Source organism: Mustela nigripes, chromosome 12 (genome assembly GCF_022355385.1).
Source record: "Mustela nigripes isolate SB6536 chromosome 12, MUSNIG.SB6536, whole genome shotgun sequence".
Classification (NCBI taxonomy): Eukaryota; Metazoa; Chordata; class Mammalia; order Carnivora; family Mustelidae; genus Mustela; species Mustela nigripes.
Window position 1 is genome coordinate 119,349,168 of NC_081568.1, and position 72,089 is coordinate 119,421,256.

General features: G+C 39.1%; 2 protein-coding genes across 5 annotated transcripts in view; both read left to right on the forward strand.

Moving 5' to 3' along the window:
• The first annotated feature begins 1,907 nt into the window (after nucleotides 1-1,907).
• On the forward strand, nucleotides 1,908-42,026 carry ERAP2 (endoplasmic reticulum aminopeptidase 2). Of its 3 annotated transcripts, XM_059418280.1 has the most exons (21): nucleotides 1,920-1,954; nucleotides 3,563-3,645; nucleotides 4,671-5,365; nucleotides 9,442-9,580; nucleotides 13,083-13,217; nucleotides 14,870-14,990; nucleotides 17,535-17,689; nucleotides 21,142-21,255; nucleotides 22,355-22,486; nucleotides 22,725-22,856; nucleotides 25,864-25,929; nucleotides 27,132-27,307; nucleotides 29,646-29,725; nucleotides 30,704-30,887; nucleotides 34,851-35,007; nucleotides 35,474-35,658; nucleotides 36,285-36,446; nucleotides 36,968-37,108; nucleotides 39,169-39,250; nucleotides 40,190-40,321; nucleotides 41,072-42,026. In XM_059418280.1, exons 3-21 carry the CDS (start codon nucleotides 4,812-4,814, stop codon nucleotides 41,078-41,080), a joined length of 2,856 nt encoding a protein of 951 aa, XP_059274263.1. In that variant the 5' UTR covers nucleotides 1,920-1,954; nucleotides 3,563-3,645; nucleotides 4,671-4,811; the 3' UTR covers nucleotides 41,081-42,026. The 3 variants fall into 3 exon arrangements, with proteins under 3 accessions (XP_059274262.1, XP_059274263.1, XP_059274261.1); XM_059418278.1 differs by having other exon boundaries at nucleotides 1,921-1,954; nucleotides 40,190-42,026; XM_059418279.1 differs by lacking the exon at nucleotides 3,563-3,645 and having other exon boundaries at nucleotides 1,908-1,954; nucleotides 40,190-42,026.
• A 9,338-nt stretch (nucleotides 42,027-51,364) lies between these two features.
• The window catches only part of LNPEP (leucyl and cystinyl aminopeptidase), a 106,299-nt gene continuing 85,574 nt past the window's right edge, over nucleotides 51,365-72,089 (forward strand). The window contains exon 1 of one of the 2 annotated variants that reach the window (XM_059418283.1): nucleotides 51,365-54,219. Coding sequence is in view for 1 of the 2 variants with exons in the window: in XM_059418282.1 (XP_059274265.1) it covers nucleotides 54,201-54,219 (19 nt within the window). In the remaining variant the exon portion in view is untranslated. The remainder of the gene's footprint in view (nucleotides 54,220-72,089) is intronic. The other variant, XM_059418282.1, reaches the window with a different exon arrangement.

Consider the following 72,089-nt stretch of genomic DNA (forward strand, 5'->3'; position numbering starts at 1 on the left):
CAGGCTCTGGGCATTTGGGAATGAACAAAGTAGCCGAACTCCCTGCCTGCAAGAAGCTTATGTTCTAGTGAAAGGACAGATGAACAAATACATCAGTACATAATGCAGTATCAGATGTTGACAAATGCTAAGAAGGAAGGAACTAAGCAGTCAGGGGTGATAGAGGAGGTGATAGAGGAGATGATAGAGGAGGTGATAGAGGAGGTGATAGAGGAGGTGATAGAGGAGGTGATAGAGGAGGTGAAGAGGAGGTGATAGACATTGGGTGGTGGCTGTCAGCATGCCTGCAGGTAGGAGGGCTCTTCTTTTACTTTTGATTGTTTTATATTTTTTGAAGATTTCATTTATGTAATTGAGAGAGAGAGAGAGAGCATGAGCAGGGGGAAGGGTAGAGGAGGAGGGACAAGCAGACTGTCCGCTGAGCAGAGCCTGACAGGAGGCTCGATCCCAGGACCCTGAGATCAGGACCCGAGCTGAAGACTGAGGCTTCACCGATGGAGCCACCCAGGCATCCCAAGAGTGCACCTGTGTTAGAGAGAGCCACTAAGAAGAGTCTGAATGAGGAACGGTTCAAAGGCCAGGGTAAAGTGAAAGAGTGAGATATGTGAATTCTCTGGGCCACAAACATCCCAAAGCTTATTCTGTTATCAGAAAAAAAAAAAAAAAAAAAAATTAGGACTCCATTTTGGTGAGAAACAGTTCTAAGTAATAAGCTGGGAAGTCACCTGGAACTTCCTCAACTTTGTCTTCTGAAGCCCAGTCCCAGAACCCTGTTCTCCTGGGCGGGGCAGAGTTCTGAGAACATGCACACACTGAGCTGGGCCCTGTGACGGAGAATGTCACCAAAGTACCCCCAGCTTCCTCTACAACTTTTGCCCCTTCCCTCCCCTGATGCAGAATTACATACCCAAGAGTCAGCCAGTGGTGCCTTCTCTTCTTTGCCCCCTCCCCCCAACACACACCTGTTTCCAGTCAACCTCCCCACCCCACTATGCCCCTCTAACCCCTCTAACTACACACAATGCCACCCTTAGGGTCCCCATTCAACCCTGTGCCTCTAGCCCTCGGTGGAGGCCACCTCTTGGACATTCGCTCTGCTTTATCAAATCATTTATCCAGGTTGACATGAAAAAAAAAAAAAAAACCCAAAAGAGAAAAAAATAAAATTAAGGCATGAGATTTAGCTAAGATCGAATCATGGCAGTACTTGAATGTTGAGCCAAAGCACGCGTTGCAAATTCTAACGTGTGGCAGGACGAGGCACAAACACCAGAACATGAGGACAGGCTGTTGGACAGTAAGAGTCAAGCTTGTTATGTTTCCCTTGAGAATAGCACTTACATGGGGGCATTGTCCTTTAATGCACTAGGATCTGAACAAAACCACCAGACAGAGCATGAGAGAGTCTGTGGGGTCCTCCGTGGTCTCCACATGGGGACCTGCCTCTCTGTGTAAACAGGATGAAACGCCAGGAAGGTCTGAAGCTGGGCACGCCATGATCAAGCAGTAGCGTCAAGGATGAGTCCGGGCTGGCACCAGACCAGTAAACTGCCAGACCTGACCTTGAGGAGCCAGGGAGACCTGATTGAAGGTCATTGTGAGAAGTAGTGAGGACCTAGACTACTCTAATGACTAGAGGCATTGTTTAAAATTTGAAAAGAAAGAAATTGAAAGTGAAGAATCAAAAGGAATTCATAACAAACTGGAGAGGGGCAGAATCAAAACAATTATATGGTCTTTTCACAAAGGACGGAGGAGGGCTTGAAGCAGGGGGAAGTCTCGTGCCTTTTGGGCTAAAGCTCTTGTCCTACGACCATCTATAGTTCGTCTATACTCTAACGGACCAGCCAGTGTTGTAATCAGTAGGCATGCTAAGTTCCGGGTCCTACCAGAACAGAAAGTGAAATCAAAAGTAAATTCCCTTTCATTCAAATCTGCAACAGCATGGATTAAGGTAACTCCTCAACATTTCTCTTCCATTTTTCTTAAGACTCAGAACTTTTCAGTGAGGATAATTACTGGAACTTAAGGTATAAAACTGCTATATTGAGGAGATCTTGTCATGTTAAGTGAGGCTCCCGAGAAAGGGGGTGGGGGGAATCTGGCACTGCATCGTCGGCATGTGTGTGTGAGGTTAAGGTTGGGACTTGATTTAAGAATCCTTCAGCTTTACTGACTCACTCTCTCTTCCGGAGATTTCTTAGCTTTTCCCAAACATTTCCTGCAATTCTTGTCTTGGATCCCAGGACGTGTTTTTCACTGAAGTGCTATTGAATATAAAGGAAAGTCCCCAGACTAAGGGTCAAGGGCTCTATTTTCATCCCAATTTTGCTTGAAATTTCTCATGTGATTTTGGTAAAATCACTTCCCCTCAGTTTCTTCACCAGGACACAAAAGACATATTAGCTGGCTTTTCAAGTCCTTACTGATCTAAGGCTAAAGGCTATACGAATATAAGTAAGTAGCAAGACCTTTCTCTCCAGTTTTACCAGTAAAATACAGCTTTCTTGGAGTGTGTCTGCTGCAAGTGGAGACGGAAACAGTCCTTAATCTATGCCAGAGAATTCAAGTAATAGTAACACAGTAATGGTTTAATATTTAACATTTATGTGCTTTGTATTTACTAATTATGGTGCTATGCCAAAATCTTCACATGAATTCTTTCTTTTCTTTTTTTTTTTTTTAAGATTTTATTTATTTATTTGAGAGAGAGAGAGAGAGAGAGAGAGACCGCAGAGGCAGAGTGGGGAGCAAGCTCCGAGCAGAGAGCCCAATGCAGGGCTGAATCCCAGAACCCTGAGAGCATGACCTGAGCTGAAACCGAGTTAGACGCTCAACAGAGTGAAACACCCAGGCACTCCTAGCCACCATTTAATGCTTATTTGAAAAAGAAGGAAGTGTCATCATCTTTTCAATTAAAAAAAATCTTCCCCAGCTTTATTGAGATATAACTGACATTATAACATTGTGTAAGTTTAAAGTGTCCAACACTTTGGGTTCCTGGGTGGCTCAGTTAGTTAAGCGTCTGCTTTTGGCTCAGGTCATGATCCCAAGGTCCTGGGATTGGAGCCCTGCATCAGGCTCTGCACTCATTGGGGAGTCTTCTTCTCTGTCTCTTTCTGTTGCTTGCCCTGCTTGTACTCTCTCTGTCTCTGTCAAATAAATAAATTTTAAAAATCTTTTAAAAAAGAATAAAGTGTACAACACCTTGATTTGATACATTTTTATATTGCAAAATGATTACCACCGTGGCATCAGCTAACACCTCCATCCCATCTCATAATCACCACTTCTTTTTTGCAGTGAGAAAGTCACGGACCTATTTTTTTGCGAGGACCGTGAGAATCTAGTCAACATTCAAGTGCAAGATATAGTATGATTATCTGTAATCACCATGCTGTATATTAGATCCCTAGAACTTGTTAAACCTTCCAATTGAAGTTTGTACCCAACTGGTAGCTGCCACTCCACTGTGTTTCTCTGAGTTCAGCTATTTTATATTCCCCAGAAACCTGATACATAATATTTATTTGTCTTTCTCTGCATGACTTATTTTACTTAGCGTGATGTCCTCAAGTTCCATCCATGTTGTTTCAAACGGCAGGATTGCTTTCTTTGTTATGGCCAAATAACATCTCATTGCAGGTACATATAGCACATCACTTTTATTTGTTCATCTATTGATGGCACCTTAAGTTGTTTCCTTATCTTGGCTTTGAAATTTTTTATTTTACCATTCTTGTTTGGTGTTGTTGTCCCTTTAACAATACGTGCTTGTCTGCAGTGATATTACAAATTGGAGAATTAAAGTAACTGTTGGGATAATTAATTCTGAAGAGCTTGCTAATGAAAAAAAAAAAAAAGGCGGGGAAGGAGACTGTTCATGGACTGGGTTGGAGCTGGCAGGAGGTAAATAGAAGCAGGTGACCAGGTGGGAGTCAGAGTTGAATCACCTAAACTAACAATGTTGTTTGTCCTCACTTTATATTTTGTGATTTTACCCTTCTAATAAGGATAAATCATCTAAGTCCTATTTAGAGGCAGTGCATTCAGTTTGATTTAATTGCACTTGCAAAGGTAGCCTAAGATGAAGAACACCAAAACAATTTTTAAGTATTCTCACTAAGAATATTATAAACTCAAATTTTATTTCTTTAGCTTTTGATATATTGAAAATATACGTTGACCAGCATCCTTTCCAACAACAACCATAGAATAAGGCCATTCAGATACTTTTATTCATTGAGAGAGGTGAAGTTCAATGCTGCAAATAATTAAAACTGGTATCCAAAGAATATAGAGTTTGTGACTCAAGACAAAATAGAGACCACCTGTGCAGCTAATTTTCAGGCATCCAGGATACAGCCAGAATGGTGTAGCCAAATATTAAAAATATTTAGCACTCAATGAATTTACATACCTGCCTGAAGTTCATGGCATAGGAATGCAGAGGGAATTCTACACATAAAATTTTAAGGCATAGTCCTTTCATTTGGCCTCCACAGGATTTTTAGTAATAATCAAATGATAGCTCAATTTCTACTTCATTTTGTGGTTATTTGGCTTCTTTCTATGAAAGCAGGTTTTCTCCATTCCCACACTTTTTTTAAAAGAGTAATTTATTAATTGAACTCATTTTCTACATGCTATGAATTTTGTTTTCCTTCTAGGTCAAATCCGTTTATTGAAACGTATCGTTCAGATCCTGTGTGATGTAGCTGGAGTGAGTACAGTGCTACAGAGAATTAAGAGACTTAGTCTGGATATTAATTTGTCTTCTAGAGAATAGATTTAGTATCTATTCTTCTGCAATGGCCAATCCATGCAGAAAACTGATATTTAATATTTACATGGGATTTTACTGCTCAGCCATTATGGCCAAAATGTGCATTTGTTCTCAATTTTCAACGTCATCTATTGATCCATTCAATAAGGACCCTGGGGCTTTCCCCGTAGCCACCAATGGGGAGCAATTTCCTTGGAACGAGCTAAGGCTCCCAAGGGTGGTCATTCCTCTCCACTATGACCTTTTGGTCCATCCAAATCTTACCTCCCTGGACTTTGTTGGTTCTGAGAAGATTGAAGTCTTGGTCAGAGATGCCACCCAATTCATCATCTTGCACAGCAAAGACCTTGAAATCATGAATGTCATCCTTCAATCAGAGGAAGATTTGAGATACAGGAAACCAGGAAAAAGGTTGAATGTTTTGAGTTATCCTGCTCATCAACAAATTGCACTGTTGGTTCCAGAGGCACTAATGACTGATTTGAGATACTCTGTGGCTATCGACTTCCAGGCCAACTTAGCCAATGGTTTTCAAGGTTTTTATAAAAGCACATACAGAACTCATGGTGGTAAAACAAGGTAGGACATTGCTCTAGCTGTTTAGTCTCTTATGATACTTTCCTTATGGGTTACAATTCTTTGCCAAGGAGCACATTTCAGCAGTCATTTTCGAAAAGCTCCATAAACCATGGAAACTTGGAAGAAGCAGCAGCTCTGCTGTTTCTTAAGGAAATATCAGTGAAGATGAGAACACAGAATGCTAAGGCATAAACAGCTAGAGGAAGAATGACTAGGAGGAGAGACCAATATGTGACTGTGTTGAGACAGCTATGTTGGTGTGCTAGGGAGAAGGCTGGTTATGGCACAGAAAGCTGAAATAGGGAAGGCTTCTCAATGGAGATGAGTCTTGATCTGAGACCAGAAAGAACCACAAGTGAGGTTTGGTTTGAAAGAAAGGAAGTGAGAGTGTGTGTTCATTCCCCAAGAAATGGCATGATTCAAATCTAGAAGGCAGGATCAAGTGTGTTTGCAGACTTGAGAAATATGGTCAATTTCATGAGCTCCCATTTATTGAGCACATACCATGTGCCAGGCAATGTTCTAGGCATTGAATGTAGAGTGGTAAGATATGTAGGAAGAGACAACCAGAACAAGAAAGTAAATTAAATGGGCAAGGTAAATGATAAATGCTAAGAAGGAAATAAATTGAGGGGCTGTGATAGAAAGAAAAGGTAGTTGGGGACTGGAACTCATTGATCAAAGTGGTCAGAAGAGTCCTTGCCAAGGAGATGCATTTAAATGGAGAGCAATGTTTTGAGGGTTTTTTTGTTTGTTTGTTTGTTTTCCAAAAAGGAGAAAATCATAAGGACATCTTTGGACAGAGTATCTCCAGACAAAGGAACAGCAAGTGCAAAGGTTCTGAGGTTGGACTGACTGACCAGCATGGCTTAAGGACACTGAATAAAGGACAGAAGTAGAGTAGAAAGGGGTCATATCAGGCAAAGACTTTGAGCCACTTGTAGGGAGTTTAGGCTTTTCCTCCAGTGCAGTGGGAATTCATCAGGAGATTATGATCTGATGTATGCTCCATAAAGCTCAAGTGTATGTTGCAAGTATGATACAGAGAGGGGGACATAGGGGACAGTAATTTTTTAGGAGGTCATTGCAGTGGTGGAGGCAAGAAATGAAGGTATCTTGGGCCAAGCTAGTGGCAGTGCTTATGGAGAGAAGTGATTGAATTTGCCGTTTGTTTTGGAAAGTAAAACAGAATTTTCCGACAGTCACATGAAATTAGGAAAAAAAAGAGGCATCCGTGGTGTTCCATGGGGGTGGCTGCCTTGGTTGTCCAGAGCCAGGGTCCATCTGGGAGCGTTTCGGTGCTTTCACACCTTTGATCAGTGACACTCCACTGCCACTTAAAGAAACCCAAACACAGTGGTTTAACCACATAGGGGCCCACTCTTTTCTCATGCAGCAAGACATCCAGAAACAGGACAGGACCGGTTTGCTACAGCACTCTCCGGTGCTATCCAGGACCCAGGCTGCTTCTATCTTTCTGTTTAGCGCCCTTGGCATATGGCTTGCCTCCTAATACAAAATGATCTCTGCACCTCTAGGCATTAAGTCCACATTGTGGCAGGAAGAAAGGGGAAGTGGGGGAGTGGGGGAGAAAAAGGCAAAAAGAAACATGCCAGCTGAGTATTTTACAAAGTTTTCCCACCCAATGACTTCAATCAGGACAGGAGTTTTATTGCCCCAAGAAGTAGCAAGGGGCTCTGAAGAGGTGATTTTTTTTTTTTTTTTAAGATTTTATTTATTTATTTGACAGACAGAGATCACAAGTAGGCAGAGAGACAGGCAGAGAGAGGAGGAAGCAGAGAGCCCGATGCGGGGCTCTATCCCAGGACCCTGGGATCATGACCTGAGCCAAAGGCGGAGGCTTTAACCCACTGAGCCACCCAGGTGCCCCTGAAGAGGTGATTTTTTAAAAATTGAGCACATTTTCTTCTTGAGTAAAATCAGGATTCCACTGGAGTTGAAGAAGAGGAATGAATAGGGGACCTTAGCAATGTCTGCTACATGTCTCTTCTTTCCCATCTTATGTGCTCACTACCCTCTGAGGACTCGTATGTTCTCCACCCCCACGGTCCCCAGTGATCCACGTAGGAGAGCTCTTCCCCAAGCCCATGTCTTTGCTCCTCGCCTTGGGACACTTTCCTCACTGCAGTCTCAGTTGTTATGGGTCTTGTTCTCAGCCAGCATAGTACTATATAGGGAATTTATCAACTTCTCACTAAGGCAGCATGTGACCAGTGATAGCTTTTTTCATTTTTTCAAGTGACAAGGACTCCACCACAAGGACATACTTTTTAAGGGTATTATTTTGGAAGATGTGGGAAACTGGAGTGGGAGATTATTATTATTATTATTATTATTTTAAGTAGAGCCGGAGGACTTTTCAACATGTCTCCCATAACTAACTTCAGGCTATTTCTGACTCTTCTTATGATTAATTAGTTCTCTTCATCCTCAGTCACATAGTAGATCTAACATATAAGATGATTTGCAGCACAGTGTCAATAGACTCATGGATCTCTCTCTCTCCTTCTCTCTCTCTCTCTCTCACACACACACACACACACACACACACAACTTAACTTCAAATATAAAAATAATCCTGTCAACAATAGTTCTTTGAGAAGTAAGAAGTCACTACTTTACATGCAGAGCTAAAATTAATTGTGCAAGTACCAGAAAAAAAAATATTAAACTTTTTCCTTTCCCACTGTAAACTTACTGTAAACAAAATTTCACATTTGTGAAAATTATTCCAGGCATGTGGAATTCCTTTATACTTGTAGTAGCTGCTACCAAATAAAGCCTGTAGTTCCAAGCAAATCAAATTGTTTTGATCCCTAGCCCCATTTTCCAATCTATATTATAGAAACAAAGTAAATTGAGGCACAATTATCCTGGCAATTATCCACGGTCCCCAGTGGGACCCCTCTCCCCACTCCCAGCATTTCTCATCCTTTATCTGACCCTAGAGATGTTTTGTTCTCCCTCCTTCTCCAATAAGTCTGCATTCCAGCTGTTTGTTTGTTTGTTTCTTTCTTTCTTTCCTTTTAAGATTTATCTATCTATTTATTTATTTATTTATTTGACAGACAGAGATCACAAGTAGGCAGAGAGGCTGGCAGAGAGAGAGAGGAGGAAGCAGGATCCGAGCAAACAGCCCAATGCGGGGCTTGATCCCAGGACCCTGGGATCGTGACCTGAGCTGAAGGTAGAGGCTTTAATCCACTGAGCCACCCAGGTGCTCCTCCAGCTCTTTTTCTTAATTGAAGCTTTAAGTCCAAAGAATAAATCTGTAATTATACAATTTCAGACATTATCCAGGTGATAGGGTACAGAGATTTATCAGAATATCTATCTACCTATTATAGTCTGAGAACTAGAGCTACTAGCAAGCAGAGAAAGCTAGAAGTTCCTGGGAGTTAGGCTGCTCATGGGGTACAAAATATAAAATCCCAGCTCCTTGCCTCTAGTCGGGGAAATCTTAAAGATGTAGTTTCCATTCCAGAGCTCCCCAGAGATCGGACTGATGCCAGATCCAGCCTGCTTTTTCTTCTATCCTATCCTGCTTCCTTCACTCCTTACCTACCTCCTTAACATCTCTTGGAGGCATATTTTTAATGAAGCAGGGTCTGCTTTCTGAGAACACAACCTAAGGTATCACTCACATTCACAAGTACTCAAATCTCCAACTGAAGCCCCATCCTTAGAGATGGTATTTTACTACTCATATCCTAGTCAGTTTCGGCATCACGTTGACTGGACATGCCTATCTCATTTAGTAGCTAAGGAACTGGTATGCTTACTTGAATTTTCTGAATCTCAATATCCTTGCCTACCATGAGTGTGAAGGAAGTCACATAAGCAGAGCACCTAGCACTGTTTATAATTCACGGTTGACAGCTAGTAACAGAATTTACCCCTGTTTTATTTAAAAAGACAGCCTAGATTCACTAAGATTATAGTTTGAGAAGTCAAATATATCACCTCCAGGTTTGATAAGCTGTGTTCTGAAGGTAAGTTCATTTCTTTTCTTGCTTTCACTTGTAAAATTCTGGCCGGTGGTTTCTTCATTTCAGAATAATTGCAGTAACCGATTTTGAGCCAACTGAAGCCAGGATGGCTTTCCCTTGCTTTGATGAACCATCATTTAAAGCCAACTTTTCCATCAAGATAAGAAGAGAAAGTGGACACGTTGCACTATCAAACATGCCAAAGGTATTGTCACTTGCAGAAACTTTGGGGGAATCATTCTCAAGTTGAGCTTTGGTCTTTGTTGTATTTTTTAAAATATATTTTGTTTTGTTTTGTTTTCAAGATTGAAGCCATTAATTTGTTTTCTCCATCTACATATTATATAATAACCCCAATCCTACTAGATTTTAAAATCATTCTGTGTGGGGCATTGTTATACCAGAAGTTAAAAAAAAAAAGTGATTTATATTTGATTCGTATTCATATGGAAACAATGTTCTTTTTCAATCTGTGTTACTTGGCCAATGATGAAATTCAGAGCCACCCAGAGCAGTGCTTCTCAAACTTTAATGTTGAGATGAATCATCTGAGGATCTTGTTAAAATTTAGATTCTGATTCGGGTTGGCATGGTGAGGCTCAAAGTTCTGCCTTTTTAATGATCTCCCAGGTGGTACCACCGCTGCCGGTCCAGACCTCACATTTAGAGTGGGAAGGATCTAGAGAACCCTGCCTGGGTTCCTCCCTGGAAATTCTGCTCTAGTGGTCTCTGATGAAACTTAGAAATCCTTTTTTTTTTTTTTTAATTCCATGGGTAATTCTTAAAATTATCTATGAAAATCATCTATGGTAGTTATACACTTTTTTTTTAACTGAAAGAGACATTTGAACCCTTTATTTGCCCTCAAAATTCGGAGACTCTGAAAGATACGGCTGACGGCAGGCCTCATTTGATATTTCCTGACTAATGATGTGCTTGCCATTTGTGATGTTTGACAAAATATAAAATAGTTCACAATTGCTGCTTGGAAAGTGAGACAAAAATAGAGGCTCTTCTGATCGTGCTTCAGCAAAAATGAGCAGCCCAGAAGGCAGCTGGGCCATCATAAGCCAGCAAGGGGCCCTACCCCAGTTTTTTCTCTGCCCTCCACAGTGATCAGCCTCTATGCCTGAAAGGGAGAAATGAGTCGATAACACAAGACACTGAGTTTCCCTAGATTTCTCGTGCTGGTAAAAAAGGTATTTGCTCTGATAGACTGGCAGAACCAATCAAGGGGAAAAGTGACAATACTCCACGTGACACATATCCTAGTTTTTCCCTGATCATCCAGACAGCAATTTAATTAGCCTACTCATTTCCAGGTAAAAATGATCGTGTACTTGAACTGCAGGTCTGCTTTCTAACTGTACGTTCATTTAAGGGCAGTTCAGTCTCTTTCCCAGCAGTTCTTTATTAATGTCATTTTTCACGTGAGTAATCACGGAAGGTAAAGTAAAAATATAATTATTTTCAAGCTTTTTCATTAAAATGTGATGCAAACATAATTGCCATTTCATTATATTAGAACTTAAATTTTTTTTTTTATCTTTAGAAACCTCCAGAAACTTCTCCTATTTAAGACAAATAAGTGCATGTTTCAAAAATATTTTATACGATCCTTGAATATTTGCATTGTCTCAACTGATTTGTCCCGTTGCCTGGATAGTGACTTTTCCAACAAATACTGGCTTCACTTTCTGCTTCTCACCGACATGCCCAACCCACGTTTCTGTGGTTGGCCAAAAAGGACAACTGAAGTCATGCTACGGTCTTACACTCTGGACAATCACAGCAGCAGTTAATCTGGTTTATGGATTAGTGAGAAGAAGCAACACACACTGAGCTCTCAAACTGCTTAGTTGAGAATACAAGATTTAAGGGAATTGTACTAGTGGGGGCAGCATGTCATTGGAGGGTTTCTTTGTCCCCTTCTTTCCTTAAAGGAACACACACCTGCTGATGATACTTGCTGTGTAAGGAAAGTCTGGCCAACAGTGAGAAACAGCTAAATCTTTGTCTAGTAACAAATGTTCTGTACTTGGAGATTACATCATCTCCTGCAAGAACGTACACAAACACCCCATGCACTTCCATTTAAGGCAATGTTAATCTACATGGTTCACTCCAGGTTCCAGAACAAAACTCAGTCTCCATGGGCTGTATCTTCATCTGGGGAAAGAAATCAGAGGGAATGCCCATCTATCTCCTAACCACTCCTGCCACCAGTGTCTCCTGTCAGAGAGTCTCAGCTCCCCAGTGTCCCACAACCTTCCTCCTTCTCCTCTCCTGCTTCTAACCCACTTGACTAAATGGTTTTTTACGGAGTTTGGTCATAAGACTGCAGTCATAACGCCCTCTCCCCAGCCTCTCCCATATTCCTCGTGTCTGATAGAAGTATGTGCTCATAGAATTCTCATTGAATCAGATCCCAAAAAAAGAGACTGCTGTTCTACAAAGTTAACTTGCAGGAGGTACATATATCGCAGTCCTATATATAGTGCTACCTTTTGTAAAGTATTTATTTGGTCAATGTCTGCTGTTTTCTTAAAACTTAGGACCTCATTGTTTAAATGGAATTCTATAGACTCGAATGTTAGTAGAATGAAATAACATAAACATTTGTCACTTAAGTAGGCTAGGCAGTTTCTGGTAATACTTCAAGGCATTTTCTCTTGCCAAAGCAAACTGCAATCTTACCCAAATAGATAAAATAGATAAAACAGGCTTGACAAGCCCTGGTTAGTGCTGTCACAGCCTGATCCCTTGAAAGGGATGCTGGGAGGGGAAAGCTAGTCTAAGAGCAGTTACCAATTTAAAGAAAGTGGTATTTTCAGATTATTGGATCTGTATCCATTCAGTATTTGGGGGCATTGTACCATGGTAGAGACCATCTCTAGGACAAGCTATCCTGAACAATTAAAGACAGAGATTAGTAATTACTCAGTGAACTTGATAGATGTGGCTGGCCCGTCTGTAGGCTTAAAACTTCTTTCTTCTTCCGCAGATAGGCAGAAGCTTAAATTACTAATGACCTCCTTGGCCTGCCTGCTTTCATTGCTGAATCAATGAAGCAAAGATAAAATAAGACTATGACTCAAGCTGTCACACAGCGAGTGAAGGAATGAGCAATGTCTTTGGAGTCACACGGTCACATCCACATTTTGGTCTTCCTGTGGAACTAGCCATGTGATCTTGGGCAATTCAGTTAACATTTCTGAGACTCTGCTTCCTCACCTGTGAAATAGCACCTGCCTCACACATAAATAAGAGGACTAAAAGATAATGAAAAGCATCTCACACAATTTTGCATCCCATTTCCTTCTGTAACAGAGATTTATTATATAACAAACAAAGGGAAAGGAGACATTCTTTGATATTTTTGCTTAGAAGTGCATAACTTTGATTTCTGCCAGTGTTGGAGATTACTGCATATCAAGAAAGTAGAAACCCCTAAAATGTTTTTATGCTTTCAAGCAACAAAATAATATTTGGCATCCTTTGGGGTCCCAAAAGTGGTACATGATGTCTTAGAGGAAGTCCGGGGATAAGAGAAAAAAGGGGAGTAGAGGTCATAGAATGGGATGGGCCATTGATCTTCAAGTCCTTCAAAGTGGTGGGATCTTCTTCTAACTCACCGACTTAAGTCATAGGTACTGTTGTAAAATACTCCAACTTTCAAATTTCAAATTTTTTTTCCATTCCTGTAGGTGAAGACAATTGAACTTGAAGAAGGCCTCTTAGAAGATCATTTTGAAACTACTGTAAAAATGAGTACATACCTTGTAGCCTATGTAGTTTGTGATTTCAACTCTGTGAGTGGCACCACCTCCTCAGGGGTCAAGGTGAGACTGAGTTCTAATTTTATACACAGTCTTGAGAGCAAAGAGGTTTTGTTTTCTTATGCTTTTTATCATGCTTATTTCACAAAATAGGCAAAAAAATAAAATAAATTACTCATAAATCCCACCACCAAGATAGAATTACTGATAATATTAGTGTAAGTTTTCCAAATATTTTCCATATATATGTCAATATATGTGAGTATATACAATAATGGTGTATACTCATTTTTTTACAAAATAATGTTTTAGATTATTTAACTCTACTTTCACCATAATATGCCCTAAGAACTGAATGCCATTAAAATTTTCTGTAGTACTTTTATAATATATTTTACGGAACTTTCTATAATATTATGTTAGCAATTGCTTAGTGTTATACTGCATGGAAGCACCAAAAGAAATTTTAGTCAGCCTCTTATTTTAGGACATTCACATTGTTTCCAATTGTTTTCTATAATTTTTTTTCTTCAAAGAGAGGTAGACTTCAAATTTTTAGAGTCTTCATTATTTGCAAAAACTTAAAATACCCAATGGGTATCTTACAGAGTTTTGTAAATATCAGTAGAGACACCACCACCATCATCATCATCATCATCTGCTTACCCTGAAGAACTAAATATAACCGTCAAAGAACCAAAGAACCAAAAAACATTCAAAGAACTGTAAAATAATTCTTATGAAAAATAGCTATTAAATGACTATTTCAATTTGTATACATATCATGCTTACAGATACGTAGATACGTGTTATGAGCAGTGCATCTAGATATGTAACACAGCAGCTCTACAGTCAGATTCTGCATAGATAATAGACATATGGGAGGTCATGGCACGTAACTTCAGGAGGAGGGGTTCCGCTCAGCTTCCTAGGTTTCACATCGCAGCTCTGCAATTCTCTAGCTGGGTCACTTGGAGCAAGTTACTTAATTTCCACGTATTTCCATCTTTTCATAAGGTTGTTGAGAGGATTCAATTAGATTTCATATATACACATTTAGCACTGTGCCTGATAAGCCATCAAAAGATGGTAACTATTAATATATCCTTCGTATAAAAGTTCTGAGGGACTTTAGGTAATTCAGAGCATGAAAGCACACCATAAAATGAAAGTAGCAGCATACCTGAAACCCAATAAAAGTGGAATGTAATTTAATTTTTTCCACTCGGTGGTTATTTACTTGAGGGGGAGTAAAGAAACATATTTGGGGATTTTTGAGTTTAAAGTCTACTAGATGGAAAGGGGGATCCGATAAGTTCTTGAAGGCTTTTCCAACTCATATATCTATGTTTTATTTGACTTGTGCAGGTAGACACAGTTCTGGAAAGCTAGAACTCAAGTGCTAGAATGCATAATAGTGATGAGCTCAGGTGGGCTCTCATGATATAGTGAGTTCATATAGTTTGAAATTTACAGATTAGCACCTAGGGAATGGAATATGATAGAAGACACAAGATAGCTTAGAATTTTTAAGACTGACTTTTGCTGTAATACTTTATGAAATGTCTTATCCCCATCAAAAACATGCTAATTCTATTTTTAAAAATTTCATGAAAAATTCAGTCTAGCTTTCTTTGAGTGAGGATTGTTAGGAATGGGATTGTGCCAAGGATTTGTGACATTCAAAGACCACTTCTTCTGATCAACATTTCCAGGTGTCCGTCTATGCATCTCCAGAAAAATGGAGTCAAACCCATTATGCTTTGGAAGCATCATTAAAGCTACTCGATTTTTATGAAAACTACTTTGATATCAATTATCCACTCCCCAAACTGGGTAGGTTCAAATTCTGTGTCATTGTATTTATTTTTCTTATAGACCTTGCTTTGATTTCTCTTTTTGTCTTTATATGTGATTTAAATGAGTACTGAAGAAGTTCAGTTAGCCCAGGAAGCAATAATTTGTACCTCAGAGATGGTTCTTGAGTGTAGAAAAGAAAAGTATTTATGAGAAGTCTGAGTAGTGTGGATCATTTATTCTTTTATCTGGTTCATATTAAAATAGCTGTATCACATGTTAGATTTAATTGGATGAATTTTCCGGAACATACAACCTTTTTCTATGCCGTATTTGTATAAGACCAGCAGTCTTTTATAAAATTTGCCAAAGATTTATGTAAATAGCTAGAAATTGTCCCTCTATCTGTTTATAGTGCATTTGAAGTTGAAAGATAAGATTTAAAAGATTTAAAAATAAAAGAAGACTTGGAGGAAGTAGATAATTTGAATGTGGTAGTAACAGATTTTTACATAGGAAGATACGAATAGTCTATCCTGGTTTTGATTTTCTATCTTAAGAAAAACACATTAAACCATAACTTTGGTTTCATAACATATGTAGGTTGGTTTTCAGAATTTCTGACAGTGACATATTTTTCCCTTGAGAAAATTAAGACATACTCCTTATCATGTCTTTGTTTCTCTTTACCCTCCAAATCTGTGCCATTTTTCCTTAGAGGAGGTAAAAGGACCATCAAAAGGCTTTTCCAGGGGCTTATTCTTATTGTTCTTGAGTCTCATTGCTAATTTATTATAGTGCAGGTTCTATCTGTTTTTTAGTATAGATATACTAAATATACCCATAATCCATCGTTGTTTCTATGTCAAAAGCCAAGGAAAGATCCAATAACAACCATCAACAACCTTACCTTGTTCTTTTTTTTTTTTTTTAAGATTTTATTTATTTATTTGACAGACAGAGATCACAAGTAAGCAGAGAAGCAGGCAGAGAGAGAGAGGGAAGCAGGCTCCCCACTGAGCAGAGAGCCTGATGCGGGGCTCGATCCCAGGACCCTGGGATCATGACCTGAGCTGAAGGCAGAGGCTTTAACCCACTGAGCCACCCAGACGCCCCCCCTTATCTTGTTCTTGAACAATGCAACCTTGAAGATCATATGAAATGTACCTTTTTTTTTTTTTTAAAGATTTTACTCATTTATTTGAGAGAAAGAGAGAGAGAGAGAGCACATGCACAGGAGTCCAAGCAGGGAGAGGCAGAGGGAAAGAGGAAGGGAGAAGCAGACTCCCTAATGAGCAAGGAGACCCATGCAATGCGGGGCTCCGTCCCAGGAACCTAGGATCATGACCTGAGCTGAAGGTAGATGCTTAACCCACTGAGCCACCCAGGCACCCTTGTGAAATGTATTTTTAAAATAACTGAAAAGAAGGATGCAGTTTAGGAAAAATTAAACTAGGTACAAGTATCTCTAATGATTATTGGAGATAATCCAACTATAAAATCATCAGTGCAATTTACAAAAAAATTCATCCCACATTTGAAGTTCTAATGAATACTAATCTTCATTAGTGCTAATTTACTTTAGATTGTCTTATAAGTATTTGTTTTTATCCACTAGAATTAACCAGTATTAATTCCAGACAATGTAATCGCAAGGCAAGTGACTTGGTTCATTTCAACTTAAAAAAATTACCTTTCTTTTTAGTCAAACCGTATTTCTTCCAAAATGGTCTAGCAGAATAAAAAGTAAAAATTCCAAGATTAAATATTAGTCAGAAGTTTTCTCACCTACATGACATCAATGGCAATGAGTATACATACATACATACATACATACATACATACACACACACACACACACCACACACACAGAATATAAATTAATATACATTATACCTGAGTTGCTTAAAAATGGTTAAATTTCACTTTTTCCCTCAAGACTTTGTCAAGGGGTAGAGAACATATCAATGTTGAAAAGGAAATTGAGGTCAGAAATAATTGATGCGTACAGCTTTTTTCCTCTACTGCCTTAGAAAGGACACTTGCTCATAATAGAGACCACACATTCTTGAAAAAGTAATTGAAATATTGACAATAGAGATTGCTCCTAAAAGATGTTTTCCTAAAATTGAAATCCCATATTATTCTTTTTTTTTTACAGAAATGAGTTCATTATATGTTTTGGTGAATCTCAAACATACTAAAAATTATATGATACCTTTCAAAGTTTTTGAGTAGTATTAATATAAAATACAATATGAGTATTTCTAAAAAAATCATTTTCTTAGCACTAATGCACCCAAGGTATTTGCTGAGTTTAGCACGCTTTGAAACAAGTAGGTAAATGTCAACAGGTTACTTCAGCTATAACCAAAATTGTATTGATAGAATTAATGCTGCTTAATAATGGGTATCGATTATTTTCAGTACATCTGCAAGATCACAGGTCAATGTTGCAATAGTCTTATATTTTCGGAACATCTGCTTATACATGAAAGTGTCACAATGTATTTGAGGGGGAAGCAAATCCCATTTCTGATGCAGAAGCCATAATGATCAAGTATGTTTGTTCTTATTTCTTAGATCTAATTGCTATTCCTGACTTTGAGTCTGGAGCCATGGAAAATTGGGGCCTTATCACATATAAAGAGACGTCACTGCTCTTTGATACTAACACTTCTTCTGCTTCTGATCAACTATTGGTCACCGAAGTCATAGCCCATGAACTAGCCCACCAGGTACCTAACACTCATGACATTCTCTTAGCATCAGTCCAAAAGGCATTGTACAGGACACCAGCGGGCTTCCTGAAACAACATAAACTTATATCATTTTACCCTTAGAGGGGAACTTGGAGACTATCGAACCAAACACAGTATGTCCAGTAGCAGAGATCTCAATCTCTAGACTATGACACTCACACAGGTGTGTTATCACAAGAGAAATGGTCACTGTATCCTTTAAAACTCTTCAAGGCAAAGCCTTCCTATGTATTTTAGTAGAGAAGTTATGGATTATGGTGATACATAGGAGGCAGAATTGGAAACCCTACAAGGAGAGGTTTCTATTAAAAATAGTTTTCCTTACCCCCTAATCCAGGGCAAAATCAATCTCCCTTCAGTTGGAAGATGTCACTATATGGCCATAGCAAGGACTTCAAATCCAAGTACTCATGGGTGGCTGACCCTAGACACATTACCTAACTCCGAACTTCAGTGTCTTCATCTATAACATTAAATTAATAGTAGTTCCTGCTTCTTGAAACTGCTGTGAAGAATTACAAATAAGTGCCTGTGCCTGTCACACTCAATAAGTGTGACAACAATCTCTGCTTCTGCTCCCATTTCTTACAGGCTAAGATTTCCAAAGCCCATCTATCAACACTGTGTTAGATGCAAATTCAGAACCATAAAACTAACTCTATAGATATAAGAGACTATTTCTGCTCTATTTCATTTCTGAAAATTCCTAGTAACACAATGAATTATTAAGAGCCCCAGAAATTCTCTTTTACCATGTAGACAACGATCATGTTATTGTATTTATTAGAAGCTAGTAACTTCTTGTTTTTAATTTTTAACTTTATCCTTTATCATTATTATAATAATGAGTTGGATTTTATTTAAGTAGTGAACTAAGTACCCAATTACATAAGAACCATGCTTAGCACTGTAATCGAAGCACATATGTGTGGCTTCCTCTGGTTTAGAATCTCCCCACTGGCCCATCTTAGGGCTTTTGATTATTAGTCACTGGTAGCTCTAAAGCAGTTGACTGAATCTGGGATTTCTAATCTTTCTACTGAATGTTCCTAGGGAAATGGTTGGAGAACTCTACCTCTGAAGCTGCTCTGGCCTTCACTTTTACAATTTCTCTTTCACAGAGGTGCAAAATCCAAGGCTGAAGCGGCAGACGGCAGTGGAATTTTTGTCTTGACTCTTTTGTCTCCCCCATTGATCTCCCTATGACCATTCACTCCGACAAAGACTCCCGGTGCCAACTGAGTGGGCCAAGGGTCCATAGCATGGCATACCAGGGGCCCAAGATTAAGCTCTTCTCCACTTCTCCAGCCTCATCTCTTACCCACACCATAAGCTTTGGCGATCCTAGACGATTTTCCATTCCCCAATGTGCCAGTTTGTGTCGCTCCTCTGTGCTTTTGCTCTTGCTACTTAATCTGCCTAGCGTACACGCTATTCCCAACATACCTGAGACCCCTTGTAAGAGGCAGGAAATGAATCATTTCCTAACTAACTTACATACTCTCCCCAAAATAACTCTCCCCAAAAAGAACTCCCCAAATTTTTAACTCCTGGAGTCTTCTCTACCCTTTGTACAGGCATTGATCATAGCACCATACCGCTTTAGTGCATTTATCTATCGGTTGCCCTCCATTATTTGTATTAGGGCAGAGGCTGTATTGTATACATCTTTCTATTTCTATATGGCACGTTGCCAGTAATGTAGTGGGTTCTCAAAAGATATTTATTGAATGAATGGATAAATCACTCTTACTAACTGGTCAATTATCCAAAATAGCTCAACTTGGATTTTTCATATTCATCACTTCTCCAATTAAGGAAACACCTCCCATCCATTTTCACAGATGCTCTCAGGAAGACTGGTGCCCACTTGCAAAATGATATGAGGGTTGTCAGAAAAGAAATAGAGCTTAAACCGTTTCTGGAAGCTACATATCTAGCTATAACTATAAGAAATCTTTTCTGAATCTTAGAATATATTTTTTAAGATTCTATTTATCCATTTTTTAAAAGATTATTTATTTACTTATTTGACAGAGAGAGAGATCAAAAGTAGGCAGAAAGGCAATTGGAGAGAAAGAGGGGGAAGCAAGGTCCCCGCTGAACAGAGAGTCCGTTGTGGGGCTCGATCCCAGCACCCTGGGATCATAACCTGAGCTAAAGGCAGATGCCCAAACAACTGAGCTACCCAGGTGTCCCTGAATCTAGGAATCTTTTTGTTTAATTTCCCAACTCTCTGGAGATTGCAATTCTGAAACAGATAAACTAGATGGATAGTACCAAGCACATAGGCTAAATAAAATACAAAAGTATGTGAAAAAGTAGTAATACTTAAAGCCAGGGTTACAGATCAAATATAGGTCAAGGGTAAATTGCTGTTTAGCTCTCCTTATGGCACCCTGTTAATTTTATTTCTATATATTTAAAATCTCAAAACTTTATTCACTTTAGCTTTAGTGTCTGGGTTAATCTCTGGAAGAAGTCAGAGAAAAAGTGAACAACTAAATTCCCTCATCAGTAATACTATGTAGCAATCCAAGAGTCCTAAATGATTTTGTAAGAATTTGAAATATTTGCTACTTAAATATAAAGCAAATATTTGCTACTTCATATAAAGAAGTGACTTCACCAAAGATATTTTGGCTTAGATCTCTCCTAAGGCCATCACTATAAATCAAGGATGAGGTAAGATTTTATATCTTTTTCTCGATAAAATCTAATAGCTAAGAAATGTTGGGAGGATAAAATGGAAGTTGGAGAGCTGGAGACAAGAAGGACACAAAGAAAAGTAAACAAGAAACAAAAACGTGGTGATGAGAAGAGAAGGCAAAGCAGTCAGTAGAAGGAAGTTGTACAGAGAGGAAAGAGCAACAGAGAGAGGAAAGGCCTGAACCATTGAAAGAAGGATGTCAGCATCCATTATATATTTTTGCTAGTTAATAATTTTTTAAAAAGATTTTATTTATTTGACAGACAGAGATCACAAGTAGGCACAGAGGCAGGCAGAGAGAGAGGAAGCAGGCTCCATGCTGAGCAGAGAGCCTGATGCGGGGCTCGATCCCAGGACCCTGGGATCATGACCTGAGCTGAAGGCAGAGGCTTTAACCCACTGAGCCACCCAGGCGCCCCCTAATAATTTTTTTTATATTAGTTTATTTTTTTTTTAAATGTACTTACTTATTTAAGAGGGAGAGAGAGAGAGAGCGCGCGCATGTGCATGAGCCTGGGGGAGGGGTAAAGAGAGAGGCAGAGGGAAAAATCTCAGACTCCTCACTGAGAATAGAGGAGGGGGTAATTCAGGGCTCTATCTCACAACTCTGAGATCTTGACCTGAGCTGCAGTCAGGAGTCCCATGCTCAACCAGCTGACCCACCCAGGAACCCCAATATTTGTTTAACTTCTAATAACACTGAGTCTCTGCTTCCTAGTGGTTTGGCAACCTGGTTACAATGGAATGGTGGAATGATATTTGGCTCAATGAAGGTTTTGCAACATACATGGAACTCGTCTCTGTTAATGCCACATATCCAGAGCTACAATCTGTAAGTTTACAATTTTGTATGTCGTACCACATATACAATTCAGCCTGTAACACAAATCTATCACCCAGAAATCTATGGGCAGAGAGCTCTAATAGCACAAATGTACAGCTGTGTATGTGAGGTGAGAGGAAAGAAAGTCACTGTCCATGAACAATGATGTAGGATGAGATGGGGCTCATGGTTAAAGATCCTCTGGAGAGTTCTCGGCATGTAACCTGAAAATTAAGCATAATTGGGGCACACGCTTCTAGAATTTTCAAAAGGCCTGCCTATTCACTTCCCTAAAATATATGAAAAGATTTTTTTCAAACATGTCTTTTTCTTTACACATAAAGAGTCTGAACACTACATATCAAGGTGGTTTGTAATGTTTACTTAACTCTTTGGGTAGGCATTTGGTCCAGTATGGTACAGAGGGTCATGGATTCAGAGTCAGTGTCATCATTCTTCTCCTCCTCTTCCTCCTCCTCCTCCTCCTTCTTCTTCTCCTTCTCCTTCTTCTTCTTTTAAAAAGATTTTATTTATTTATTTAACTGACAGAGATCACAAGTAGGCAAGGAGGCAGGTGGGTGGGGTTGGGGAAGCAGGCTCCCCCATGAGCAGGGGGCCCGATGCGGGGCTTGATCCCAGGACCCTGGGATCATGACCTGAGCCGAGAGCAGAGGCTTAGCCCACTGAGCCACCCAGGCCCAAGTCAATGTCTTCTTATTTGCTATGTGTTGAATCCATGGTGGAGTCCCAAAGTTTCATATATTCTCACTTGTAAAGAGCACATAATGCATCTACTTTACAGGAGTGTTGAAAGGATCACAGATAAGGTCCTGGCACATAGCAAGTGTTCACCAAATGGGAACCATTTTATTTCTGTATCCAAGGGCCTGGTATGTGGTACACATTCAACCAATGTCTGAAGAAATGTTGGATTTATGCCTTTATGAAGTAGAGAATTGGTGGCAGGGGACTATATAAGGGGAAAGAAACTTACAATCAATTGTAAGAAATGACTACTTCTATGATGATTATCTTCCTAAGCCTACTGTGTTTTGTACTGCTTTGAAAGTGTCAAATTCAAAGTGAAAACATTTTCTTCCCTCTTTAGGATGATGCTTTTTCAGACGTGTGTTTTACAGTAATTAAAAAAGATTCATTAAATTCATCCCGTCCTATCTCCAATCAAGCAGAAACTCCTACGCAGATAGCAGAAATGTTTGACTCCGTTTCCTATAACAAGGTAGTAAATGCTGTGGGAGCTCTGCTTTCAGTAGAAATGTAATGAGGCTTGTAAGATCAGCAGTTGAACTTACTGGTTGCTGATTCCCGCCACTGGTTATACTTTTGTTGTATTTGAAGTTCCGTTTTCAGACACCACCCATGTTCCGTACAGTTTAAGCTCCCTTAAAAAACAAATCATACTATCTTTTTCTTTATCTTCTTTTTTTTTTTTTTTTGTATTTCTTTCTTTTTTTCAGGGAGCTTGTATTTTGAATATGCTCAAGGATTTTCTGAATGAGGAGAAATTCCGCAAAGGAATTATTCACTACTTAAAGACGTTCAGTTATGGAAATGCTAAAAATGATGATTTGTGGAACAGTCTGTCAAATGTAAGTCATATGCTGGGGAACAGTAGACTGTCGGTAAATCTAAAATGTAATAGGCTAATTATGAAGGTTTATAAATAGTTGTATTGTCAGTCAATCAACATGTATTCCACTTTCTACTCTGCCAGTTGTATCGAAGGCAGCACGTTCTTTTTCCTTTGGAACCAGATGCCATCCACACTGGGGTAGTCACAGGCCTTTGGTATCTGGTGCCCTTTTCTTTGGTTCCCTTCTAAGGATAACCTAATACTTTTATCTCCTCATTTTCCAAAATCTTTAATGACTTTGTAATTCCCGCCATGAATATCTAAACTTCTCTGCCCCGATTTTAAGGTTGAACTCTACTTTTTCAACTTTAGTGTCCAGCATGTATTTTCCATTGCGTGAGACACATTTCCTCCCTCATCGGAAGAAATCCTGCTCAATCCTTATGTCATCACGTTTTTGTTTCAAGGGTCCTTGCTACCTGGGGACCCTTTCTTCTTGCCAACAATTCAAACGCCATCCATCCTTTAAGTTCTAGCTGAGAATTTACCTTCTCCTTACAGACTACTCCACCCTTCAATGGTTTGCCTTTCTTTTCTTTTCTTTTCTTTTCTTTTTTTTTTAGATTTTTAAAATTTATTTGACAGAGAGAGACACAGCGAGAGGGGGAACACAAGCAGGCAGAGTGGGAGAGGCATGCCAGGCAGAGAGTCCCATGTGGGGCTTTGATCCCAGGACCCTGGGATCATGACCCCAGCTGAAGACAGGCACTTAACAACACAGCCACCCAGGTGCCCCAGTGGTTTGCCTTTCTGCTCAATACCTAAAAGTGCATTTACGAATCTATCCCCCATAGTGATGTCGTCTTTTAATAGCTTATAATAGTTTAATAATAACAATAGTAATAATAATAAAATTTGCTTCAGAACAAGAATCATATTGGGGCACCTGGGTGGCTCAGTGGATTAAGCCTCTACCTTCAGCTCAGGTCATGATCTCAGGGTCCTGGGATCAAGCCCCCCCACATTAGGCTCTCTACTAAGTGAGGAGCCTGCTTCCCCTTCTCTCTCTGCCTGCCTCTCTGCCTACTTGTGATATCTCTCTCTCTCTGTCAACTAAATAAAAAAAATCTTAAAAAAAAAAAAAAAGAACAAGAATCATATCTATTCTAGGTGCCAGGGCATTTAGCGTTGTGATTAATGAACAGTTAATTGCTAATGAAGGAACACTTGGTCTCTTTTGTCATTGGGATTCAAGTAGTATGATAAGTAAAATGAAGAAAACATGTAGTAGGCTTAGATGATTCTAAGAATTATTAAAATACTCTTAAGTTTTCAACTGTGAGTAAAATAGTCTTTTATAGATGCATTGGACTGGCAGGCTTACGCAGAGAGATAGACAAACCCTAAGCCATTGTAGACAAAAGAGTCCTCTTTGTAAGCACTTCATGGCCCAGGGCCAATCATAATATTGTTCAATATTTATATAACACTTAATAGTTTAAAAATATATTTCAAGAGCATTATCTCATTATCTCATTTGAGTCTTTAGTACAACCTATGTAAATGTTTTTATCAATTTCTATCACTTCCTGCTGAAAATCTAGATGCTTGCTCTCCAGAGTCCTCCTAAACTTCTCAACAAGCCTCATGTTGCTTTTCTCTCCCATCCCTCACTTTCTCCCTCTCCTTGGCTATGTGTGTGTGTGGACATCAACCTTGTCTTTCTTCAACAAGAAACAATATGTCCTTGGTGTGCATGGTGGTCAGGGAGTTATTAGAGGAGAAATTTAGCCAAGAATTTCAGGATTCTTTTAGGCCAACTGTGGATATTCCTATGTTAAATTTAGTCACATCATGCTTATTAGCCATCTCAAGAAGGTAAGGTAGGCATTCTTGCCCCATTTTTATAGGTGGGAAAAGTAATATTGAGGGAGAAATTGGTGCAAGGTTGTATAGACACAGGCAATGAAGGAGTCAGTATTTGAGATCTATCTTCTGATTCCAAGCTCAGTATTCATTTTCCTAATAACTTCACAGCTTCTTCCTAGTTATCAGGAAAGTCTCCCATCTAACCTTTTCCTAAAGGTCCTCAGGTCTAGTTGACCACTTTCTGATGCCAATTGAAACTGTGGTATGAAATGATATCTTCCTCAACACTGTGTCACATCACATCATTTCTAACATGTGTCAATAGTAACTTGGGAATTAGAGGAATTCTTTGTTGTTATTTTTCATAAAATCATTTAAGAGCATTTGAGAGCCTTAGAAAGTGTGTGTGTGTTATTTTTCCATGTACAGTTCCCCTTGAGCATTAAGTCTTAGTTATTTAAGCGTTGATGACAAGTTGTTGATTTTCTTAGGTCTCATTTTAATTCTGAATTCAAAGTTTATTATTCTCTTGTTACTGTGATAGTCATTAGGAATGCCCAGGTAAGCAAAGGCATTTCCCCTCCCCAGTCAAGGGATTTGTGATATGATAGGAGACGTTTACTACTAGACACAGTTGCCTAAATGCTAAATAGGGGCATGAGCAGCACGTACAATAAAAGAATAAAGTAGGACCTTTCCCAAGGGAAAGAGAAAACAAAGAAAAAGTCAACAAACTAATTAATTTTTACAACAATCATTCTACTACATTGTACTTCTTTAGAAAACTTGAAATATATATGTGTGTGTGTATATATATATATATATATATATATATATAAATTTAATTGATCTAGATATACATGGTAAGGAACATAACAGTTCATGAAAATGGAAAAAAAAAAGGGGGGGCCTTTGCAGCAACCATAGGAAATACACAAAAATTACTTTTTGTTTTATGTATATAAGTAACTTTTCCTATGGTCACTACCAAGATGCTTTTCTTCCCCCTTTCTCATGAGCTACTATGCTCCATACCATGTCTGAAGCAATTAAATTTTCATAGAGCTATTAAGTGTCTATATTCATGTCTAATATGCATATTCAGCCAACTATCAATACCCAAATGGCAGTGTTCTTCCATTCTTGTTTTATAGAATTGTCTAGGTGATTTTACATCTGGTGAATTTTGTTATTCTGATTCCAAGATGACAAGCAATACAGTAAGTATAAAAAAAACTTAGAGTAGAAGAGATCTGGGGTGTCATGTGATCCGAAGTGATTATGTAGAGGAGCCCAACTATTCCTTTTTTAAAAAAGATTTATTTATCTATTTATTTATTTATTTGAGAGAGAGAGAGAGAGGGTGCTAGAGTGGGGGGAGAGGCAGAAGGAAAGACTCTTCAAGCAGGTCCAGCATTTGGTGGGGCAGCCTGATGTGGGGCTCCATCTGATCCCCTGACCCATGAGATCATGACCTGAGCTGAAAGCAAGAGTTGGACATTTAACTGACTGGGCCACCCAGGTGCCCCATCAACTGTCCCTTTAAATAACTGGAAAGGAAGAGACTTCCACAGTTTCCCTTGAAACAAAGTTGACTGAAAAAGGAATGTTCAGGCCTCTTAGGGGGATGATGCTGTTACTACTATATTTTTGTTACAATTCAGCTTTCCCACAACCCCACTGCTAGCTAAAAATATCTCGGCTCAGAATTCTTCTGCCTGGTTAGTGCTGTCTTGGCACCCTCCAGGCTTAGGAAAATGCCAAACCAAATATGTTAGGTCTGGAAATAGGGTGAATGGTTTTCTAGAGGCCCCTGTCTTTTTGTTTACTTCTGGGAAGTTAGTGGAACACTTTAGTGGAAGAAAAGAGGAACTCTTTTTAAGAAGAGGCACAGGAATCCCATAAATTGTAGTTTTTAAAGGAAGATTCGGCATAATCCAGTGATCAGAAGTCCATAAGAGAAGCTAGGAAGCTAGAGGCTTTCTTCTCCATTCAGTTGACATCTATTGATATAATACAGTTCTTTTGGAGTATTTAAAGCTCCCCTAAAGATAGACATTTCTCTCTGAAACACCTCCACTCCACTGTCCTTAAAATGGAGAGGCGGTTTTGTTCTGTTTTGTTTTCTGGGCTTTTGGTTTGCAGTGGAGCAGGAGGGAGCTCCAGTCTAGAGCAAGGCCTTCCTCTGGGACTTTTGCCACCGCATGTTAACCCTCTAGCTGCTGCATACATCCCTCCTTCAGTCAGCTTGCAGAGAGCACCTATGGGGCAGCCCGGCTCCAGTTCCAGCCCTGAGCTGACAGCCTGAGGCCCCCCTCTTCCTCCTCAAGCCTTGTTTCCGCCATCCAAGGAGATTGTGCATTTCTGCTCTCCTGGGCTTCTCTCCTCCCTCTGGAGTCACCGAAGTCACTTGTCATTTCAGCTCGCCTTCCGGGAAGAAAGCACGGAGCTCAAGGAGATGATGGGGACCTGGACTCTGCAGAAAGGAATTCCCCTGGTGGTGATCACAAGAGAAGGGCGTTCCCTCAGGCTGCAGCAGGAGCGCTTCCTGAGCGGGATTTCCAGAGAGGACCCTGAATGGAGGGCCCTGCAGGAAAGGTGGCTGCTTTTCTTCTGTTCGCCTAGGTCACTGTATCTCCGCTTGCTCTTTAGTTTCTTGGGCAACATGGTGGATGCTCTTTCTACACAGGCAGCAGAGGCCTGACCCAGCCTTGGTAACAGACTGAAAGAGCTTCAGGCTGGGCCCCAGACAGCGTTACTGTGTCCTTGTGTTCTTGATAATTCTGCAGCAGCCGCTGGGCTCTGATGCATAGCTCTGCTCAAATATGTCCCACTCTTTTCCATCCTAGATTTCTGGGGCCTCATAGGTTGGGTGACTAGAGCATACATAGAAATTGTTATGACAGTTCTACATCCTATCTGAAGAGAAAATATATCCTCTGGGGGTGAATTACATTCCTGTGAATCCTGTGAATTCAACCTCCTGTGGCCTTTTGTTTTTCAGTCACTGACTGTGAATGCGTTGTCTTAAAACATATGCTGTGTCTTGGTAATAATGAAAGTGAATCCAATGAACCGTACTATCATATCTCCTTCACCAGCCTATCCCAAGAAGCCGCGTTCAAGGCTTTACTAAAATCAAGAAACACAACACTGTCCACAATTCTCTGATCTATTAGTTCCATCCATAAGATGAATGAGGTCAATTTTAAAATGAAATAATACAAGTGAATCTGTTCTGACTCTTATTGTTATTTCTTTTTCTAGGGATGTATCTGTCTCATAACAATTCTAGAATTTTTCTGACAATCAGAAGCAAATTCAAGGTCTTTAACACAGACAACATATTGTTTTTCTTTTCTATTTGGTCAGTTGCCCATTTCCAATCCAACAGCAACTTTTTTTTTTTTTTTTAAAGGTCTTATTTATTTATTTGACAGACAGAGATCACAAGTAGGCAGAGAGGCAGAGAGAGAGAGAGGAGGAAGCAGGCTCCCTGCTGAGCAGAGAGCCCGATGCGGGACTCGATCCCGGGACCTCGAGATCATGACCTGAGCCGAAGGCAGTGGCTTAACCCACTGAGCCACCCAGGTGCCCCCCAACAGCAACTTTTATGCCACTTCTCTATCCACGCATTTCATTTTTCCGTATGTCCTTCTAAAGTCTGAAACTCAGAGAGCTTAAAACTATTTATATCCTGACAACACAACCTGAAAAATTTAATGGTGATTCATTCCTGGGAAGGCAGGATTCACACTTTTATAACTTATCAAACTATCACGAGGGCGTTCAATGCTGTGGATGGGCCAGAGTAACAAATATCTACTACAACGATCTGTATTTTTCCTCTGTATTTAGATGATTCTTATAAAATTATTATCATCTGATTCATGCTTATTCAAACTCAAGAAATGCTACTTTCCCTCTTTTTCACTCCCAGCTATGTTTATCTGGAAAAAAATTCCTTTCCTTCTGGAGCCAAAGGTCAATCCAGATCATTCTGTTAAATCTTGGCAATATCTATGTGTCTGCTTTTACCTTTTTGTATAATTTTTCAATTGCTTTGTTAATTATCAATACCTTATGGGTTAACATGTAGATTATCCCTTTACTAGATTAAAGTCTACATATGCTATTTCTTTCATTGTTTTATATTTTTCTGAAGACTAATAGGTACATCCTCAATTATTCCTTTTTCTGTTTTTTCACCTGTTGGTATTTTCAAGGACTTGATTTTACATGTACAAGATTACTATAGCTAATATGGCTTGATGGCAATAGAGGAATTGTAAAACCTGCTAGCAAGCAAAAAAATGCACCAGCCAATTTCTGTTATTTATCATAGTAGGACCACTGAGAAGTAACCAAAGTATCATTGAAATTGGTCTTTTCCTCCAATCCATTCGGCTTTTCTGGACTTGGCTGATCAGCAGATCCTAGATTGCGGTGTTGTGACTACTTACAGTTACTTACCAGTTGCAAGGGTGGGGTGTGGGTAGCTGTGTTGAACAAAAGGATAAGTGGAAATCATATTGAGGTCAGATCTTTATCTCTTGAGGCTTTTCTTGAAGTTTTCTTTGGTTGTTTGAATTAATATCAGGCTGCCAGAGTTTTTGGAAATATGAAAGGAAGACTGGATTTTTTTCTCTTGCTTAGAAGAAAACAATCAGAAGAATTTATGGTATGAGATTTGGACAACAATGGCACAGATAATTGTGGCAGAGCTCAACCAGGTATATATAGCACCTCTATAATTGTATGGAAGAATTTTTGCATACTGAAGGATCTGTAAGTCTCAGCCTATAAAATTTATAGGGCCCCTGGTGGTGTGAAAGATGGGCCATTAAGTGCCTTTTACAACCTATCTGAGTCTGACAATGTGAACATTAAATGGGCCATTCGTTCAGTCTGTAACCATCTCCATCTTCTGACACAGGTACCTGTGGCATATTCCATTGACCTACACCACGAGTTCCTCTAATGTGATCCATAGACATGTTCTAAAATCAAGGACAGGTAATGAACTCATGAGCCAAATAGGTCTTTCAGTTCTGAAATTAAACATGTTCTGGGCTATGTGGAGGAAAGTTACTGTAAGTAAATTTCAAAATAAAAGATTTATGTCCAGGGAAGTCCTCATTTCTCCATTTATTAATTACTAAAAGAACTCTTTAGTTGGAAAATTTGAATTTTCTATTCACTGGAAAGTTTTCTTGTGCGTTTAGCATTCAGAGATAGGTTTGTATTTATATCAGGAAATGAGGGTTTTCTTTCTTATATCCCTTAAAAACTACTAACCCAGCTCTTATGCCACAAGGCAAAAATACGTATTGGAATGAATTTGGAATGCATTGGCTCTGGGTTCAACTCCTTACTATGTCACCTATTAGATGTGTGACCCTTAGACAATTTCTTTACTCCTCCTGAGCTTCAGTTCTCTCATCTTATTTTGAATGAGGACTAAGTCTCACAGATCTATTGAGATAATATGATAATGATATTTTGATGACATAGGATAATGTTTGTCATATTAAAAATACATAATATAATTTTAATTTCACTTTTGAATACCTCACTGAAATATGAGAAGGTTTCCGTCATAATGTCATGTTCAACCTGGAATCTTTATTTCATCCAAAATGAGGACTAGACAAGTGGATCACCTATCTACATATACATATTGCAATGACCAGTGACAAGGCCACAAATAAGTCAAATTCTGATCATGCTTATTATCTGATGAACTGGGCCTCTTAGACCTGCAGAGACTGCTTTTGAGAACAAATTTACTTATTTATTAATTTAATAAGACCATAATTCACCAAAAAAAAAAAACACCCATTCAGTAGACTGTGAAAATGAATATCATAATGATTCTTCCAAAACTTTGTCTTCCTACTGATTAATTAGTAATAGCATGAGAACTAACAGTTTTGGAGATGTTCCTGGTATGTATATTGTTAATAAAATGCTATGCCAATTTCTTCCTCCTAGATACTCTGGAATTATCTGAAAAGACCAGCTGGGTGAAATTCAACGTGGACTCAAATGGCTACTACATTGTTCACTATGAGGGGCACGGATGGGACCAAGTAATCACACAGCTGAATCAGAACCACACACTTCTCAGACCTAAGGACAGAGTAGGTCTGATTCATGATGCATTTCAGCTAGTAAGGTAATGCAAAATTTCATTCCATTTCACAGGAAATAAGTTATTCATAACCAGATATGATAGATTTTAAAATCAAACATTCAGTACTGTTCATTCATATGTGATGGATCTGAATGAAGGTCAAATACTGGCCACTAGATCAAAGCTTATCTACTGATAAGGTTTTTGACCAATACAGTATTTAAACACGTAATCTGACATTTTAAAATGTGGGGAAATTTATGTACAAATCCTGACTTCTGGAATCTCTTTTGAACGTGAGATGTGGCAACTATGGACCTTCATTCCCACGTAGAGGAGGATGCAGCGTCCTTCTTGAAGCAAGGCTTTTACTGTCCCATGCACCAAAGTCCCAAATGGTACACGAGTGACCTGTTTCAGTCACTTAGGGTGGACCCTCTAAGCATTTAAGCTTTTGATGACAGATTTAAAATTTAGGTGAGTAGCTTGCTGTTTCACCAAATACCTATGTAATCTGTTGAACAAAAAAGTGTAATATAGTCTTAACCTTTATGATTTTAAATGTTAAATCAAGTGCGCAATCCATTTGTTACTTGGCTCACACCGTAGAAATCAATATGAAATTGAAAGGGAAATGAAGGAGAAACTGGCTCCTTATGTTTATTCCTCCTTAGATTTTCCTGGAAAGACAAAGTGTTTTCTTTCTTTTCTCATTTATCATCAGCAGAAAAATATGTAGAATAAATCCCGTCACAAGATCCCCAATGGAAAAAAATTAGGAGTCAGGTGAAATAATGTGCATTGTAAGCTTTTCCTATTCTGAGAATTACTATATTCATTTTATTTAGTGTGACATATTATTTCCTTTCAGATGTTTATCTAGGTCAAATTGAGTGAGAGTAACCAGCAGGACATTTCTCAGGAGAAGCTTCTCTGTACAATAACAGAATTCTTTAGTAAGGAGAAAAGGAGAGATTGAAAGCTTAATCCTCAGCTCATGTCTCAGGAACACTTGTAGCAGAGCACATTGAAGTCAGGATGGGCTAGGAATGTGGCCATCCCACAACTGTGGGGATGGTTACATGATAGACTAGCTGGGAAGTAAGCCACGGTTCATTGGAGAAGGTCTGTCTGGTCAAAGGAGAAGCTCTGAGTAGATTGCAAAGAAGATGAGTTAAAAATGTAGGAATAGGAACACTGAAGAATATTGACAATTTAACAATGAAAACCAATATTTCAAATAGTTGCAAAATCTCTTTTGCTCTTTCTGCCAATAAATTTATAGGTTGTCTAAATTTAGCAGAAGAAACCCAACTGTTATTAATGAATCAGTGGAAAAACGAGGTGGCCAGGTTAATGAAGTTAAGAATACAAATTTTGGTTTAAAATAGATGACTTCAAGTATTATCTCTTCAATTCTTCTTTGACCTGAGGCAAATTATTTAAACATTTTAAGCCTAATTTTTCTAGTCTTTAGTACTTCTCTAGTCTTTAAAATTCCAGATTTAAATAAAAATATCTAATATAAAGGGCTGTTTCAAGGATTGCATAAGATAATGCCACTAAAGCACTAAGCACAGTTCAATAAATGTTCAATAAATGTTAGCTATTAGTAGTATTAGTATTATCTAATAAAAATCGTTTAAAACATCCTGTTTTGAAGAGGAAGATGAAGCAACAGCATAGAAATGCAGTTCAAATAATGTGAAGTTGGAAAAAAGAAGAATCTGAATTTGTGTATTATTTTGTTGCAACTATATAAAAAAAAAAATTATTAGCTAAAAGTGTGGGGGAAGAGAGGAGGAAATATTCCAAAGTGCTATTAGTGAATGTGATGTGTAGTGAAATTATGAGGCATTTTTCCTTCCCTCTCTAATTTCCAACTGTTTCATAATTTGTTTATATTAACTTTATCATAAAACTCAGTCAATAAGGAAACAATTTAAAACTCTCATACTAGGTCAAAGTATTTTTACTTGCTACTCTCCCTTAATATTTATCGCATCTTCCCTGCTTTATAAAATATCTATTTAAGAGTTAAAAGAAGTAATCAGAGATCATAGTTGTTCTGAAGACAGAATTTAGCCAAGGAATGGACATTTATTTTAATTGCATTTTCATATTAATTAAGCATAACTTAACTCTTGAATCTCATCTGGGTTGAATGGAATTGAAACGACAACTTTAAATTCTTTACAGAAAAACTATTTGTTCCTTTTAGTCCCATACCCAAATTGGCTTTTCAGGAATATAGTTTTATTTCACAAAGGTACCAAATAGCTGAAACTGTATACTCATAAGTATAGAACGGTGTACTAATAAGATACAGGTTTTTTTTCTGTTGGGCTAAAGTATAAGCTCACATATGTGTTTATTTATAAGCTGAATCAACCTTCAGGTAACATTTTGCATGATGATTGGTGGTGTAACAATAGTTACATAAAAAGAAAAGCAATCCTCTTAAATGAATGTTAAGATTGATTTTTTTTTTTTAGTAGATAAGTATAAAAGTAAATAATGGTGTTTGTTTTTGTAAGAAACAAATTAGGCTTGACAAATAAGAAAAACAGGATTAATATGAGGTCATTTTTGTGTTCAACACCCTTTTTACAATGGGACCCTGGAATATTTTACCTAGTTTTTCCTGTTGCTGATCCTCTAGGGTATCAGCTACACTGTACGGCATGACAGTAACAAACAAGGGAAGGAATCGTGACGTTTTGCAGATAACTACACTAAAAAATACAGCAAACCATAGAATCATAGTGCATATAATTCAGCCCTCCGTCTTCAGACAAAAACTGTGGAAACTTTTCCATAAGTCTGTTTGAAAGAAGTATATAATTGTGTTTAAGAAAAGTCTCAAGAGTTGGTTCTTCTTAATTTCACTTCTTGCTAGTTTCGGTTTCCTCTTTTTAGATAAAAATTGAACATTTAAAAACCCAAAGGAGGTAGAGCATTATGCTAATGAAAATTCAATAGAAATGTCTTTTGTTCTTGAATCTGTTTCCATATCAGACTATTATGCTTAATCTTCGAGTTGAATGCTGGCAGTAATAGTTTACAGACCACGTGCAGACACAAGTTCTGTCAGAAACACATGTGAGAACCACTTTGCAAAATGACGATATAATGGTTTATTTCCTCTGCAGAAGAGGCCCTAATGTTTGGTATTCAGAATAATAGTTTTGTTGTTTGTTCTTTTCATTAAAAGAAAATACAGAGAAGCCATATAACTTTGGAGTCTAATTAGATTCTAAAAAAAGATGGAAGTACTTTTTTTGTCCTACTCAGAATAAACACTACTTCTCTGTTAGGCTCTAGAAGGGACATTAAAAAAAGGAAGGACAAACTTTGTCCTCAAAGTTCCAAATCCACTTGGAGGAACAATTCAAATCCACAAGTGAAACCATTAGAGAATCACCCAACATGTGAAAACCTTGCTATTATTTGGTCCTAACTATTAATATTAGCTAATATTTCCTTTATAAATCTCTTACTGCATGTGAGGAATGACTCCAAGCACTCTGTGTGAATGAAGTCACTTAATCCTTACAACAGCACAAGATACTACTGTTACTTTCATGTATAAGGGATATAACTGAGGCCGGGAAAGGTTAGGTAATTTGCCCAAGATCATAGAACTAGTCAGTGGCAGATCTAGGACTTAAACCCAATGGTCTGGCTGAATTGTTCCTCCCATTGCTCATTAGATCATATTTGTGTTAATATTAAGAATACTAAGAACTGGGGGTGTGTGGGTGGCTCAGTGGGTTAAAGCCTCTGCCTTCAGTTCAGGTCATGATCTCAGGGTCCTGGGATCGAGCCCCGCATCAGGTTCTCTGCTCCTCAGGCAGCCTGCTTCCTCCTCTCTCTCTGCCTGCCTCTCTGCCTACTTGTGATCTCTCTCTGTCAAATAAATAAATAAAATCTTAAAAAAAAAAAAAAAAGAATAGTAAGAACTCTAAGTTATGTACACACACCCAACCTTGTTTCATCCTTCAGTGCAGGAAGGTTGACCCTAGACAAAGCCCTTGACCTGACTCGTTATCTCCAACATGAAGCAAGCATTCCCGCACTTCTCAAAGGTCTGGAATACTTAGAGCTGTTTTACCGCATGATGGAGAGAAGGAATGTTTCAGATGTCACAGAAAACCTCAAGGTTTGTATCACTTCCAGGAAATTCACTAAGTAGAGAGTGTCTGGAGGATGGGCGAGACTTGGTCTGTTTGTGTGAACTTCTGGGGATAAATCTTTAAGAAGCTGAGGGAACTGGCTGATGGCACCGTCAACCGCACTGAGTGGTTGGAAATCTCTCATTTCTTGTCATCACCAACCTAAGACGATCCTATCAGGATCGTGAGCAAAATATTCCTTCTAAGTGTGATTTTATCTTTTGTCAATGATATTCTACCCTCAGATAGGAAATTAAACCCCATTTTAATGCAAAAACTCTGTTTAAATATGGTAGGTGGGGCCCAGAAAACAAGGAGAAAATACAAAGCCAAATAGTTCTGTGTTTGGGCAAGATTCATGCAGGCAGTTTAGAGTTGATCCTTTTTGGCGGGTAAGAGCTGTGTTAAGTACTAAATTTAGCCTCTCTGTAAATCATCCTCTTCTTTCGGCAGCATTACATTCTCCAGTATTTTAAGCCAGTGATTGACAGGCAAAGCTGGAGTGACAAGGGCTCTGTCTGGGACAGGATGCTTCGATCGACCATCCTAAAACTGGCCTGTTACCTGAACCATGCTCCTTGCATCCAGAAGGCAACTGAACTCTTCTCTCAGTGGATGGAATCCAGTGGAAAATTAAAGTAAACCTAGACATCTGTCCTGTTCTTTGTTCCTTTCACTTTGATGCAAAAGTCTTTGATTAAGCAAGATGTTAGATCTGAAACCTTTCAGTGAAGATGGTATGGGGCAGGGGGCATGGTAGGGTAAAGCCATGCTGGGAATTACAAACCTTTGTTTCATGCTAGCATATAGTAAGTGCTCAATAGATTTTGTGGGAAGTGAGATTTAGGTCCCCTTAGTGGGAGGGCTTGGAGGGATTGGCACGGTGACAGAAAGATTGCCAGAAGGTAGAAGTGGGGGGAGGGGGTTGCACAAGCTCCGAAAGTGTGTCTTAAAGATAAAAAGCAATGTGAAATGTATAAGCAGTCAAAACAGCAGTGATCATCTGTTAAAAGTTGGTGTGTTTTTTTTTTTGAGAGGTTACCTTTTAAAAAAGTCTACTTCTTCATCACCCAATACCAGAGACCTGAAATTTGACCCCAGATTTCATATTTGATGAGAAACCAATGACTTGGGGGCATCAAAAGTGTGTATGTGGTGGCAAAATGGATTCTGGTGTTTATTACAATCAGGAAGATGCCCAGCGATCACAGGGATTACGCTGTTTCATAGGACTTTTTCCTTCACTTTGTTCCTCATACTATAGCATTCCGTCGGATGTTTTAGAGGTCGTGTATTCTGTGGGTGCTCACACAGCAATAGGTTGGAATTACCTTTTGGAGCAATATGGACTGTCCATGTCAGGTGCTGAAAAAAAGAAAATTCTGTATGCATTGTCAACCAGCCAACATCAGGAAAAGTTAAAGAAGTAAGTGCATTAATTAAACCAACTTGTTAAAAGTAAACTGATAAAAATCCAATGAAGTCACTAAAATATTGACCACCAACTTCAAAGTCATAAAAGAATTGAATCAAAATTTGATTTGCTTTGAATTTACTTCTGAAAAATACATATGGACAAAATGCAAATGATCAAAACAGATATTCCTAGTTATTAATCAGGTGACCAATATTGGACAAATAGCTACATTTTACTTTCAAAACCTTGGAGAAAAGTGAACGCAAGAATGCATTCTTGGGTATAAGGTGTTGTACAAGATGCTGATTAATTTCTTTGAAATAATAAGTGAATAAAATTACTGCCAGAAAAAAAAGAAAATTTAGCTGGAACATTAAAAATATTAGTAAGGAATTTACTACTGTTTTTGGTAAGTTATAATTCTATCATGCCTCTTTCTTTCTCTTCTACTCTTAATATATTGATAACCTGAGTTAATTTCCATTATATGACACATGCCATGAGAAGTCAAATGATCTTTATTTCTTCAGATTAATTGAACTAGGAATGGAAGGAGAAGTCATCAAGACACAGGAGTTGTCCACTCTTTTTTATGTGATTGCCAGAAATCCAAAGGGGCAGCAACTAGCCTGGAATTTTTTAAGAGAAAATTGGACCCATCTCCTAAAAAAGTTGGTATTCATTTACATCCAATGTGTGTTCTTCTACCTAGATGATTCAGTTACCTGAAACCAAGTACCATGATGCATCCCCCAAAGCACATAAATCTTATTTCTACCCAAATAGTTTGATGAACTCTATTCGTTTGAAAATTTAATACCCTGAATTACTCTGTCCAGATGTGAGGAGAGGAGTGAGAAGTGAGTGGGAAAGAGATTTCTCTCACCCTTCCCAGGCAAAGAACTCCTGGGCCACCATGGTCCTCCTAGCTTCCTCACCAGCCCAGAAGAATCCAAGCAATCCATATATACTGCATCGAACACATTCCGCCTGCTTTGTTCATGGAGAGTTTCAGGAATTTTGATGAACACTAATCCCCACCCTCAGTTCCCCTGTGGAACTGGCTCAGTGGAGAGCTTAGAGGAGATGAAAGAAATCTGATCAGAAGTGTTTTGGGAGACACCCCCTCTTTAAAACTTCATCAGTTCTGCGTCTTTTCTAGGGTTTCAACCCCTGGGAGAACCAGAGTTCACTCCAGCATGCTCTTGGCCCTAAAATATCCCTCAGAAAGAACAAATAATGATTAGACTTCAGTGGAAGGTATAGGATAGGAGTGCTTTCTCTCACAACAAACCCCTGCTAAGGTTCTCAGCTATTTCTTATCTAAAACCAAAATGTCACTTATGAACTATATGGAAAATATCCAGAATCTGAGACCTGTGTAGTCTGCTCTGTTTATTTTAGTGTCAGTTAGTATCTTTGATTTCAGTCACCCCTGGTTCCTCTTCCATCTCATTTGTTAGCCATGAAGGACTTAGAGTCCCCAGAATCTTGTGTAAACAAAAAGAACATTTTCACCCCCTCCCAGGCTTTTAAGGAGTTTGACATCCACATGGGACCAAACAGAAACTGCTTTACTGCTTTAAAAAATGTATATTTTTATTATATATATGTGTGTGTGTGTGTGTGTATATATACATATATATATATGTATATATAATATGTATATATAAAATGTGTGTGTGTGTTTCCTTAAAGATCACTGGAATCATTGGTTGGGTCGTTTGCTTGACTATCTGTTCCCTCCCCTGATATGATCATACTTTTTCTGCAATGCCGTAGATTTCCTTTGTCACTGGAAATGACCCTTGTGCCTGACCATGTGCACAGTCTAGACTTGGAATCATTTCTGGGATGTATCTGTGCTCTGCTCTTTAACACAAATCCCTTGGACTTATGCTATAAATTCTCTGTAGACAACATTGGGGTGAAGGATGAATTCTGGGGCTGGAAATGAAGAGTTTAACCGAATAACATTGGCCCCCACAAAATACAGTTTAAAAAGCAGTGGATCTCCAAAATGGGATGGGGAAGTGTGCAAGATAGTACATGAGAGTGCAAGGAGAACATCTCACTACATATATAAGTTCTTATGCTATTACACTTTCTGTTGAACCTATAACATAGTACATGTATGTAATACATAAGTAAAAATACGTATATTGGGAAGTTCTTCGGCAAAAAATCTTTACCAATAGAGTGCATAATAAAAAAAAATAGAGAATGCTTCTTTAAGCAAAAACATAAATTTAAACACAAACACTACTGAGTAAGATCGTCACACTTCCTAAAAAGTCTTGTAAAATATATTTTTTAAGATTTTATTTTTTTTTTTGAGAGAGAGCGAGCGTGAGTGAGAGAGCATGGGAGGGGAGAAGGTCAGAGGGAGAAGCAGACTCCCCATGGATCTGGGAACCCGATGCGGGACTTGATCCTGGGACTCCAGGATCATGACACAAGCTGAAGGCAGTCACCCAAACAACTGAGCCACCTAGGCGCCCCCAGTTCCTAAATGGTCTTTATCTTCATTTTTATCTTATGGTCAAATTTGATACATTTCATAGCTTTGGGATTTTACTGGATGAATGAGTTATTCTTAGGGTAATTAATAGAATATATTGTATTGCACAAGCTTATCATATAGTTATTAATGTCCTATATTTTAAAAACATATAAAGATAAGGTCCGTATTCCTATTACTTAAATCTGTGGGTTTCCTTCTCATTTTCAGGTTTGACTTGGGCTCATTTGCTATGAGAATGATCATCGTTGGCCCAACATCTCACTTCTCTTCCAAGGAAGAGCTGCAAGAGGTTTGTGACTCTCTTCTGCTAACAACTGAAAAATAAATATTCAAGTTGTAAAAATGAAAGTGAACTTAGATATAATCTGGTGTAAAGTTCTCATTTTATTAAAAGAAAAGGAGTAGTTTGCCCAATGATACATAGCCAGTAAATGGAAGGGACAGGACTAGACCCTCTTAAAATACAGGTGTTCATAACATTCAAAATGAAACTTACACTTCAGAGATGAGTCCTTGCTTATTATTTCCTTCATAGTGTATGATCGCAGAAGTGACTATATTGAAGCTTGGAAGAATACTTAAAGGTCTTTTATTAACAAAACTTACTGTTGTTGATAATTCCACTTTTTAAAAATTTTTTTATTTTTTAATTTTTTAAAAGATTTTATTTATTTATTTGACAGACAGAGATCACAAGTAGGCAGAGAGGCAGGCAGAGAGAGGAGGAAGCAGGCTCCCCGCTGAGCAGAGAGCCTAATTCAGGGCTAGATCCCAGGACCCTGGGATCGTGACCTGAGCTGAAGGCAGAGGCTTCCCAGGGTGGTCTGAGCCACCCAGGTGCCCCTCCACTTTTTTTTTTTTTTTTATTCCTAAGCATTCTAATGTTTTCCATCTTCTTTCCAAAATAAATCTTGAATTATTTACCCTCGAAGGAAACTCAGAATTCTAGAACTTAAGTCTTGGCCCACTACTTACCATATGACTTGGCTCAATCATTTAACATTTTTACCCATAGTGAGCTTACTTGTAAGATGAGTATTTATCATTCCTGTCTTACATTGTTTGAAGATAAAGTGAAATACTAATTAAACCCCCAAAAGACAGGAAAATGACCATTTAAAGTTTGCAAGAGAGAGGATTACTCTGTTGTACATATGATTTGAAACCCTTTGCAAGAACAAGTATTTCGTGAACCATGTCAGTAATTTTTTTCTTGCTTATTTTTCAGGTGAAACTGTTTTTTGAGTCTCTTAAGGCACAAGGGTTACATCTGGATACTTTTCAAATGATTTTGGAAACCATAGCCAAAAATATTAAGTGGCTGGAGAGGAATCTTCCCACTCTGAGGACTTGGCTACTGGTTAGTTCTTAAATGGTCAGTAGAAAGAGCTCATCACATGTGGGCTTGAAGTCAGTAAAGCCCACGTCAAAGTCTTGGGTATTTTGTCTCAACCAGTAAGAAGCCCCAAGAAACCAGCCACCGCAGCTGCCGGCTCTCAGCAGTTGTCTCTAGCTGACAGATGTATGATGTTGAGGTGGGGGAAGTCCAGTTCAGTAGCTTACTTAAATGTAAACTTCCTGAATACTGGAGATATGTGGAGATGTGAATGTAGATATACAGACAGAGCTGCGATAGATTAGCCACATCGCCCACTCCCTACACTGCCTTATAGCATGCTACTTGCTACTTTTTTGCTTTTTTGGTGTTTTTTCTAGCCTTGCTTAGCATCCTGGACTTTGCCCAGCCAGTTTTACCTTCAAGGAAACATAGCCAATTCTCTTTTTAAAAAATCTTTCATTCGCATCCTTTCATTTCCTCCCCCTTTTCCTCCTTCATCTCAGCCCGAATAGTGTTTTCTAATTTTTACCATTCCTGGAAAATTTGAATCCAATTATGAAGTATAAGGATCAGAAAACCAGAGAATTTGTCACCAAATCTCTGATTATTAGAAACTAGGTGTCAGGGTTTACCCACAAAGCCAGGAGGGCTGCTTGGCTTGAGCCTCACTTTCTTTTTTTTAAGATTTTTAAAAAATTTATTTGAGAGAGAGAGAGAGCATGAGAGGGGGCTTGAGCCTCACTTTCTTTTTCTTTCTTTTTTTTTTTTAAGATTTTTTAAAAAATTTATTTGAGAGAGAGAGAGAGAGCATGAGAGGGGAGAAGGTCAGAGGGAGAAGCAGACTCCCTGCGGAGCTGGGAGTCTGATGTTGGACTCGATCCCAGAATTCCAGGATCATGACCTGAGCCGAAGGCAGTGGCTTAACCAACGGAGCTACCCAGGCATCCCCAGAGCCTCACTTTCATTAAGAGCCTCAAGGATAGCCTCCTGAGGTCATCTCCACAGGCAGTAAAATCTGCAGTCATAGAGGTAAAGGAGAGAACAATTATACCTCACCACTTTAAACTGTACACTATCACAGTTTTAAAACATCTTTTGAAAATTGCAAAATTAGATTGTATCGTGTGTATTTCCTGTTAACTTAAGGTTTAATGTAAATATTTAAATGGATCATGTTTTATAAATCAGTTTTAGCAGTTCTTCATATTCTTAAGGGAAACTGGATCTCTGAAATGCTTTTCTAAATGCTTAAATTACTTGTTTTATTAATAAGGTATTTGGAATGAATAAGGAAACCACCACTCTTACATATCAGGTTGTAAATTTAATAAATTCATGTGCCCACATATGGATCACTATGAAGATATAAACATGTTCTAGAAAAATCTGAATCAATACACAGATTAATTTATCTGGGCTATTAAGGGAGGCTGGGATATCGGGGTACGAGTAAGGTGGGCAGAGCGCTAACCCATCCATTTTAGACTGATATCTTGAAGGTTTACAGATCTTTCTCTGGTGCCACGGACAGAGACAGAGTACAGCTTGGATGGACCATTGACATGACCCAACACATTTTGCTAAGTTTGTTTTCAGATCATTTCTTGGAATCTTTGGAGCATCTTTGACTCTAGATTTGACTTGGTTGTGGTCCTACCAAGATCTGTGTAACATGTAATACCCATCTGGAATTAAACGTACTTTCAAATAAAGAAACTGAAAGAGTGAAGAATGTTATTTTTTCCACCAAGATAATGTGTAATTTAAGCAGAAGAATGTGTATGAGTTTTGGTAGATCTCTGCCGTCATATTTATTTCCATAAATAAGTAGTTTCCTTTGTATACTAAGTTATCTATCATAAGTTTCCAAGTTTTTGATTCTCTTCCTTTTAGTTCTTTGTGTAAGTTGTTTTTAAGTTCTTTGTAAGTTCTCAGATTCTTGAGAATTGAGTACAGAAGTAGTAGAAGTAGCAGTTTTATCATTTGTTGAAAATGAACACAGTAAGTACTGTGCCAGTAATGGTTTAACAAATAAGGAATTTTAAAAAAAGAAATCTATTGTACTTAGTGTAGTATTTCAAAATCTTTATGGCAGATGCCAAACCTCCAGCACCAACTAAGACTTGGCTAAAGTTAGTATTACGTCCTTTTACCCCAAATGAACAAATAAGTTGTGAAATACTTATAGACAAGTTCATGAATGGATGATGGAGAGAGCAGACAGGGCTCCAGGCCTGCTGACTTCCCACAGAGACTTGGGAGAATTCTGTGGTCTCCGAAGCCCACTCTGAATGAGAAACCTTCCAGATCAAAGGAGCCTAAAACCAATGTCTTGCTCTGTATGAGAGGCTTTGTGTGGGGGAGAATGGGGAATTCAGCCTTCAAGAGTCCAACTTTACCACCATGATAGGAATTTTTTTTTTCTATTAAAGATTTTTATTTATTTATTTAACAGACAGAGATCACAAGTAGGCAGAGAAGCAGGCAGAGAGAGAGGAGGAAGCAGGCTCCCAGCTGAGCAGAGAGCCCAATGCGGGCCTCGATCCCAGGACCCTGGGATCATGACCTGAGCAGAAGGCAGAGGCTTAAAGCCACTGAGCCACCCAGGTGCCCCATGTTAGGAATTTCTTGTCCTATTTCATGTATACCCCTGTGCATTTTGTTTCTTGCTATGTCGTTGGGTCTATTTTAGGTTCCACAGAATCAGAGGTCTTGATTTTCAGAGGGAAGTTCCTGGAGCTTTTTTGTTTGTTTGTTTTGGGGTTTTTTGTTGTTGTTTGGAGTGGGGTGGGGGGGCTTGTTTCATTCTAACTGTAAGGGGGATCTCCAAATAGTCCTGGAGGCTAGTTTTCCAGTTGAACATTCATGGCTGTCAAACACAAGGCTGCTTAAAATGGCCACATTTTTCTTTGCAACTTCCCTTTACTTACATTTGTTATTGACCTTCTTTCTTCCATTTAACCATGCATCAGTGTTTTCCATTTCAGCATATAAGGGTTTACAACCTTTATGTTTACAGGCTTTAAATAATTTACCTGCTATATTGTCTGCTCCCTGAAAACTTAATCTCATTCATCAAAGTCATGTCTCCAAATCATAAAGAAGAAAGGGCAAAAAATATTATGAAAGGAGTGGGTTAGCTGGGTTGAAGCACATGCGTGTTTTATGTAATCAAGTATTTTAATAGGTAGTGCCCGATTATCTTCCTGAAAGGGGGTTTAATTTATTTTCTTTAAAAAAAAAAAAAAAGATTTATTTATTTGTTTGTTTGTTTATTTGAGAGGGAGAGAAGGAGAGAGAGAGAGTGCCTGTGTTTGCAAGAGCAAGCAGGAGGAGGTACAGAGGGAAGAAGAGAGAGAATCTCAAGGAGACTCCCCCACTGAGCACAGGGCCTGGCTTGGGGCTTGATCCCATGACCCTGAGATCATGACCTGAGCTGAAATCAGGAGTTGAATTCCTAATCTACTGAGCCACCTAGGAGCCTGTAATTCACTTCCTTTTTTATGCCTGTATCCTGTGTCAGTACCAAATGTTAATCTTTTATGTCTAGTAAACTTTCCCTAGTAAAATACAGCTTCCCCAGATGTTTACATAGCTATGCCACTAGTTTCTTTTGGTTGATATATATATATTTTTTTTCTTTTAAGATTTTATTTATTTATTTATTTGACAGAGATCACAAATAGGCAGAGAGTCAGGCAGAGAGAGAGAGAGGAAATAGGCTCCCTGCTGAGCAGAGAGCCAGATTCGGGGCTTGATCCCAGGACACTGGGATCATGACCTGAGCTGAAGGCAGAGGCCTTAACCCACTGAGCCACCCAGGTGCCCCACTTTTGGTTGATATTTGCTTAATGTATTTTTCTGTATCCTTTTACTTTGAATTTTTCTGTGTTTAGTTTCAGATGAGTCTTTCATAGAGAGGCTGTATCTGAATTTTTTTTTTTTTAAGATTTTATTTATTTATTTGACAGAGAGAGATTACAAGTAGGCAGAGAGGCAGGCAGAGAGAGAGAGGAGGAAGCAGGCTCCCTGCCGAGCAGAGAGCCTGATGCAGGACTCGATCCCAGGACCCTGAGATCATGACCTGAGCCAAAGGCAGCGGCTCAACCCACTGAGCCACCCAGGCGCCCTGTACCTGAATTTTGTTTGCTATTGTGTTTCCCAACTTGGGCAAGCTCAGGCTCTCTCATCCATCCTTTCCACTCTCAAAGGCCAAAAAAAATGCCCTCAAGGTGAACGCGGACTTCAGCCTTCTGCTTACCCCTCAGGGTTCCTGCCTTCAATTAGTTTTGATCCATGACTATTTCTTACTAGCTTTCCAGGTCACCAATATATTCAAACAATTAAAAAATTCTTGAATTCTACATTTTTAATTATTCTTAGCAAGAAGGTCACTCGAGGTACCTAGTCTAGCATATTCCCAGAAGGTATAATAATTTATTTTCAACAATGTGCAAATGTCCAACACTTTCACATAAGTGACTCCTTAGGATGGAAATTGGTTTGCAGTATTGACTGCACAGTATCGATTTTTCATAAATAAACTTGTGGGATGCTTAACATTGTATCAGGAAGTTAGCAGTATAAACAGATCATTTGTTCAGGATTTAAATCAGGAAAATTTTCCAATATTCATAGGGAGAAATGACTAGAAAGTCTGAGAAATGTAGACATAATTGACTGGGTGAAAAGAATTTCTCTCTCAATCACTTCTGCAAGCTTTACTTTACAAACATGACTTTAAGGTCTTTTGCTAATTCTCTTTTCTCCAAAAGTTTTCATCTTCTATCATGTTCCCAGATAAAGTCAGGAAACCAGTTTTCGATTCTCAGTACATGATTAATTAATTCTCACCTCTAGGTCTTAACACATATGATTTCCCACTCTTCAAAGTTCATGTCTCCCTCTGTTGAAGTATGCCATATTTATTTCAATGTATCATTTCAGGTTCATGTTTCTGTAAGGGATTCACATTTTGATCCACCTGACATTTCTTTGCAGTCATCTAAACAATGCTACAGTTATGATTACAAACCCCATTTTAAGGTGGGCAGAGTAAATTATCTATGGAAAGACTTAAGGGATACAAAGGACATTATTTCTTGGTTTTAAAAACCACGTTCCTCATTAAATACTGTTCTCTGGTAAACTGAGCTTGGAAATTCTGATTTCTAATTATTCTGAGTTTGAGTTGGGAAAGGATAAGTTGAACACTCTGAACACTCAAATATGGCAAGAGGCAGGGATGGTGGTTGGAGAACTTTTTCTGAAAGAGAAACAATTGTCTTCATGGTCCAAGGCTGTTAGCATATACTTTTATTTTCTTTCTGTTCATGACTCCAGATCTAGGCTCAAAGACTAGTAGTAGGAATAGACTAGAAGGATAAACAAGAGCTTTTTAAGCTGGTAAGGATTAAACAGGTCAAGAGACTCAAGCTGATAAAGATCAAACACAAGTTCTGGTCTGAAACAACTATGCACAGTTCTTGTGAATCAGACAGAGCCCTCAGGAGTCAGACTGGGCAAGTTAATTCAACTCACCCCGAGGACTAAATTAGGGTCACTTAAGCAACAATGAATAAGTTGTTGGTTAATGAGAGAGGCTGTATAGCATTTAAAGGTTTGCATTTGCTTTTTCTTATTCTAACTTGAACCTTAACTATGGGCAATAGTTATGATACTACCGATCAAAGCACTATTTTACTTTTATTTTATTTTATTTTGTTATTTTCCAAAGCACTGTTTTAAAAATAATGTTCTATATTCTAGTAAAGCCATTACCTGGTAGAAAAAGCATCTTCTTCTCCTAGTTTCAGGTAACTGTTTCTCTGGGCAGCCTAGCTATTTGGATTTTAAGGCCAAGGGGAATATACACACGATTGTCTCCTCCAACTCACTGAGGACCTAGATAGAAATAACAATTTCTAGTGTTGCCCTTGCAAGTCCAGATCTAAAAAATGCTATCTAAAAAAAGGAAACCACATATACTTCTTTTTTTTTTTTCCCCAAATACATCTTCTCTTATCCAGTTGGGTTTCTTCTATAATTTCACCATTACAGATTCATTCCTTTGGGCTAATAAAAGCTCAAGTATTCAATTGTAACTCATTAGTCATGCTTTAGTGAGACTTTTTAATTTTGTTTAAATGAATACTTATTTAGTTCTTTAATAGCTAGCTGAGAAAAGAGCCCTAAGGGGAGAGAGAAACCTGAAGCTGGGAGAGAGGATTGGGGTGAGTGGGTTCTGGGACAAGGACAACACTCCAGAAAATACTGGTTTGGTAGGAAGCTCTGGAAGGCAGTATCTGTTACTTACTCAAGGGTATTATATACAGGTGGCATTTGATAAATATTTGTTGACTGTGTGAAGCAGCATTTATAACTGAGGAAGCAAAATGGAAAATGGGACCTAGCAGAACTCAGAGCCCCCTACTTGTCAATTTTGCCCCAGCCTGATCCTGCTAGTATATTTTTATATTTCTGTGTCATGCATTGTACACGATGCATATGTCCTGGGTACTTGTCCCGACTGGCCCAATGTATTGCAAGCACCTTAAAAGTAAAAATGTCTTTCCTGTTTTGTTTTTAGTCTCTTTGGTGTTCTGCGCACCATGGGCACTCCACAAATGTTGCTGACTGACTGACAGCCTGTGCTGGCAGCTATCAGCCAGAGGGAGGGAAAAAGCATCTGAGTCATCCCAGAGTCAGCCAAGAATCACAGTCAAGTGTAATTTTCGGTATAAATATTACAGTACCTTTTCATGCTCAAAAACAAACACAAAACCTGAAGGACACATTTAACGGGAAGGAATCTTAGGCTCTGTGTTAGCAAGGCTGCTAGAAAGAAAGGAGAGGGAAAACTGAATCAGAATCTTCAGGAGTGTAAACATCTCCCTCGAAAGAGCAGGTCGATCAAAAATGCCAGCTAGACATAATTTCTAAAAATATCATTTATATCTTCTGACTTTTATAGAAGGGGACCTATGATTGGTTTTCATAGCTAGAAGCAGGGCCTACCGTCCCTGACACTTCCTAGCCTGGCTGGGACCCATTAAATGACGGAGGGCTTAGATATCAATATCAAGAACTCAGTTTCAGGGGCGCCTGGGAGGCTCAGTGGGTTAAGCCTCTGCCTTCTGCTCAGGTCATGATCTCAGGGTCCTGGGATTGAGATCACATCAGGCTTTCTGTTCAGCATGGAGGCTGCTTCCCTCTCTCTCTGCCTGCCTCTCTGCCTACTTGTGATCTCTCGCTCTCTGTCAAATAAATAAATAAGTAATATATATCAGCATCATATAAATTTGTTTGCACTCACGTTATGCATTGCAAGTCTAAGCGTTTTTTTTTTTTGCATGCAATATTCATAGTATTAAAATTTCACAGTTCCCATCTAATAGTAATAGCAAATCCATCCTTAGTGCTTATTTTGTGCCAGTCTCTGTTCAAAGCACATTTGAACATTTGTGTTAATTTGTCTTATTCTTATTCTTACAATAACCCTAAGAGCATGGTACTTATCTACTCAATTTACAGAGGAGAAAATGAAGCTGAGGAAGATTAAGCATCTTGCCCCAGTCCCAGAGGCAATGGTTTTTTAGGACATTTAGAGAGTGCATCTATCAACATGGTTCTTTTAGAACATTTTTATCACTCCAAGAAGAAGTCCCCCATACCCATGAGCAGTTGCTTCCCATTCCTCCCTCTCTTCCATCTTCAGCAACCACTAATCCACTTTCTCTATCATTTGGCCAGGCTGAGCTTTTCATACAAATGGAATAATACAATATATGGTCTTTTGTAACTGGCTTCTTTGATGGTCATTTGTGTTGTTTACACTTTTTGGCTATTATGAATAATGCTGCTATGAACATTCACACACAAGTTTTTGTATAAACATAGATTTTCAATTATTTTGGCTGTATAGCTAAGAATGAAATCCTGGATCACTTGTTAACTCTATGTTTAGCTTTTTGAGAACTGCCAGTCTATTTTCCAACACAATTGTATCATTTTATATTCCCACCACAGTATATTAAGTTTCCAATTTCTCTAGATCTTCACCAACATTTATTTTGTCTGCCTTTTTGATTCTAGCCTTCCTATGCCAGAACCTTGCCATGCTGTGAAGTGGCTCCTCATTGTGATTTTGATTTGCGTTTGTTTTATGATTAATGATATGGACCATCTTTTCATGGGTTTATTGGTCATGTGTATGTCTTCTTTTTTTTTTTTTTAATTTAATTTATTTGTTTGACAGACAGATTACAAGTAGGCAGAGAGGCAGGCAGAGAGAGAGAGAGAGAGGAGGAAGCAGGCTCCCTGCTGAGCAGGGAGCCCGATGCGGGGCTCCATCCCAGGACCCTGGGACCATGACCTGAGCTGAAGGCAGAGGCTTTAACCCACTGAGCCACCCAGGTGCCCCATGTATATGTCTTCTTTGGAGAAATGTCTATTCAGAGCTTTTGTTCATGTTTAATTGATTTATCTGTCTTTTATTATTGAGTTTTAAGAGTTCTTTATATATTCTAGATGTAAGTCCCGGTGAGGTATATGACTTGCAGATATTTCCTCCCATTCTGTAGGTTGTCTTTTTACTTCTTACTGCTATCCTTTGAAGTTACATCTTTCTTGATACTTACCTTCAACTTTATTTCTGTTAGGAAGATGCTGTTATAATGAGTTGAATAGTGCATCCCTTCCCAACCAAAATTCACATGTTGAAGTCATAACCATCATTACCTCAGAATGTGACTTTGCTGGAAATAAAGCCATTGCAGATGTAATTAGTTAAGATGAGGTCATACTGGAGAAGAGTGGGCCCCGATCCAACATGACTAGTTCCCTTATTAAAAGGGAAAATATGGACACAGGTGTGCACACAGGGAGAATGCCATTTGAAGGCTGGAGTTATTCTGCCACCAGCCAAGGAAGCCTAGGATAGAGGCCTGGAACATACTTTTCCCTGGTCCCTTCAGAGGGAACATGGCCTTGCTGATTCCTTGATCTTGGGCTTCTAGCCTCCAGAACTATGAGGCAATAAACTGTTGGCAATACATTCTGAGGCAATAAATCTTCTACCTAGATTGTGATACTTTTTTTGTAGCAGCATTTGCAAACTAATATAAATGCCTAATTTATTTTTCCATTTTAGTAGTTACTTCCAGATCAGCATTTGAAGTTTAATAATATATCATTTCTTGGTTTGGAATCTTAATCTCATTGATCAATTACATCAAAAGTTACATCGCATTGGGCTCTGTCTTTACTTTTCCTATGACAAGTACCTTAGGGTTTAAAGAAATTATTATCAAATTATTATTAAAATATACCAGCGTTTATAACCTTCAGTGGACTAGGTTGCCTACTTGACATTTTGGTTACTTGACTCTCCCTTTTCTCTTTTAAATAATAAAAATGATTTTATCCAAGTTCCCCCCATTTCCCCCTATGAAACAAGGCAGTGATCCTAAACTCAGCATTCCTAAACTCTGCTTTGTTTAAGAAATCAATCATAGTAACCCTGTTTTTATTTCCAGTGTTTGGCTTAGAAATGTACAAAATTCAGTTTGGCAGTTGAAACCTAAGAAGGGTTCTAATGGGGGATTTTTGAGAAAGGTTTCCTTGCTCTTGAGAAAGAGACCAAAGAAAATGTTCCTTCTCCCTTCTCTGATGCCATCCCCTATCTGTCCACGAGACACTCAGTCTTATGGAAAATTGCTCCCAGAGCAGACAGAGTGAGAAGCAGGGTTCTTGGTAAGGTTGGGAGCAGTAACTAGAGATTGTCTTATCTCTGCATTTATGTGAGATGATAAATTTCCTTATGTTTATGCTAATTTGATTCAACATTTTGGTTTTTGTAGCCCAAAGCATCTGAACTACTATATAACTGTTCCTTCCTAATAACCTTTCCGTTTATTTAGCTGAATCTTTTTGCTAATGTCTAAGCTCTACCAAAACTCTGTTGGATAATTATGTTGCTTTCTTTCCTTAGTGCTCTAAGCATTTCTAGATTTGTGATAGCTTCAACATCACTAATTGAGGCACAGCATGTGTGTTGAAAATAGGTGACCAGTGTAATTAGATATCGACTCCTCTCATCCTTAGGGTGACTGGGTAGAAGTCTGGGATAGCTGGAAACCTCAGGGTGGTCATCTCGGTCCTGGAAGCAAGCAGCATCCTCTACTTATTCAAGAGTGCTGAATAAACAGCATTTCCTGAGGTATACACTGAATTAATGTATTGTTTAGTTTATTTTAAAATAATTAGAAAACATATTTAATAACGTTAAACTTAATAAAAGTTCACATGGAATATCAGTAAATTGGAACATCAATTAAATAATTAATGGAACAGTCTTCCAGTAGCCTGAATTTAGCTATAATTCTCTTTACCCTTTATTTCTTGTGTATTATTGTCATTGGCCCTAAATTTGCTGTGGGAATAGGGAAGCAATAAACTCAAGAGCACTGGTTTAGAACATAGACCACCTGAGTTCCAGTCTGCATCTACCATCGGACTGTGAGTGACCAACCTTTCCAGAATTCATCTCACCTATTAAATCAAGACTTGGATGAGTTGATCCATGGCAGACCCAGTTTTTATTTTGATGAAAGTTTCTATATTCATTGTTTAGCAAATTTGCTGCTTCTTTATAAATAAATGCTGTTTGTTACTCAGGGAGCTTACATTTTTTCCTCTTGTGTTATTTATTATATAATTAGCCCTCCAAATACTTTGTTTTCAAATGTTAAACGGTAAGGATTTTGAAACTAGATGGGTATAGCAGATAATGTCACACTATCTCCTCTGATAATGAATAGTAACTTCATAATAATTTGAAGTATTAGATCCTTAAACTAAAAAAGCCGCTCTGTGTAGGAGGACAAGAGGAGGTTAATGATCGAAACAGAACCAGCAGCAAATTTATGAAATTGTGTTTTCTCAGAAAGTCTTCATGAAGTCAAATGTAAAGTGGTATCCAAACAAACAAAAACAATACCACAAGGAAATCCCAGAATAAAGCAAAACAAAATTTATTATTATTCTTTTGAGAATAGGCAGGATTATGAAACCTTTGGGTTGCTCGTTTTTTTTTTTTTTTTTTTTTTACCTCCATTACAAAACCACAGGTCCGTAAATGTCCTTAATGTGTGTGTGTAGGAACGGGAGGGATGGAAGGCAAGAGGTTGGCAAAGAGGTAAAGAAGTTATTTATCTCTTTCTCAAATCTCAGGAAGACATGATGCCCCACCTATATTTGCTACTGCAGTGGTGAAGCGTTTTTACCACAAGCCTGCAGAATTTAGGTATTTAAGACAAAACACAAGATAACATGTTTCACACTTAAAAGCATGATAGACTCTGGCTTACAGGTAAGGTGAGGTGAGGAGACTTAACACTCTGTGTTGTTTTAAATATCTCTGATACTAAGTGCTTTGGCTGCAAAAAATAACTCCAAAGGAACATAACCTGACCTAAAGTATAAGGATGAGTCTCTTATCTGAGCAATATAAGGTATGGAGTCCTTTTAACAAAATCCAGCCCTGCATATACTATATAACCTCTGAACACCATTGGCACCAACCCTGTGGTTCACTTCCTGTTTGGGATTCTGAAGTGCCCTGGGGGAGGGAGGGTGCCAAGGGCTCTGGCTATGCATAACAAGGTAGGGAGAGAGTAACTTTGAGGTATCACAGGATACAGACATCTTCTCCGGAATTATCACAAACACACTATTGTTTCTGGCAGAATTCAACATTGCATATGAACTAGAACCCTAACTACCATTGCATATATTCCCATATGCATTCATAAATTATTTATTGCATACTTACCTTGGGTTAGGATACTGCCCTTAAAAAGGTAGTAACTCTGCCTTCATGGAGCTTGCATTCTTGAGAGGGAGACTGATAATGAGGAAACAGCAAACAGAGAGTTTTCAGAGTGAGGAGTGCTGTGAAGAAAAGCAGGGCCGGGTCTTTAGAGAGGAGACTGTGTTTGTGGCTATTTTCCGTTGTGTGGTCAGGGAAAGGCTCTCTGCAGAGGTGACATTTGAGCTGACACCTAAAGGACAAGAAGATACCAGCAGGCAAAGTACCAGGCAGAAGGAATCGTTCTTGCGCAAGCAACATGCAAGGGGAATGGTTAACAATGCTGGACGGAACTTGCGGACTTCCAGGAACCGCAAGAAGGCCTCTGTGGCCAAAGCATCCTGCGCGCGTGTAGAGGAGGATCCAGTTAGACCAGGAGTTTCACTTTTATTTTAAATGATGGGTATCCATCGGAGATTTTAAAGATGGAATGTTAAGAGCGTGATTTAATACAGTTGACATTTAATAATAAACTTGCATTCCGATTTCACTTCTTTAAAACCTCATTTCTAATTCCTTACGGGTCAAACGACACCCCAGCCATCCCTGTTTGCCCAGGCGGTTTGCGGTTGCCGCCGGCTTGTTTGCACCCGACGTCCTGCTTTTAACAGCCTCAGAGGAGTGTGTGACAGTTGGCAGGCGCAGTGAGGCACAGCCAGAGCCAAGTCGCTGCAGGGGCCAGGGCTGCGGGGCGGGGGCAGGGGGGTGGGGGTGGGGAGGAGGGGAAGGAGGCTGTGGCTGCGCGATGGGAGGGCAGAGGCTTTCACTGCGAGCGTGGCGGCGGCGCACACTTCGAATAAGGGATAAAGAAGCGGGCCCCTACGAACCCGGGGTCCCTGGGGCCCTGGTTGTTCCATCCCGAAGGGTCGCCGGGTAATGGCTGGATTTGACATTGAAAACAATGCTGGCTCGCGGTTGGAGGCAACGGCGAGAGTAGAGGAGGCAGAAGCAACTTAGAGTTTCCGCTTCAACTGGGTAGCAATGTCTGTCCTGTCCGCGGGCCCCATGCGGCTGTACCCACTGGAGCCGCAGGTGTTGATTTAAAGCTCAGCTCCAGCAGGCCTTCTGCTCGCACACTGCGGCGCCCTCACCCACGGCGAATCCAGCTCCAGGTTTTGTGATCCGCTTTGCTTGTAGAGGCCGCGCCCTGGACTGCCCGGGGTAGGACTGGAACCTACGTGTCTGGGGCCCAGCGGGAGTCCCCGCCCTCCCTTCGGTCTCCCGGCCTCAGACCCGTCAGGGACCACTCTGGTGTGGGCCGGCAGCGGTTCCGGGATGACCCACAGCACCTGCTCCCACTGGCCTTGGCGAAGTGAGCAATCCCGAGCCAGTCTCCGCAGGGAAACCGAAGCTTCGAATTCCGGAGAGCGACTCTCGCCCGCCGGCGGCAGCTGTGCCTCCAGATCGCGGCCTCAGTGGCACCTCTCGGCGAAGCCTCTCTTCACCAAGCTGTCCGCACTAGCTATCCACTCACTCTCCCATCACATCACCCTAATTTAATGCTCAGCGGGACATTTCTTTCAGTCTTGTGTGCCTTCTGTGTTTCTTGTCTGTCTCTGGAATGTCCACTACAGGGGGCAGTGGTCGATGTTTTGGGGCGCAGTATGGGGTTCCCGGCGCCTAGGTCCCGGCCGGGCCGGGATGCAGTAGACGGTCTTCTTTGCTGAATGACTGAATACTTGCCCCCTGTATTGAAGAGCCTGAGCCCCTGGTCTTCCTGGAGGGGCGTGGCTTTTCAGGCCCCGCCCAGGAGGCTGCTCCCACCTCTAACCCGCTCCTCCCCTTCCTCTCCGAGGAGTTGGCCTCGGGCCGTGCGGTGTTTTTCCCTTTGGCCTCCCTAGCTCTTGCTGCAGCTGTTGCAAAAACCCGGAGCAGCGGAACCTCAGAGCGGCGGAGCGGCGCCGTCTCTCGCGGCACCTCCCCGACAGCCCTTGGCGGCCGCGCTGGGCATGCTCAGTCGACAGGGCCGCTTCAGTTCTTGGAGTAGGAAGCTTGGGCGCTTCGGCTGTAAGGAGCCGCGGCGGGGGGAAAATGGATCCCTTTACTAATGGTGAGTAGGCAGCCAGAAGCGTCGGGTTTGGGGCTCTTTTGGGGTGCAGAGGGACGTTGGCCGTGGAGACACGCGGAGTCGGACTGCAGCCGCCCCCACCGTGGGTTTCCCACGAGGGTTTGGGGGCGGTGGAAGCGGACTGGGGGAGGCAGCTGAAGGCTGGGGCGGGGGTGGTCAGAGGCCGGCGCGGACCGGGGGCTGGCGTGAAGGTCAGTGCCACCATCTGCCGAGGGCCTGGGGGCGTCGGGTGCCTCCAGACCCCAAACTGCGCTGCGTGGCCAGGTGGGTGAACACCAAAGTTTGGGCTGCTTTGCGCAGAGGAGGGGAAAGTTGGCCTTCTGGGTTTGCCCGTGGAGAAGGTGGTGTCTGCCCGCGGCTCTTTTGGCAGGAAGGGTTAAGCCTTGGCCACTGCCAAACCAAACTTCTCTTGTGCGCAGGGAGCTGTCCCCCCCTGTCCTTCCGCGCGAGTTGCCTGCGTGACTTTTCCTAATAGGGCGGGGAGGGGGTGGGGGGCTTGGCAGGTTAATTTAGTGGAAGGAAGGGAAACTTGCAGAAAGGCTTGCTTGGTCCTGCTCTGCGAGGAGGTGCCTGCCCGCACTGTCACCCTCCTGTCTTGGTGAGGCGCTCCCCAGGTCGTTCACGCTACCGTTCACGGGCTCCCGATAATACCAGTTTTTTCAGTCGAAGACTCATTAAATATCGGGGTCCGTCATGGTGATATCACAATGTGTCTTGAGGCGAGAGTCAAAGCAGGAGCCTGCAGGACGCCCTGCAAAACAGCCACAGCTCTTCACTGAATGGACAGAATAAATCCCACCCTAGTTAAAACCGATGGCTTTTGTTTGGACCAGACGTGCCCGAGTCACAACATAGGGGTGAGATGTCTTACCATTTTGTGGCCTTGAGTATATGGATTCCCTTTTTGGGACAGAAAGTAGGAGGAATGCCAGTAAGGGAGAATTCACTTTATAATTAGACGATTCACTCTGTCGTTGACCTGTGTTTTCTTGTGGGAGGTTGGTGACTTCAGGTAGACTGTTTGTCGCATGAGTAGAAGCCAGCCTCTGCTCTGGTTTAGGTGGGCCACTTGCCCCTCAAGAGATAGAGACCTATATATATATATATATATATATATATATATGTCTCCATTATAACCCAAACCATTGCCAGACTTTGTTGTATGCTGTTTCATTCATGGGACTGCAAATTACTCATTATATTCTCCCTGCCCCTAATTCAGAATGCTTTATTCTACTGCCATCTTCCTGTCTGTACTGTCTAATTAGGCTTAATGATAGTAACTTTAATTCTGAATTTTCTTTCTCATTCAGGTTCTATTTGTAATTTCTAAGGCTCTAAGAATAGTTGGGTAAAGTCCCTAAGAGAATTAAGGAATACGGAGCTGAAGGTAAACTTAGAGACCTTCTAGTATTTTAAGTGTAAAATATGTTTAATACAAATCGTTAAATCATTTCACATGAATATTCCAAGGCTTTTGCTTTGTCCTAGGTGGAATACTTGGAGCTTCCATGTTTGTCGGATTTTAAATGTGAACTTTCACTTAAAAAAAATTCCCCGCAAGGCTGAGTCACCTATTTGGTCAAGACGAGTGCTAGTTGATTTTGCGGCTCTGTGCCTACAGAATTAAACTGCATTTGCAAATCCTCCAACTGGGGTCTTTTCTCCCCTTTTAAAATGTGTTCCTCTAAATGTTAATAGTTGGAAGTTGAATTTTTAATCCTTTTGCTGTCTATCTTCCAGATTTTCAGAATCTGCTGGAAACAGTTTGACAGTGCATCAGTTTAGTTAATGCGTTAATCACTTGTTGAGGGCTTATCTTAAGTGTCCTTTAACAAGGAAATAGAAACCATAACATCTAAAGCCAACCAAATATTAGCTTCTAGCAACTTGAGATGCTTTTCAGATTTAAGGTAGACTGTTTATTTATTTCAGAACTTTTGAAGGATAGCTGTAGAATTTTTCTAGTGTCTTTAAACAGGACTTGCTTAAGTAGGTTTATCTTTTTACTTAATCCTATTTAGTACAAACGATCTGTACAGCTAATTCTCCCCTAGGTCTGGGTGTTTTGGTGCAGAGTATTTAATTATCCCTAGAATTTATAATAACAGGATTTATCAAGCTTGATATTGGCTTTTGCACATTCACCTTCTTCTAATAAAATATTCACCACGTACACTTTCTCATTTAAGCCTTGCTTATAGAGAGAGGTGTGAAAGCTTAGCAAAACCAGTTTCAGCAATTCAGAACCACTTGTCTTTCAATTAAAACATTGTCAATGGTTTCACCCTCTGACCTAGAAATTTGTAAAAGAGGCAGATATAGTTTCTCTTTCGTAGTTTTTAACTTTCAGTACTCATCTATTCCAGTAGGGCTTTCTGTGCTTTCCCTGTTTTCCATCAAAACTTGCTGCTCATATGTCTCATTTGTCTTGGGCCCTGCTCTCTGCCTGCTAATACTGGGTTCATTTGATGAATATCCTATGTTAACCTGTCCAGGTAACATACTGCTACAACCTGTTAAAAGGCTTATCTCCAGAAAGGGTTTATAAGAAGGGACCTTAGTGCCAGCAATTCCCATTTAGCTCAGGAGATATTTTTTTTGATCTTGCCCTTGGGAGGGGACTGCTGACTATTACACTGCAGACTATATCCAGTCTGGCTTTGGATTCTTGGTGACTTTTTTTATGGGGGTAAAGATGTACTGGACTAGTACTCAAGATTGGTTTGGCAGTAACTATTATGTCCTATTAGGCAATTAGAGGTGAAACTCTTAGGAAGTAGTGGTTTATATATTACTAAAAGAAAAAAAATTGATGGCAACTCTATAGATGTTTTGATAGATGTACTAGATTGGGGCAAGTAGTTATTTGATTATTTTATTTCTCTTTATTTCTTCTCCTTTACATGTAGGATTAGGGTATTTGAGAATAATTTAAATTCATGTTAAGGACTGTAAATGCCAAGGCTCAGTCTTAGGATCTGATCAAGGAGTTCTGAGGTTAGGGCTAGAAATGTGTGACTTCATTTTGAGGATACTAGAAGTATTCACCAGAAGGGAGCTTTTGAGAACTTTATTAGGTCAGCAAATTCAGGATTTGGAAGCATACTTATGGAGAAGAACTTTTTCTTTTCCTGATATATATTCATCATTTTTTTCTTATGAACAAAATTCCCAGGAATCACTTTGGTAGTACCACCTGATATATAATCAAACAAGGGGGATTTACCTGTCTTGCAAACTATCTTTGTTTTGCTTTCGGATTGGCATCCAATTGGAAGTATTACCCAGCTTCCAAAATGGGAGGTCTGGAGAACAAATTCGATATTCATGGGTTGAAAGGCAGTATCAAATTGTGATTTCATTTCTTGATCTTACAAATAACAGTTGTCCTATAGCTGTGCGTTTCTTTAAAAAAAAAAAATAGCATGGTCAGTCAAAAATATGAGCTTACCACATTTTGTGTGTGTGTGTTATATATATATATATATATATATATATATATATATATATATATATGTTTCTTTTCTATGATAAATGGCCACATTGAAAGAAAATCCTTAAAATGGAAGATCATTGTTGTTCTTTGTAATGAATGGAATATAAATAAAATATGTTTTTATCCTTCTGTCTTGATTTTTCTATTTCAATTAAGTGAAATATGACTTAGATCAAATGTTAACATCTTTTAATATTATAAGGTTGAGGATGTAATTAGAAACTATTCAGTTTTTAAGGAAAGCAGTAGGGGGAAAGTCCTTTGCTTTGCATAACAATTTCCAAAAAAGTGTGTTTTGAGACAAACAGCGTATTTTAGGAATGATTAAAACCAGTGATTTTTTAAAAAAGATTTTATTTATTTGACAGAGGGAGAGAGACAGCACAAGCAAGAGGAGCAGCAGGCAGAGGGAGAACCAGGTTCCCTGCTCAGCAGGGAACCTGACGTGGAACTGGGTCCCAGAACTCTGGGGTCCAAATGCAGTCGCTTAACCAATTGAGCCACTCAGGCATGCCTAAAATCAGTGATTATCACTTATCTATAGAGGATCCTTGAGAGCTGAAAAATACATAACCAGAAAGATTGGTTATAAGGAAATTATCATGCAGAAATAAGCCAGGGGTGATTTCCTCTTCAGTAATTCATGTGAACACTGTCTTTTGAATGCCCACTTACAAGTAGATTTTCTGCTGGACACACTTGCAGGAAACCCACAAACCTGTTAGCAGATAAAGCTGACCTCAGTAAGAGAAATGAAATGGAAAAATCTAGTTTTGCTTTCATGCTAATGTAAGACTAGGAAATACAGAAGAAACAAGAAAGCAATAAAACTTTAAGATAGTTTTCTAATTGTGAAATAAATGTACCAAATTGTCTTTATAACCTGTTCCTGTAACATATGTCATCAGTAAGTTCACATTTGTGATGATTCAGTGTAATACTCCTGTTAGGAACCAACAGCATTCTGAACCTTCTCTATGGAAGTATTAGGAAATTGCAATATGGAGGAATTCAGCCAGGGTTACTCCTGAAGTTATGATGGAGCTGGATTAGGCCCATGGTTCTTGGCAGCTGAGGTTAGGACGGTGTCACTGTGTTCTGTCAGTTACCTCATGTCTTGAAACTGTGAGAGGTTGGAACTAGAGCTAATAATACTAGTAGATCTTTCCATAATATTATTGGAGCAATCAGAGAAAGTCTTTTTTTTTTTTAATTTGAATTCCTAGATATGTACATTTACTGAGTGTTCACAAGAAACCAGGGGGGGGGGGCATCTGGGTGGCTCAATGAGTTAAGCCTCTGCCTTTGACTCCGGTGGTGATCTCAGGGTCCTGGGATGGAGCCCCACATCAGGCTCTCTGCTCAGCAGGGAGCCTGCTCCCCCCCCCCCCCTGCCTCTTTGCCTACTTGTGATCTCTTTCTGTCAAATAAATAAATAAAATCTTTAAAAGCAACCAGGATTGGGCATGAAGGAAAATTTTGGAGCCTTTGTGGTGGTTCAGCAACTTGCGTGTCTAGTGGACTTTGTAAAGTCACTCATTGCTTTACAATTGCTGCTCATTGCCCTGGTCTTTCTATTCAGCAAATATGACAGAAACAAAGTAGTTTTTGTTCCTTAGTCTATGGTAAGGATTTCCTTGTAACCTGATTCATTGTAATCCATTTGTGATTGTCCTGGGAGCACCTGTAGGACTTTGAATCCAAAGATCTTTAGGAAAAACAGAACAACAACAACAACAAAAACCCCAAAGATCTTTAGGGAAAACTGGGACTTAAGAGTTAGTGATGAAGATGAAAGAAATGTAGAGATTAAAGGTAAAGCAGGAGGCTGATAAGCAGAGATTTCCAAAATGGTCATATCTTGAGCCTTACTCATGTTTGGCTGAGAAATGAGTTTACTTTGGGGATCAGGACACTGACATATGAGGTCGAATGATGGAGGAATTGGGTTTGGAAGAGGCAAGCAGGTGGGACTGGTTAGAGAAAAGCAATTGAGGGTTGAGGGGATGAGTGATTTAAACTGGCGTTTGGAAGCCCTGGCAGGAGATAGAAAACATTTGCCTCAAGTTAAATTATTCAGTGTACTTCTCTCTCTGATAGTAAAAATAATCCATTGTCTCTTTTAAGTTAAGACCGTTCACTATCTGGCTGGCTCAGTTGGTACAAGCATGCAACTCTTGATCTCAGGATTGTGAGTTCAAGCCCCACATTGGGCATGGAGACTACTTTAAAAAAAAAAAAAAAGGTCTGTTCACTTTCCTGAATGTTTTAGATTTCAAGAAAAACGTTTCTAAGAGGAATGTAGAGCCATTGACTTTGTAGGAGCATCGTGATCGCAGTTACTATTTTTTAGTGCCTGGTTTTGCTTCCCTTTTCTACTGATGCTTATGATTGAACAGTGAACCAATTAGTTTTTACAAATTTCAGCCTTAGCATCTAAACTAGGAAGAAACCAGTTCACTTACCAAATAAAGAAAGTTCAGGCTTCTAAGGGAGTTTGAAAAAACAATGGTGAAAGAAGCAAGTTCAATAGTAAAAGACCCTTTGAAGTTCTTTTCCTTTAGTGTGTATTGCTTAATGAGGGTCTCCTGAGCATTCCTTTCACAAATTTCAAGAATGCAGCCACCAAAATAAAACTTAAGCTAATTGTTTGGCCTTTTTGTAAGTTGAGGGATTGGATGGTCCAGAGTTTTCTCTAGACCCCTGGTGCTGTCCACGGAAGCCAAGCCAGTGATCTGGGTTGAAGGGAGGTAAAGGCTTCCTAATGATCTATGGGGAGAATTTCAAAGCTGGGCTAACAGGAGAATGGGAAGTGCAGTGAGAGAATGGGTACGTTTGTGGATTGGGTGTGCTCTTTTCCTTCTTGGCCCTTGCAGCAGATACTAACCAGGGCTGCGTGGTAGTGTTTCTTAGACCAGCTGCCTCTGGTCTCATTCACTGGGCAAGGAGATTTTGAGCCATGGTATTTCTCACAGCTGACACTGTTATTTCATAAAATTTAAATAAGTTGTTAGAACAGCAGCATCTCAGCAGCATTACACCATTCCTAGGTTCTTTTTAGAGGAAAAATGCATAGTGATTAGTGGAGTAATTGAGGACAGCTAAATGCTTTAAAGATCTTTTTTTAACTTGTTATTGGTAGTATGATTTGAAGACAGAAGTAGTGTAATCCTTGTCTAGTTTCTTCTCATTCCATAATTGTCAAAATGTCCTTAATGGTTAAGTAAAGGAGGCTGCTATGAACCATGGAGCTTGGTGGAAGGAACCAGTATGTTCAAGATTTATCAAAATAATATCCATGAATTTAGGCTGATTCCACTTTATACTTGTTAGCACTATTTTCTCTGGCCTTTAAATTAAATGCTAAGTACGTAAGCCCTTTGGGCCACTGACATTGTCCTTTTAGTATCTAGACTGAGTGGCTAGTTTGAAAAAACAACTCAGTGAGTGTAGAGTATTTGAGTGTTAGTGGAAGGGACTAAGGGATGCTTTGCTCTTTAGAATAGGGCCTTGCGTCCATCTCTATCAGTACAGGCTACTGAGAGGCTTGGTAAGTTGTTATTCGGGGGAAGTACACAGAAGAATAATCGAGTGTCGAAGGAGGGTACACCCAGATTTGGGGATTAGATAATAGTGTTTTGAATTAGGTAGAAGTAAGCAAATGTTCACTAAAATATGGCTAAATTTGCTTCAGTGCAGTTCATTGCAGTTGGGCACATAGCTCTATTCTAATTAATTGTCAATTTAGGAAACACTGAGATAAAGACTTGAAGAATTCATGCATAGAAGCTTTTCTTGGCAGATAATGAGATGACAATGACTATTAGTAGACCAAAATGTGGTTACAAACCCAGACTTTTGGGTAATCGTCATATATTTTTAAATGAGTTAATGATAGTCAAAGTGACCCTCAGCAAGTTGTAAATTGATATCAACGTTTTTGCTGTGAAGATTCAAGATTATCATCTCCCTTGCCTTTTATCAGTCTGGTGAATCAGATGGAAAAGTGTTTCAAAATTATCAGCAAAATAGTCTTTTCAAATCCATCTGACATCAGCTCTAGCAAATTTATTCACCAGTTGAGGTCTTTTCTAACCCATAAGCTTTCTGCATACATTGAAGAGATCTCATACATTTTCTTTGTGGATCTCCATCAGTGGTTATGCATTCTCTTTAGATCACTCACAGATATTCTTTAGGCCTAAATCCATTCTTCATTTCAAATAAAGAATTATGATAGGTTAACATTCTTTTGAAACTACAAATAATTGATGGAATTAAAAATAAACTTTGAACTTTTGCTCTTCAGAAAGTATTTGCAGTTATATAGATTTTCATGAGAGATTAATGAGCTCATGTATTTAGGCATCATTAACAGTTTCAGTTATTTGTACAGCTAAGTCTTTCTCAGAGGTCCCCTGAGGATTGTCAAGGGCTGGGGGGCCTGTGTTACAAGGAAATGAAAAAAAAAACAAACAAAAAAAAACCAAAAAACCAACCAAATCTGATAAAGAGTATAACTTTGATTGGAGTACAAGTTGATATAAATATAAACATTATAGTAAATGATTTAGCTTAGAAAAGGAAAATGATTAGAAAAGGAAAATGAAATTGAAAATTAAGCTCAATAATTTTATTTTTACCCGAAGGATAAATTAGTTAACTTTTAAGGGCATGAGATGGCATATCTTTATGTAAATTCTGTTCATTAGGACAGTATTCTGCACTGTTTGTATTCCTTAGTCCATGGGATATCATGTTACACTTGTTAATTGATGTGTTTTAGGTGTCCTCTAGCCAGAATGTTAACTAGAGTATTTCCTCTGTGGAATCGACAATGTGTTTGAATGGTGGTAGAATTAAATGATTTTTGTTAGGACTTTGTATTTTATTGTAAATTTTATATTTTCTCTTGGTTCTTTATTAATTTCATTCTAACTAACAACCAGAGAAAATAAATACAAGAATATATACATATATACACAGAATTTACTGTTCAAAACATTTTTTAGAAGATGAATGCTTTGGGCTTAAGTCTGTTTTATTAAAACCAGGTAATATTGGGATTCAAATATACTTAAATTATTTTCTTTTTTGTTGTTATTTTATTGTGAATTTCCTTTTACTTCTTGCTAATAGTTTTTCTTTGTCTCTTATTTTCATCAAGACTAAAAATATTGGACACCAAAATTAGTGTTCCATATCTCCTTGCTCCATTCTTCTTTTGGGTAGTCAGCAGTTGGGGGTCAGAGAAGCAGCACAGAGGGAATATATGAATACAAATCCTTCTTGCATACCATTTTACACTATGTCAATTAGCGAGTATTTTTTTAATTTGTTTCTGACAGACCTCAATTATCTCTTTTTAAAAAGAATAGTTTTTTAAAAAATATACTCCTCTCAAATAAACACATTAAAATGTACCTTCACTCTGTGCTGACTTGTTCCAGGCTTTGTTCTTAAAGCTGGTGTACAAGTAAGAATATGCAGTATGAGCTCTGCATTTGGAAAACTTAGTTCCAGCGGGATAAATTTAAAACAAATGTATATGAACACACAGATTAGCACACTGTCTTTGGAAATGGTCAGGCTTGGAGGAGTACAGGTCCGATCCCACACTACTTTCCTTAAATATATTTGGCTTTATACTTTTATTTACTTATTTTTTTCATTTTAGAGATCTACCCATGAATCTACCTCCTTTTGTAAGACTACTATGTAGCGTAGTGTAATGGTGAAGAGTAATTCAATCGGCCAGCATTCAAATCCTGGCTCCTCACTCACTAGCTCTGTGACTCTTATTTAAAGATATTACCAAGATGTTTTAGTAAGTTACGTTAAAAAACTAAAATGTGCAAAGAAACTCAAAACCTTTTCTGGTAACAATTGAGATCTAGGAGATGTGGTAGTTTGGGCATATTCCTGCCATAATGAGATTTTGAAAATTTGGAAACAAATGATATTTCATTTACTAAAGGCCCAAGGCCAGTATAGAAGGGTTCTTTTTATTTCAATCTTTTTATTAACAATTATGCATTTGTAACACTTCCAGGGAAGTGTTGCCTAAGAGTAGAGCTATTCATTTCTACATTCAACTTAATTCTGACTTACATGTGTTTTTCTGGTTCTGTCCAGCAAATGTAATATGCTACACTTTGCTGTTTATACAGATAGATTTTGTTTCAGTGCTAAATCAGGTATTAAATATATTTGTCTCTTAAATGAGGTTGAAATAGTTTGGAATTTAAGACCAAAAGAGGTAGTGTTAACATGAAGGTATGGAATAAAGGTACTTCTTTAACTGGTAACATTGCCTGTATTTCATAGGCATCAGGAATGCAGACAAACGTGTCTATAATGTAATGTGTTTCAATTCATACCTGTTTTGTGTTCTCACAGAAGCTTAATAAGAAACTAGTTTTACTAGTGAATTTCAATTTCTGTTGTACAGTGACACCCTTTTTTATTACTATTTTGGCTAAATGAATGTTACTTGGCAGCACCTTTTGGGCTCTGAGAATCTATTATTCATTTTGGTAATTTACCTCCCTACCTCCACCCTGCCAGAAGTCTCTGGGTCTGTTATTAATGTTTTTTTTCTCACAAAGATAATATTCTGAATTTCCCAATCATATAAGGTAGTGACTTTGACTAAAGAGCAAGGCGAGCGAGGGAGGTTGGAAATAATCCTTCAAGTATTTGGTGGCTATATGGGTGTATTGCATGGGAACAGAGTAGAGGCATTGCTCTCGTTGAGTTACAGTTGTTCTTGGGAAACCTCAGCATGAAGAAGATAGTGTTTTCCTACAGGAGTAAGTTACTGGACGTCACATTTCTGCCCAAGAATGTCCAGAGAGGCATAAATGGTATCTTATGAAAGCAGAGGTACCACTTGTTTAGGACTCCCACTTTCTGAATGGTGAAAACCACATTTCCAGTTCTATATGTATGTATGTGCCTCTTCAGCCAGGAAACATCAATTACATCTGACAGAAAACACACAGTTGTCTTATATTTGGTTCTTACTAGAGTTGGCACCCAAAATAGTACCCTATATGTCAGATGTTCTTTAAATGTTACCTGAGACTAATACTACTTTAAGCAACTCCAAAACAAACTTTTAAGTAACAATTGTGTTTTTGTTTTTACTCCTTTAATTTTGGTTGTTTTTTTTTTTTCCCAAATAAAGTTGAATGTGAATGCTCTTTTCCTTTTTCTATATATTATTTCTCTCTAGCAAATAGAGTAATTCCAAATCTCTTTTCCTGAATATTCTTATCAGTATTCATTCAGCTTTCCTTTTCACTGAAATGCCTTTTGGGTACTTGCTGTGTTTCAGACCCTTTGCTTTGTGCAGGGAAGATAGTGCTAAATGAGAAACGGTCTTAGTGTTTGAGGGGAAGGAAGATGAAGGTTAGCAGGAGGGAATCTCTTACTCTGAAGCATTTTCAGAATCATAATTGAAGAATAACCCAATAGTTTCCTCTTCTTTCATCTTGTGTTCTTATTGCATCGCTAGAGAGCTGCTTTGCATTTGAGACCAGAGTAATGCAGTTAAATCAATTTCTCTTCCTGCCCTGCTGCAGGCCTTCTGGCTGACCTGTTCTTGGGGTACTTTGTCTTTCATTAGAGAGCCACAGAAACAGATACCAAGCCAATTAGAAGGGACTTTTAAAAAGGAATTTCCTACTATCCCAGAATTGGTAAAAAGGCATGAATTGGTCTGCATAAGAATTCAAGTGGCCTTGTGGATTATGTAGGGGAAGCTATGCCATTGAAAGGCAGGGTTCTCTGTTAGTTGACAGGACAGAATAACTAATGGTCTGAGTTACTGTAGTGCAATATGAGCTGAGATATGATAGCATGAATTTCAGACATGACACCAACCAGGAGGAAAAAATGGATGTTTCTGTCCTGATGTTAAAGGAAAAAAGTTAAATGACATTTTGAGAAGAATAAAACCTTAACTCCTTAGTGGCCAAGTAACAGAAATTATGATATGTAAACAGTGAAGACATGTATTCAACATCTCCTTCCCCCTTAAAAGGAACCTGCATTCCCCCTTCTCCCTTGTTCCATAGGTCTATGGAGTTATTATATAGAAATAGTACAGGCAGTGTATTAACGCAGCCTGCCATAACCAAAAGCTCTATGACTGGGTAGCTTAAACCAAAGACATTTTATTTTCTTACAGTTGTGGTTAGGAGTCCAAGATCAAGGTACCAGCATGGTAGGTTTCTGGTGAGAGCCCCCTCTTGGCTTGCAGATGGCCACCTTCTTGCTGTGTCCTCACATGGCTTTTCTTCTGTGCACAGAGCTCAGTGTCTCTTTCTCTTATAAGAACACCAGTCTTAGCAGCTCCACCCTGATGACCTCATTTAACCTTAGTTATCTCTTTCAAAGCCTTGTCTCCAAGTATAGTCACATTAGGGGTTAACACCTCAATGTGTGAATTTGGGGGGGAATAGGAAGCCATCCTTTTCCATAGTTTATCTCAAGGTAAAGAAGCTTGTGTTTTTCTGTAGGAACAAATTATTGAAGTCTACATTCCTACTGCCTGAGGATGCTAAAAGGAACATAAACAGTTCAGTTCTTTTTTTCTGGACCTAGGACTCCAAAATGATTCAGAACCCCTTGTCCTTTCCTGGCCTGCTATGAAGTTATACAGACCGGTTATATATTTATTTTTCTTACCTAACATATTTACTCTATATGCTTTTTCTTTTCTTTTTTAAAGGTTTTATTTATTTATTTGACAGACAGAGATCACAAGTAGGCAGAGAGGCAGGCAGAGAGAGGGAGGGAAGCAGACTCCCTGCCGAGCCGAGAGCCAGATGTGGGGATCGATGTGGGGTTCCATCCCAGGACCCTGGGATCATGACCTGAGCCGAAGGCAGAGGCTTTAACCCATTGAGCCACCCAGGTGCCCCCTCTATACGCTTTTTCAAACGATATAATGAAACTGCAGTGCTTGAATTATGATATCTGGAGAGCTGGGAATGTTTTTCTTTATTTTTGAAAGCAAGAGTTATGCTTCTCAAATCTTTTGGTATCAGGACCCCTTTTGTATACTCTTAGAAATGATTGTGAACCCCTAAGTGATTTTGTTTTATGGGCTGTATCTCTAGATATTGTTGCATGAGAAATTAACATTGAAATTTAAAAAAAAATGAAAATTAATAAATTAGTAGATTTCATACAATAAAAAACCTTTTTTACATGTTAACATAAATGACATTTTTAAATGAAAAATAGCTATCCTCCAAAACAAATTAGTGAGAGCAATTACGTCATTGCAAATCTCTTTAATGTCTGGCTTAGTAGAAGACAACTGGGTTTTCAAATTTGCTTCTGTGTTCAGTCTGTTGTATCACGTGTTGCGTAACCTGTGGAAAACTCCACTGTATACTTACGAGAGAATGGGAGTGAAAAGGGCAAATAACATCTCAGTATGAAAACAATTTTTGACCTTGAGGGCCACTAAAAGAGTATCAGGGATTCCCAGGGGTACCCGTACTGCACCTTGAAAACTATTACTTTAAACATTAAACCTGCCTTTCATAGGGTCTGGAGAAGAATACCTTCACATGCCTTCTATAGCAGCTAGAAAGTGGAGCTGATGGAACTGGGCAGCAAGTGTCTTAAGATAGATCTAGGTCATAGGAGAAGGAAATGTTCTAGTCAGGCATATCTGACGAGCCACACCTCAGATGCCTCGGTTATTTGTGGACTCTAAGGTCATTTTATTTCAGTCCTGGATGGTTTTAGGGAGGACACAAATTTTTAAAAATGATTAAATTATCTCTTTATAAAAATTGATTTTTATCTCTTTTCTGTTTATGCCTGCAGGATTTTTCAACAAGCTGCCCCTCTTTCTCAGTACCCCCTTCCTCCAACATACACTTAACATGGATACATTATTTAACTTCTCAGCCCTTGAATGGGGACTTAGACTTATCTTAATTATAATGAATTAAAGGCCTACAAAGGGGGCGCCTGGGTGGCTCAGGGGGTTAAAGCCTCTGCCTTCAGCTCAGTTCATGATCTCAGGGTTCTGGGATCGAGCCCCACGTCAGGCTCTCTATTCAGCCCTGCTTCCTCCTCTCTCTCTGCCTGCCTCTCTGCCTACTTGTGGTCTCTGTCAAATAAATAAATAAAAATCTTAAAATAAAAAAATAAAGGCCTACAAAGTTCAATTCTTTTTTTCTGCTTGTCTTGATCTGTGGAGTCCAGAATGAAACAAAAGCCTTCGTCCCATACTTGTCCCATCATAAAATGATCTAGACCTTTAAGAGAACTGAAGTTAACCCTCTTTTTTCCTCTGGCTCTTTGGGGCCATGAGTAACTAGGACTTATCTAGTTAAACTGCCTTGCCCCCAAGACAGGGCATGTGGTAAACTGTGATCGCATGTAAACATGGAAACCTTCGCATGCACACATCAGTTCAGATAACTTGAGCTAGAGTTCTAGAAAAATAGGTAATAGACCACCCATGCTAACACATCCATTTTAAGTACTTTGAAATAGTTATTAATATTAAGAGAAAGCCTTTTACTCTCTAGGTGTTTATAATAAGTGTCAGGAATACTTATAAACAGGAGACCTTTTATGCTTCCTTTGTGTGAGTGGACAAAAAGTAATTTTGTAATGAAGTCCTGAAGTCTGGTGGGTGAATTTGTAATTATTGTTCAAATAAACCTCTCAAACTGGCCTTCTTATAATTAAAATCAGAGTACCAAAGTTTTGCATATTCCTGATTCTTGGTGTTACATTTTTTCAACTTAAAGTCAAAACAAAACAAAAAAGCTTTATAGTTTATGCCTCCCTCCATCCTCATTCCTAAGCGGTCACTAATCCACTTTGTGTTACTACAGATTAGTTTATTTTCTACTTTCACAGAATTTTTAAAAGATTTTATTTATTTATTTGACAGAGAGAGTGAGAGAGCATGTGCGCGTGTGTGCAAGCAGGGCGAGTAGCAGAGGGAGAAGGAGGAAAATTCTTAACTGACTGAGCTACCCGGGTGCCCTTACTTTTATAGAATCTTATATAAATAGAATTATATAGATTTTGTATAGATGGAATCATGCACTATCTTTTTTGTCCTGTTTTTTTCACTCAGTATAATTTATTTTGAAACTCATCCATGTATTAGTATGGTTCTTTTTTCTTTTTAAATTGCTGTATGGTATTCTATTTTGTTGATATATTATCATTTGTTTGTCCATTCACCTCTTACTGGATGTTTGTTTCCAGTTTTGAGTTATTGTAAAGCCGCTGGGAAACTCAAATACAAGTCTTTGTGTAGACAATTTGTTTTTGTTTCTCTTATTTAAGTATCTAGGTGATTGGTAGGGTCATCTGGTAGCTATATGTTTTAACTTTTTAAGAAACTGCCATCTGTTTTCCAAACTGGTTTTACCTGGGGCACTTGGATGGCTCAGTTGGTTAAGCATCTTCCTTCTGCTCAGGTCATATCTCAGAGTCCTGGGATTAAGCCCCACGTAGGCCTCCCTGCTTAGTGGGGAGCCTGCTTCTCCCTCTCCCTCTGCTGCGCCCCACCTTTGTACTGTCTTGCACTCTTTCTGTCAAGTAAACAAATGAAATCTTTTTTTTTTTTAAGATTTTATTTATTTATTTGACAGACGGAGATCACAAGTAGGCAGAGAGGCAGGCAGGGAGAGACTGAGAAGCAGGCTCCCCACTGAGCAGAGAGCCCCACGAGGGACTTGATCCCAGGACCCTGGGATCATGACCTGAGTCGAAGACAGAGGCTTTAACCCACTGAGCCACCCAGGTGCCCAACAAATAAAATCTTTAAAGAACCCCCCAAAACTGGTTTTACCATTTCACATTTCCATCAGTGTATATGAGAGTGCTTATTCTCTACATCCTTGCCAAAATTTGGTGTGATTAGTTTTTTAAAATTTTAGCCAATCTAGTGTGTGCATAGTGGTAACTCAGTGTGGTTTTAATTTCATTTTCCTTATGACTACTGATGTTGAAAATGTTTTCATATTTTTTTTTTGCATTAGTTCATCTTTTTTTGTGAAATGGCTGTTCAAATCTTTTTGCCCAGTTATTGAGTTACAAGGGCTGCTTATGTATTTTGGGTATGTGTTTACACAAAGGTATTAAACAAGTTACACAAATGTATAATATATATAACACATGTATTATATATATTACACATACATATATAATAATAGTTCGATATATATAAAAACAATAAAGATGTTACTCTTTCATTTTCTGACTTCCGTAGTTTTCTGTTAAGAAAGCTATGGTGGGATGGCTGGCTGGCTCAGTCCATAGAACATGTGACTCTTGATCTCTGGGTCATGAGTTTGAGCCATGGGGGGGTAGAATTTGCTTTAAAACAAACAAAACCTTTGTAATTTGAACTGGTATTACCTTATTTGTAATATATCACTTTTTTTTTTTTCATAGCTGGTTTCAAGTTTTTCTTTACTTTGGGTTGTTAGCAGTTTGTTTATTTGGGTCTTGGTTTGGTTGTCTTTGGATTTTTTTTTCTTTTCCATTGAATTTCTTGAATTTATTTTTCAGTGTTCCAAGTTATATTATTTGTTTCAGGGGTATACGTCTGGGATTCATCAGTCTTACACAATTCACCGCACTCACCATAGCACATACCCTCCTCCGTGTCCATCACCCAGCCACCCCTTCCCTCTCTCTCCCCTCCCCTCCAGCAACACTCAGTTTGTTTCCTGAGATTAAGAGTCTCTTACGTTTTGTCTCCCTCTCTGGTTTCATCTTGTTTCATTTTTCTCTCCCTTTCCCTATGATCCTCTGTCTTGTTTCTCAGATTACTTAAATCAGTAAGATCCTATGGTAATTGTCTTTCTCTGATTGACTTATTTCGCTTAGCATAATACCCTCTAGTTCCATCCATGTCATTGCAAATGGCAAGATTTCATTTTTTGATGGCTGCATAGTATTCATATATATATATAACCACATCCTCTTTATCTATTCATCTGTTGATGGACAGCTAGGTTCTTTCTATAGTTTGGCTATTGTGGGCATTGCTGCTATAAACATTCGGGTGCACGTGCCCCCTTTGGATCACTACGTTTATATCTTTAGGGTAAATACCCAGTAGTGTGATTGCTGGGTCATAGGGTAGCTCTATTTTCAACCTTTTGAGGAACCTCCATACTATTTTCCAGAGTGGCTGCACCAGCTTGCATTCCAACCAACAGTGTAGGAGGATTCCCCTTTCTCTGCATCCTTGCCAACACCTGTTGTTTCCTGACTGGTTAATTTTGGCCATTCTGACTGGTGTGAGGTGGTAGCTCACTGCGGTTTTGATTTGTATTTCCCTGATGCTGAGTGATGTGGAGCACTTTTTTTTTTTTTTTTTTTTTAAAGATTTTATTTATTTATTTGACAGACAGAGATCACAAGTAGGCAGAGAGGCAGTCAGAGAGAGAGAGAGGAGGCGGACGCAGGCTCCCTGCAGAGCAGAGAGCCCGACATGAGGCTCGATCCCAGGACCCTGGGATCATGACCTGAGCTGAAGGCAGAGGCTTTAACCCACTGAGCCACCCAGGCGCCCCTGTGGAGCACTTTTTGATGTGTCTGTTGGCCATCTGGATGTCTTCTTTGCAGAAATGTCGTTCATGTCTTCTGCCCATTTCTTGATTGGATTATTTGTTCTTTGGGTATTGGGTTTGATAAGTTCTTTATAGATTTTAGATACTAGCCCTGTATCTAATATGTTATTTGCAAATATCTTCTCCCATTCTGTGGGTTGTCTTTTGGTTTTGATGACTGTTTCCTTTGCTGTGCAAAAGCTTTTTATCTTGCTGAAGTCCCAGGAGTTCTTTTTTTGGGCCATTGTTTCTTGATAATTTTTCTGTCTCAGTGGTTTTTTTTTTTTTTTTTTTTTTTTCCATGTCATTCTGGAACTCCCAGTTACATATATGTTAATCATTTTGCTACTTTCTTACAGGTCCTTGTGGTACTGTTCTTTTTTTTTTTTTTCTTAATCTTTCTTTTCCCTGGGTTCTTCAAATAGAATAATTTGTTTAAAAGAAATATTTATTGTCTGATATGTAAATCATAATCAAAATTGGCTTTAGTTGAGCTTGTAAACCCCCCAAAAAATAGCTGGAGTAATGAGCTGCAGTGAAACTTGGTTCGGTGAAGAAATCTAGAGTGAAACTTGAAAAAAACCCCGCACGATATGATTTGCTGTAAACTTTTAAGTTGCTGATGAAATGTATTTTTAAGCAAATTGGCCAGTTTGGTGCTTGGGTATGGAGGTGTCATTTTCTGTATCAGTAGTCTATCAGTTACAGTAGTGAGTTCTGTGTCCCAACAAAGAGTC

Coding starts and splice junctions, on each gene's coding strand:
- ERAP2 (XM_059418279.1), top strand. CDS start 4,812: ATGGCCAATCCATGCAGAAAACTGATATTTAATATTTACATGGGATTT. Junction 21,256..22,354: donor CATATCCAGAGCTACAATCT/GTAAGTTTACAA, acceptor TTCCCTCTTTAG/GATGATGCTTTTTCAGACGT. Junction 39,251..40,189: donor CCAAGGAAGAGCTGCAAGAG/GTTTGTGACTCT, acceptor CTTATTTTTCAG/GTGAAACTGTTTTTTGAGTC.